Below are 53,685 nucleotides of genomic sequence, written 5' to 3' on the forward strand. Positions count from 1 at the left end.
TGGTTTCCTTTGCCACCTGGTAGGCAGATACAGGAGATGCAATATAGGATGTAAGAGAAGTTTGAGTGATCATTCGGTTTGTAGCAATACTGTATGGTGAAGGATAAAATCCGTTCTGTAGAGCAGTGTGGTTGGGTCATAAGTAAGTGTCATTCCAGCCTCTCCTCCTGGATGCCATGGTCTTCCATTAGGGATGTATTGTTTGGGTTCTGCCTCTTCTTCTGTCCTCTGTCCGCAAACTTACACACAAAGGTTCTGTAGGAGCAGAAACTCCAGGGTGTCTTAATGAATTTTCCATTAAAATGACCAATGACGGCTTCACACTTCTCTGTTGATTCCATCCCAGCAAAGCCAACACCTCAACCTGTGCCACTGGAATCCCGCAGTATCCTTGTAGAAATAACCTGTCCAAATGGTTTGAGCATATTTTCAAGTTCTTGCTCATCCATGGACAGTGGCAGATTAGAAATGTACAGGTTAGTAGGATCTTGTTCCTGTTGCTTTGCCATTTGAGCTTGAACCCCACTAGCCTTCAGGGCAGACACAGCTTTCTGGGCTGCTGCAGGACTGTCAAAGTCGACAAAACCATAACCTTTGCATTTGTTTGTTGTCTTATCCAAAATTGCCTGCGTGGAGACGATCTTCCCATATGGCTGACACAGCTTCACCAGGTCCTGGTCTGTGCTGTTGGGAGGCAGCCCTCGGATACAGAGGTTCCTTTTGCTCAGCTGGTCCCATCCTGAGTTGCTACTGCAGCTGCTGTCGTTATTACTGCTGGTGGTGCTGGGGCTGGGAGGGGCCCTGGGGTGCGCTGGGACCAGAGACTGCTGCTTGCGAGAGGGCGTCCTGCGGTTGCTGCTGCCCCCGGGGTTGCCGCTGCTGCTGGGAAGATCATCGCGCGGCGGGCGGGCGGTGGGCGCGGGTGCAGGGCAGCCTCGCTGCGAGGGGGAGTGTGCAGGAGGGGCCGGCCTGGGCGGCGGTGCTCTGGGAACTCCCTCTCGGGAGTTCTGCTGCAGCTCCGGGCTGACTTCTCCTCCGCCCTCGACCTCCGGACTCGCCTACAAGTGCGGTGCGACTGCTGCGGCGGGCGAGACTCGGGCGCTCGGGCGGCCACCGCCCTGCGTGCCAGGGACAAGAGCTCGCGCAAGGAGCTGGCGGTGCCGCGGGACTTCCCGGCGACAGCGGAGGAGCAGCGCCGCCGCGTCCCCACCTACCGCCGCGTCCCCACCTACCGCGGCCTCAACCCACCACCTCGAGCTGCATACACTTTTCTTGAATGTCAGTTTTAATGAAAATAAACAGTAGATTCCACCTTAAAAAAAAAAAAAAAGCCAGTATGCTAACTAAAAAGCAGAAGTAGTAAAAACTGTAGTAAGAGTTGAGATACGAAATTTTAAAATCTAACATGTTACATTAAAACCATAAAATGGGGGGAAAAAGTAAAAACAGTGAGCTTTAGAATGTATTCAAATTGAACTATCATTATGTTGAAAGTAGAAAATTAACTTGCTATCCTTAAGTAGAGAGTCATCAAACCAAAGGGAAGAACACAAGAGAAGGAATAAAGAGGAACCACAAAAACAGAAACAACAAAACGGCAGTAAGTACATACCTACTAATAACTAGTTTAAATGTAAATAAACGAAATACTTTGAAAGACACAAAGTGCCTGAATAGATTCCAAACAACAAGACCCAGGGCACTCAGGGCAGCCCAGGCAGCCGCGGGGGGGGGGCTCAGTTGGCTAAGCATCAGATTTCCTGGTTTCAGCTCAGGTCAGGATCTCAGGGTACTGGTATCAAGCCCTGCGTCAGGCTCTGGGATGGGGGTGGGGTATTCTGCTGGGGATTCTCTCCCTCCTTCTCTGTCCCTTTCCCTGCTTTCTCTCCCTCTTTCTAAAATAAATAAATAAATCTTTAACAACAACAACAATAAGACCCATCTATATGCTGCGTTAGGGAGACTCACTTCAGATGTGAGGACACACACCAAATGAAAGCCAAGAAATGGAAAAGGATGCAAACTGAAAATAAAACAATGAAGAAGGGTGCTTCATGCAAATGGAAACAAACAAAAAAAGCTGGGATAGCTATTACTTCTATCAGACAAAACAGACTTTAAAACAAAGACTGCAAGAAAAGACAAAGTTAGGTATTACAGAAGGATAAAGGAGTCAACCCAGCAAGAAGAAATATTTACAAAATTTGTAAATATTCACGAACCAACATAGGAACACCTAAATATAGAGAGCAAATAATACCATTATCTAAATGGAAAAACTGAGGGGCACCTGGGTGGCTCAGTCAGTTAAGCAGCTGCCTTTGGCTCAAGTCATGATCCCAGGTTTCTGGGATAGAGCCCAGCATGGGGCTTCCTGCTCGGCAGGGAGTCTGCTTCTCCCTCTCTTCTGCCCTCCCTGCCCTCATTCATGCTCTCCTATCAGTCTCATTCACGCGCTCTCTCTCAAATTAATAAAATCTATTTGATAAAAAGAAAAATAAACAAATAAGTGGAAAAATTATAGCAATGCAATAGTGGGAGACTTTAATGCCCCACTTACATCAATGGATAGATCATCCAGTCAAAAAATCAGTAAGGAAACAATGGCTTTCACACATCAGTTCACAAAAACTTGTTAACATATACAGAAAATTCCATCCAACAGAAGAATATAGTTTGTCTGAAAAGATAAAACTCACAAAACTTTAGCCAGACTTACCAACAAAAACAGAGGGCTCCAATAAAGCCAGAAATGAAAGAGGACTTATAACGGATACCAAGGATATAAAAAGGATCATTAGAGACCACTGTGAACAACTACACACCAACAAACTGGACATCCTATAAGAAATGCATAAATTCCTAAAAACATAAAATCTTCCAAGACTGAGTCAAGAAGAAACAGAAAATCTGAACGGACTAATTATGGGTAAGGAGATTGAATTAGTAATCAAAAACCTCCTAACAGGGGCGCCTGGGTGGCTCAGTGGGTTAAAGCCTCTGTCTTCGGCTCAGGTCATGATTCCAGGGTCCTGGGATCCAGCCCCGCATCGGGCTCTCTGCTCGGCGGGGAGCCTGCTTCCTCCTCTCTCTCTGCCTGCCTCTGCCTACTTGTGATCTCTGTCTGTCAAATAAATAAATAAAACCTTAAAAAAAAAAAAAAAACCTCCTAACAAACCAAAGTCCAGGCAGGGCCAGACAACTTCACTGGTGAATTCTAGCAAACATTCCAAGATTTAATATCTACCCTTCTCACACATTTCCCAAAAAACTGAAAAGGAGGGAACATTTCCAAACTCATTTTTAATACCAAAACTAGACAAGGACACCACACAAACAAAAAGAAAATTCCCAGCCGATATCCCTGGTGAAGACAGATGTAAAAATCCTCAATAAGGGCGCCTGGGTGGCTCAGTTGGTTGAGCGACTGCCTTCAGCTCAGGTCATGATCCTGGAGTCCAGGGATCGAGTCCCGCATCAGGCTCCCAGCTCCACAGGGAGTCTGCTTCTCCCTCTCACTTTCTCCTCGCTCATGATCTCTCTCACTGTATCTCTCTCTCTCAAATAAATAAATAAATAAAATGTTTAAAAAAAATCTCAGTAAAATATTAGCAAAACAAATTCAACAACACGTTAAAAGAATCATACACCACGATTAAGTGGGATTTTTATTCCAGGGATGCAAAGATTGTTCAACATTCCCAAAACAATGAGAGACACCGTTATTAGCAAAATGATAAAAATATTATGATCTTCTCAATAGATGCAGATAAATATTTGGCAAATTCAACATCCATTCATAAGAACTTTTAACAAAGTGTGTACAGAGGGAACACAGTTGCACATGATAAAGGCCATATATATGACAAGCCCACAGTTAACATCATACTCAACAGCAAAAAGCTGATTTTTTTAACATGAGGAATACAGAGTGACTACATGGCTCAGTCGATAAAGTGTCCTACTCCTAATCTGGGCTCAAGTGATAATCTTGGGAGTCATGAGCTGGAGCCCTATGTTTGGCTCTGTGCTTGGCTGAGAGTCTGCTTGAAATTCTCTTCCTCTCTCTCTGCCCCTCCCCCAGCTCATGCTCTCACTCTCTAAAATAAATAAATACATCTTTTTAAAAGAAGGGGGTACCTGGGTGGCTCAGTGAGTTAAGCGTCTGCCTCCAGCTCAGGTCATGGTCTCGGGGTCTTAGGATCGAACCCTTCATCAGGCTCTCTACTCAGTGGGGAGTCTGCCTATCCCTCTCCTTGTCCCTCTCCCTCTGTGCCCTATCTCCTTCTCTTGCTCGAAAACAAATAAAATCTTAAAAGAAAAAAAAAAAAAGATGAGAAACACAATGATGCCCCAATCACCACTAGTACTGGAAGTTCTGGCCAGAGCAATTACATGTGAGAAAGAAATAAAGGTCATCCAAATTAGAAAATGAAAGTGTAACCATTTGCAAACCCTTCATATAAAGAAAATCCTAGAGGGGTGCCTGGGAGGCTTAGTCTGTTAAGCTGCTGCCTTTGGCTCAGGTCATGATCCCAGAATCCTGGGATTGAGTTCCGCATTGGGCTGCCCACTGAGTGGGGGGAAGGGGGTATGCTTCTCGCTCCCTCTGCCCCTCACGTGGCTCACGTTCCTGCTCTCTCTCTCTCTTCCCTGGCCTCCCTCCCTCAAACAAATTAATAAAATCTTGGGGAAAAAAAAAAGCAACCACCCTGAAGATTCCACCAAAAAACTGTCAGAATTAGTAAGTGAAATCAATAACACTGCATTTTTATACACCAACAAACTACCAGAAAGAGAAATTAAGGGGAAAAAATCCCATTTACAATTATATAAATAAGAATAAAATAGGTAGGAATAAATTTACGCAAGAGACGAAAAACACATACACGGAAAGAAACTACAGAAAACACAAATAAATGGAAAGATGGTTCATGCTCATGGACTGCAAGAATACTGTTAAAATGTCCACACTCTGCAAAGCAATCTACGGATTCAATACATCGCCATCAAAACTCCCATGACATTTGACACAGAAAATGAATAAAAAATCCTAAAATTTGTAGAGAACCACAAAAATTCTAAATAGCCAAAGCAATCTTGAGAAACAAGGACAAAGCTGGAGGCACCACAGTCCCTGAATTCAAACTATATTACAAAGCTATGGTAACCAAAATAGTATGGTGCTCACATAAAAATAGACATTAGAGCAATGGAACAGAAAGAGAGCCCCCAAATCAATCTATACATATATGGTCTATTAATTTAAGATAAAGTAGACCAGAATATACAATGGCGAACATACAAATCTCTTCAGTAAATGTAGCTGGAAAAACTGGACAGCTACTTGCCAAAGGACTGCAACTGGACTAGTACCTTCCATTATAATCAAAAATTAACTCACGTGGATTAAGATTAAAAACCTTAAAACCATAAAAGAGGGGATAGGTCTTAAGCTCCTTCATATCAATCTTGCCCATATTTTTTACCTGACTTCAAAGGCAATGGCAACAAAAGCAAAGGGGGGGGGACTGTATCAAAATAAAATACATCTGCACAGCGAAGGAAATCATCAACAAAATAAAAGGGTAACGACTGATCTAGAGAAGGTATTTGCAAATCGTGTATCTGATAAAAGGGTTAATATCTTAAAGGACCCAAACAACTAAATAACAACAATTTGAGTAAAAACTGGACATGGGGGCACTTGGGTGGTTCGGTCAGTTAAGTGGCTGCCTTCAGCTCAGGTGATGATCTTGGGGTCCTGGGATCTAGCTCTCCAGCAGGCTCCTTGCTCAGAGGGGAACCTGCTTCTCATTCTGCCCTTCCCCCTGCTTATGCAGTCACTCTCTTTCTCCCTCTCTCAAATAAATAAATGAAAAATTTTAAAAAGATTTTAAAAATCTTTTTTTTTTTAAAGATTTTATTTATTTGTCAGAGAGAGAGGAAGAGAGAGCAAGCACAGGCAGACAGAATGGCAGGCAGAGGCAGAGGATGAATCAGGCTCCCTGATGAGCAAGGAGCCCGATGTGGGACTCGATCCCAGGACGCTGGGATCATGACCTGAGCCGAAGGCAGCTGCTTAACCAACTGAGCCACCCAGGCGTCCCAATTTTAAAAATCTTTAAATAAATTTTTTTATTTAAAACTAAAAATGGGTAGAGGAGCTGAGGAGACATCTTCTAAAGAAGACATAAAGATGGCTAAAAGGCACATGAAAACTTGCTCAAGACATCACTCATTATTAGGCAAAAACAAATCAAAACTACAAAGCATATTTGCACACCAATGTTGACTGCAACATGATTCAGAAGAACCAAAAGCAGGAATCATTCTAAATATCCAACAACAAATGAATAAAGAAAATCTGGTATGTGGTGGCTGGCTTGCTGGCTGAGTCAAGAGAACATCTGACTTTTGAACTGGAGGTCATGAGTTTAAGCTCCATGCTGGGTGTAGAGATTACTTAAAAAAAATAAATAATAAAACTTTACAAAAAGAAAACTTGGCATATACACACAATGGAATCATACCCATTCTTAAAAATGAAGGAAATCCTGTCATATGCTACAACCTGGATACATCTTGAGGATACTATGCTGGCTTAAAACAAAAGGCAAATGCTACCTGATTATACCTATATGAAGTACCTAGAGTAGTCAAAATCAGAGAAAATAGGGTAGTGGTTTTTTACCACGAACTGGGAATAGGAAAAGGGGACACTGTTGTTTAATGTGTACAGTTTTAATTTTGCTAGATGACAAAAGTTCTGAAGGTCAGTTACAACACAAGGTGCGTATCCTTTTAATACACGTGACCTGTTAAAATGGTAAGATGAAACAAAACAAAAATACTACAATGAGATACCACCGTACACTTGTCAGAATGGCTGTTAATAAGAGGACAAGAAATAACAAGGGCTGGTGAGAAGAAAAGCGAACCCTCGTCCACTGCTGAGGAAATCCAACCAGTACAGTCATTATGTAAAATGGTACAGAGGGTCCTTAAAAAGTTAAAAATAGAACTACCATACAATCCAGTAATTCTACTTCTGTGGAAGATAATCCAGGATATTTATCTTTCACTTCTTTCATTGTCTTTCAAGATAATGAAAATTCTAACTGGAAAAGATACACGCATTCCTATGTTCACTGCAGCATTATTTACAACAGCCAAGATATGGAGGCAACCTCAATGTCCACGGGTGGATGTTGGATAAAGAAAATGTGGTATAGGAGTACCTGGGTGGCTGAGGCTGTGAAATATTCAACTCCTGATTTCCGCTCAGGTCATTATCCCAGCATTGTTGAGATCAAGCCTGCATGGGGCTCCCCTGCTCACGGAGCCTGCTTCAGATTCTCTCTCCCTCTGGTCCTCCCCCTCACGAAAAAATACAGAAAGAACATTATATAAAGAAATAAGTAATAAATAACAAAATGTGGATACACACAATGGAATGCTGCTCAGCCACAAAAAGAATGGAATCTTGCCATTTGCGACAACATGGATGGACCTTGTGGGTTATTATGCTAAGTTAAGTCAGAGAAAAACAAACACCATATGAGTTCACTCATAGGTGGAATCTAAAACAAAACAAAACAAAGCAAACTCATACATATAGAAAACAGACTGGTGGTTTCAGAGGCAAGGGATGTTGGGGATAAACAAAGTGGGTGTAGGAGATCAACGGGTACAAACTTCCAGTTATAAAATATAAGACATGGGGATATAATGCACAGCATAATGACTCCAGGCAATAATACTGTTTGCAAATTTAAATGATGATAAGAAGGTAAATCTTAGAAGTTCCCATCACAAGAAAAAAATGTTTTACCTTTGTATGGTAATAGATAGTAGCCAGACCTACCATGATAATTACTTTACAATCTATACAAATGTCTAATCATTTTGTACACTTATGTTAATATATGTTAATGTCAATAATACTTCAAAAGAAAACTAATAAATTTTAAAAACTGAAAAAGAGCTAATACCAATCCTATCCATGCTCTTCCATAAATTACAATAGGAAGTAATACTTTCTAACATTCTAAGAGAGCAACATTATGCTGATAACAAATCTAGACAAAGACACCAAACATACACACACACACACACACACTATGAGCAATGTTCTTTATAAATATACATGCAAAAACTCTCAACAAGACAACAAACCAAATACAATAGCATATTGAAAGAATTATATACCATGACCAAGTGAGATTTATTCCAGGAAAGCAAGAATGGTTCAACACAATGTATCACCAATGTAATAAACCAAGTTAACAGAACAAAAGGTGGAGGGGGGGATCTCACATGATCATTTGCCCAAAAAAACACTGGGCAAAGTTCAATACTCTATCATGCTAAAGTCAACACTAAGAAACCTAGGAATAAAAGGAAGCTTCCTACCAGTCTCTTCAACAAAAGATTGTGGGATAATTTGATATCCACATGGAACGGAATGAAAGTGGACTCTTACTTCACACCATGTATAAAATTTAACTCAGAATAGTTCAAAGACCTAAACATAGGAGCTAAAACTATGAAACTCTTAGCATACATAAGGGCAATCTATGACCCTGAAGTTAGCAACTGTTTTTTAGATATGACAGCTAAAGCACAAGTCCCTAAAAGAAAAAAAAAAAGATCAACTGTACCTCATGAAACTTAAAAACTTTAGAAACTACAAAGCACATTAAAAGAGAACTCACAAAAATGGAAAAAAATATTTGCAAATCATGTATCTGAGAAGGGCCTAGTGCCCAGAAAAAGAGTTCGTTTAAGTCAGCAACAAGAGGACAAAAAACTCAAACTTTTAAAATGAGCATGGATTTGAAAAGACATTTTTTTTTCCCCAAAAATGATATACAACTGGCCAACAAGCACATGGCACAGTACTCAACCTCAGTGGTCATTATGAAATCCAAGTCAAAACTACAATGAGATACTATGTCACATCAACTAGGATAAGGAAGAGGGAAAATAAAAAATCAATCCTCAAATTCATATGGAATTGCAAGGGCCCCAAATAGTCAAAGCAATATTTAAAAAGAAAAAATTGGAGGGCTCATGTCTCAATTTCAAAAACTTACTATATAACTACAGAATCAAAACAGTGATTTTTTTCTTTTTTGTCTCATCAAAACCATAAAAATGACATGTGTTGCCAATGACGAGGAGCAATACAATTCCTACATTGCTGGCAAAAATATAAAATGGTGCACTCTAGAATCACTGGCAGTTCCTCAAAAACCTAAACACAGAATTAATAATATGATCCAGCAATTCCAATTCTGAGTATATACACAGGAGAAATGAAAAAATAATGTTCACACAGAAGTTTGTTCACAAATATTTACTGCAGTATCACTGATGATAGCAAAAATGTACATCAGATGAACAAATAAAATTGTGGTATATGCATATGATGAAGTATCATTCAACCAGGAAAAGGAATACTGATATGAATGACAACTTGGAGGAATCTCAAAAACATTATACTAAGTGAAAGAAGCCAGATACATATTAAATGGCTCAATTTATAGAAAGGATCATGAATAAGCAAATCCAGAGAGAAAGCAGGTAAGCGGTTGCAAGAAGATTGATTTTTGACAGGATATGGGGGAATATGAAACGATTTCTTAATGAATTATGGGGGTATTCTTCTGGTGTGATGGAAACATTTTGAAACTAGAAAAACTCCGTGGTTCTACAACAGTACCACCATACTAAATGCCAGGGAAGTGTATTCTTTAAGATAGGTAACTGCATGTTGTAGGAATTTCACCTATTTTTTTGAATTGCTGGGAAACCAATACAAACTATCAAACACTAATGTGAAATAAATAGTTTCACTGTTTCCTCTATTGGTATTTCTATTATTGTTAATTCACCCATACAAGCCCCCCCAAAATGTGTAGTAAACAGACAGAGCATCTTTGAAAAGTGTAGTGAATCATCACAATTATTTTAATCATGTGTAAATTGACTACACTTTCTCTATAACTAACTTGATGGAGAACTGATGATCTAGGGAACTCAGATTACAGTATGATTTACACAGATAAAAATGTGGTTATTTCTGTCCGTTTAAACAAATTTTCCCCTAATTAAAAAAGGGTTTGAGAACTCCAGATAAGTCTCACAGAATTTACTGATAAAACACAACACATTTTTTGGTATATATATATAAACACATATATACTCAGATATGTGGTTTTTTTTGTTTTTTCCTTTCTCACTGAAAATTATTATCTCTAAGGCATAGAAAAGTTCCCCCACACAAAATTCCAATGTTTTTATAAAAATGTTTACTTCTAAGGAATCAACTTTCTTATACTATTGAAATAATGAACTCATAACGGTTTTCCAAAAACAACTAAGCTATTAAAATATTTTTGTCATTCCCTTCTCCAAGGTATTTCATTCTCCCTCCATTTTCTGATCCTTTTCTCCCTACTCTCTATTCTAGTGCTCCAATTGCAGTGTTCACGTCAAATTGTTTTCTCTCTCACACACACACTACTATGTAAAATTCAGCCTCTACTGTATTTTATTTCCTTTCCACAGTCCTAGAATGTCGAAGTCTTTTCTATATTTCAAAGTCTTTTTATATTTTCCTATCCACTGCAATAAGGCTACCGATTTACATAATGTATTTCATTTTAATGTTTATTTCGCTCATAGCCCTTACCCCATTGTAACCATGAACCAGAAGAAACTAATGCAAAGTAAAGTTTACCAAGAAAACGAAAAATTAGTAAATAAACATTATTTAAGCTTAAACTATTTTTATAATAGCTTAAAAACATAAATACCATTTTTAAAAGTCAAATACAGAAAAATACAATCAACTCTACCAAACTGAAATAAGTGAAATGGCCATGTGGAATATGTTTCTATTCCAATACACAATCATCACTGTCTAGCTTCTTTAAAAGCCGGGGCGAAAAAAAAAAAAAAAAAAGAAAGACACTACCAAAAACAATTATTTTGTGCAGCATCTTGGATCTCTCGGGCTTTAGAAATGCTGAAGACAACGTAGATAGTTTGACTTGGACCGAGAATGAAATTTTGTTCACAAATAATTTTGCTCACAAATATTTTCTTTAAAACCCTGATTAAAGGATCTCAATTTCAGGATGCCTAGGTGGTTCTGTCGGTTTAAGCATGTGCTTTCAGTTCAGGTCATGATTTCAGGGTCCTGGGATGAATCCCACACTGGGCTCCTTGCTCAGCAGGGAGCCTGCTTCTCCCTCTGCTTGAAGCTCCCCCTGCTTGTGTGCATGCACATGATCTCTCTCTCGCTCTCTGACAAATAAATCTTTAAAAAAATAAAGTATCCCCGTTTCTATTAACCCACTTAAAACACTAAAGATAGCACTTAATATGGTATTTTAAAAAATCAAATACCTGGGCGCCTGGGTGGCTCAGTTGGTTAAGCATGTGCCTTTGGCTCAGGTCCTGATCCCAGGGTCCTGGGATTGAGTCCCACCCACATCGGGATTCCCCTGCTCTTCAGGGAGCCTGTTCCTCCCTCTCCCTCAGCCTGCCACTCCCCGCTTGTGCTCACTTGTGCTGTCAAATAAATAAATAAAATCTTTAAAAAAAAAAATCAAATATCCAAGAATAAATCTAACAAAAGATATGGATAACTTCTATTCAGAAAGCTATAAAGGATATCATTTCTCCCCAGTCAAAATCCAAACAGGTTTTGTAGTTGGGCTGGGGTTTTATTTGGTTTGTTGGGGGTGGAGGTGGGGGCTGATAGGGTGATTCTAAAATGCACACTGAAATGCAAAAGAACAGACTAGGAATTCTTTTTTTTTTTTTTTTTTTAAAGATTTTACTTATTTATTTGACAGAGAGAGAGGGAGATCACAAGTAGGCAGAGAGGCAGGCAGAGAGAGGAGGAAGCAGGCTCACTGCTGAGCAGAGAGCCCGATGCGGGGCTCCATCCCAGGACCCTGAGATCATGACCTTAGCTGAAGGCAGAGGCTTAACCACTGAGCCACCCAGGTGCCCCCAGACTAGGAATTCTTGAAAAAGACAAGATAGGAAGACTTGCTTTATAGAACAATCATCCTTATCATTAACCTCAATAAATAAGGCAAGGATAGATTAACGTAACAATATGGAGGCCTTGAGACAGACCATGCATATATGGCCATGTATCATTGGGGCGCCTGGGTGGCTCCGTGGGTTAAAGCCTCTACCTTTGGCTCAGGCATCCTGATCTCAGGGTCCTGGGATTGAGCCCTGCTTTGGGCTCTCTACTTAGCAGGGAGCCTGCTTCCCTGCCTCTCTCTCTGCCTGCCTCTCTGCCTGCTTGTGATCTCTGTCAAATGAATAAATAAAATCTTTAAAGAAAAATTAAAAAGATGATACTGCAGCAGTAACAGGAAAGCTTTCTGATATTGTGTTTCATTATTCATAAATGGTGCTGGGACAAATGGATATCCACCCGTATGGGGAAAAAAAGTTGAAAGTTGACCTAACACCACACACACACAAAATCATTTCCAGGTAAAGTACATACCTAAATGGGAAAGGTAAATAAGATGACATAGGAGAGTAACTTCATGATCTCCAAGTAGGGAAAAAATTTTTTAAACACGGCAAGAAAAAGGACTAAGTATAAAAGGAAAGACTGATACATGTAAATATAGAAGATCGTCTCTGCACCAAAAGTTAGCGTTTCAAAAGGCACCTTAGGCAACTACAGAATGGAAGATGTTAGTAATCTACTGAAACTGACAAAATAAAGAACTCCGATAAATCAAAATACAGACAATCCAAAAGAAAAATGGACAGTGACAACAATTACTTCACAAAACAGGATATCAAAATGGCCAAAGTTGAGGTGCTCAACATCATTAATAGCCAATTAAAACCCAAATAAAAATGGTCAAAAATGGCTAAAACTTAAAAAGACTGGTAATAAGCTGAGGAGAATATGAAGAAAAGGGAATTCTCAAATACTGCTGGCAGATTTAAGGTTTGGTAAAACCAGGCAGCCTGGGTGGCTTCAGCTCAGGTCATGCTGGGATGGAGCCCTGTGCCCTCAGGGACCCTACTTGGCAGGGGGTCTGCTTCTCCCTCTCCTTTTGACCCTCCCTCCCCACCCTGCCTCAAGCTTGTGCCCTCATTCATGCGCACACTCCCTCTCTCGAATAAAGTTTTAAAAATAAAACAAAATAAAGTTTGGTAAAACCACTTGGAAAACTACGTGGCAATTTCTACCGATGACATACCTTAGGACCAGGATATTTTATTCCTAGACACAGATCCAACAGAAATGGCTACACGTGTGCATTAAAAACATGTGTTAAACACAGCAGTGTTTTAAGAAGCATTATTTGTAATGGTCAGAAACTGAAAATTATCTAATAAACATCAACAGTAAAATGGATAAACTGGTAAAATCACAATTGAATACTAAAGTAATAAAAGGGAACTATAGATCCACAGATCTTACAAATGTGCTACTGAATGAAAGAAACAATACATAAACAACAGAGAGTGGTTCTATCTACATGAAACTCAAGAACAGACAGAGCCAAACTATGTAGCATTTGGAGATACAGACTTAGGAGGTAGAAATGCTTTTTCAAAACTAGAAAATTATAACCATAAAAGTCAGGCTAATGGTTCCTTTAGGAGAAAGGGATGCAGCTTTAATGCAAATAGGCAAGCAGTGGAGGAGCTTCCTCAGTGCTGACAATGTTCCGGTCCTTGAACAAATTAGAATTTCATGTGTTGATTTCAATAGTACATTTATGTGTGACCCATTTTATGTGCTTTATTTCACAATTAAAAGCTCTCCTCAAAGCCATATAAATGTGTAAAGTCTACTAGACATTTCAGACAATTACCATAGCTAGAAAATATATGAGAGGTATATGAGTTGACATGAACCACTTATGATAGTTCCATCACTTAAAAAGGTCCCTTTTGGTCTAGTCACAAATGGCTTCTGCTCTGGTCTTCCTCTTGCTTCGTACCGATGAGTAATGAAAGTCAAGAAATGTTCACCTTTAGCCTGGAAGGCTGAACTATAACCTGCAAGGTTTAATAAAGATCAAATACATGCTGGCTGCTACATCCTTAAAGCATCTCATGACTTCCTCTGTATGTCACCCATAGTTAATATCAAACCAAATTTAAAAATCACAACTCTTCATTCTTGGTCTTCCCTCCAATTTTCTGCATCTTAGGATAGCACCACCATTCGCTCAATTACTGAAGTCAGAAATTTGGAAATCATTCTTGACTCCTCCCTTTCCCTCATCGCCTACTCTACCCCCACAACAACACAGGGAATCAGAACACATGTCATGATTATCCCTGTGACAACCTTAGTCCAAGGCATTATCACCTGTCACCTGGACACCAATACAACTAACCCTCTCCACTCCATTCTACCCCCACTGCAATCTCATATTCACACAGCAGCTGGAGCGTAACTTCTCAACCTATTAATATTTGGGGGTAACAATTCCTTATTGTAGGGGGCCATCCTGGGCACTGGGGAGTGTTCAGCAGCATTCCTGGCCTCTTCCCACTAATGCCAACAGCATACACCATCACCCCCAGTTGTAACAACCAGAACTGTCTGCAGATGTTGCCAAATAACCTCTGGGAAACAAAATATTTACCTGCTGAGAACCACTGAACTAGAGTGGTTCTCTAGTGGTTCTTCGGCTGAAAACTCTCCAATACGTTCTCACCTGTAACAAAATCTGCACTCATTAGAGCCCTTACTAACCCAAATACACCCTACCCAATCCAGACTCTGGTCTCCCTCTCAAGCCTCATGGGATGCCACTAACACCCTGCACTATGCTCCCTCTAGTCACTATGGCCTTCGCTCACTTCCTAAATACCACAGCCCTCTCTGCTATAGAAATTTTGCTTTTGGACGCCTGGGTGGCTCACTGGGTTAAGCCGCTGCCTTCGGCTCGGGTCATGATCTCAGGGTCCTGGGATCGAGTCCCGCATCGGGCTCTCAGCTCAGCAGGGAGCCTGCTTCCCTCTCTCTCTCTCTGCCTGCCTCTCTGTCTACTTGTGATCTCTCTCTGTCAAATAAATAAATAAAATCTTTAAAAAAAAAAAAGAAATTTTGCTTTTGCTCTTCCTTGTGCCTGGACCACTCCTGCCCAGTTCTGTGCATGTCTCAGCTTAAATTTCATGTCCTGGAAAATGCCTTTCCTGACTATATGTATGTATGTATCCCATTATTACCCATCACAGTAACTAACATATTCCCTTTACAGCACTTATTAATATAAGCATCAATATAGCATAATCAGTATATGATTACGTTTACTTGATTACTGACTGTCTCTCACAGGAGCACAAACACCTTATCTTATTTCTAATATCTAGCCAAAATGAAACGAACAAATTTATAACTGGAGAACCTTAAGACCCAAGTGGGTTGACATCAATGATAACTTCAGCACCACTTCCATCTCATTCCCCACCTGTATTTACCATCGTCTCCCCTTGAAGTGGAGGGGAGGAGAATGGAAGGGAAAGGACGAACCTAACGAAGCCCTCATTGGTAAAATAGCTTCACCAACATATTCTCTGAGGGATTAATGTCAGATTAAATGTCATATGTAATAAACCTAAAGCACTAGAAAGGTGTGATAAACAGCCCATATTCGATAAATGATGGCTACGTATGTAGAGCACCAAGCACAATGCCTACAGCAGATAAACGAAAACTGCCACTTCCTTTTGTTGTCGATTTAAGTATGCTCCATGCCCAATGTGGGGCTTGAACTCACAACCCCGAGACCAAGAGTCCCATGCTCTACTGACTGAACCAATCAGGCACCACAAAAAAAGCCACGTCTCTTGCCCCTTTTATTCTCACTTTACCACCAGTTTGCCCTGAATATGGTTTAGAAGAGAACTCTGTCCCTAAAAGATATCTTCCCTATTCTTGGGGCGCCTGGATGGCTCAGTGGGTTAAGCCGCTGCCTACGGCTCAGGTCATGATCTCAGGGTCCTGGGATCGAGCCCCGCATCGGGCTCTCTGCTCAGCAGGGAGCCTGCTTCCTCCTCTCTCTCTGCCTGCCTCTCTGCCTGCTTGTGATCTCTCTCTGTCAAATAAATAAATAAAAAAATCTTTAAAAAAAAAAAAAAAGATATCTTCCGTATTCTGGACCTCCATGGACAAAACACACTGGGTGTAACATAGCTTTAGTTATTCATACACACCGACTAGAGAAAGCTAAATATCCACAGAACAAAACCAAAATTCATCACAAAATTACCTCCGAAATACACTGCAATTAGTGTCGGTAAATAGAATAACCATATTAATATTCATTTTCGAACCGAACTTCAAATGAACCTGGGGGGGATCTAAATTGCTGTTTAACAGTATCAGTGTTCTTTAACTAAAAATAACCTACTACTACATCTAACCCAAGTCTACTTATAGGAAATAAAATAGTAAATTCACTTCATGATTAGACTCAATAATGAAGGGCAAAGACTATAAAATATTACACAATATTTAGAACAAAATTATTTATCTTAAATTCCTTCTAACATCTGTTTCGGACACTATTCTGTATTTGTGTCTGTGGGTTTGAGGAAAGCGATAACGGAGTATATTACAAGGAGCATAAAGGAAGCCCAACTGCCAAGATCTGAATCCTACTTCTGCTAATTACTTGCTATGTGACCTTTGAAAAAAATCAATGAACTTCTCTGTGCTTCGGTTTCCTTATCTACAAGCTGAGACTTAACAATAGTACCCACTTCACAGGGTTACCTTGAAGAATTACATAACTTAACATATTAATATGCTTAGAACAGTGTCTGATATCTAAGAAAACCTAGTAGCTATTACTTAGTATTATTATATTGCTGTTAACTACTATTATACTATTTTGCTTCTTTGCATCACCTTCATTAATAACTATCATACCAGATAGCACACATACAAAACATATACATCACTGCAAAAAGTTCTACTGAACAACACTATCAGACCACAGGACAGTTAGAATGCCTGGTGAGGGTGCCTGGGTGGCTCAGTCCCTTAAGCATCTCCATTTGGCTCAGGTCATGATCCCAGGGTCTTAGGACTGAGTCATGCATCAGGCTCCCTGCTTGGCAGGCAGCCTGCTTCTCCCTCTGCTCCTCCCCCAACCCCCCACTTGTGCACATGCATGCACGTGCGCGCACACGCGTGCTCTCTCTCTCTCTCAAAAATAAACAAAATCTTAAAAAAAGAAAAAGTGCCTGGTAAGATAACGCGTATCATTTTCTTCTCTAATTTTTTAATCGGTTCTTAGAAAAAAAGCATTCTAGACCCAAAGCATTTTTTTTTATTTTTTTTTAAAGATTTTATTTATTTATTTGACAGAGAGAGATCACAAGTAGACGGAGAGGCAGGCAGAGAGAGAGAGAGAGGGAAGCAGGCTTCTTGCTGAGCAGAGAGCCCGATGCGGGACTCGATCCCAGGACCCTGAGATCATGACCTGAGCCGAAGGCAGCGGCTTAACCCACTGAGCCACCCAGGCACCCCCCAAAGCATTTTTTAATCTCTTAACTCTGATGTGTAATGAAGAACTTGAGGTTCAGTCCTATTTAATAAGTCAAAACAGAGTGGGAAAGAAGGGAGTATCTCTGAGGATCTCTTTCTTTCTTTCTTTTTTAAAAATTTTATTTATTTGACAGAGAGCAGAAACAGGGCGAGAGGCAGGCAGAGGAAGACAGAGAAGCAGGCTCCCCACTGAGCAGAGAGCTTGATGTGGGGCTCGATCCCAGGACCCTGAGACCATGACCCAAGCGGAAGGCAGAGGTCCAACCCACTGAGCCACCCGGGGGCCTCTGAGGATCTCTTTCTGAGAGACAACCAAACAAGTGGATATTCGCATTCCCTCTCCACCCTACACATCAAGCTACCCACTAAACTCTCTCTCAGCAAATGGTACCACTCTTAGAAAAGGAATTAACTATTAATCATTTTGCATTAATTATTAACAAATTAAAAAAGCAAATTTGTGACATAGTAATATAAGCTTCTGTAACACAGTAAATAAAAGATCTACAGCTGCATCTAACAATTAGCCTGATTTTAAAGTACAGATTATAATAACTGGTTTTAGGGACATCTGAGACATCTGTAATTTCATATGAAAATACTTATTTCTATTGATAACAAAAGCACAGGCATTATTATTAGCACAATTGTGATTTGCTGCTCACATACAAAATCATCAAAATGCCAAACCTCACTTACAGCTTAATGAAGATAAAGATGTGATATTTTCCAATCTAGGTTCATGAACCCTGGTTTTAAAAAAGATCTGCTTTGGGGGCACCAAGATGGCACAGTCGGTTGGGCCTCCAACCTTTGGTTTCAGCCCAGATCGTGATCTCAGGGTCAGGGTCATGGGATCAAGCCCTACAGACAGCTCCGTACTCAGCACAGAGTCTGCTTGGGATTCTTTCTCTCCCTCTGCCCCTCCTGTTCGTTCTCTCTCTCTCTCAAATTAATAAATAAATCTTTGAAAAATAAAAAATTAAATTAAATTAAAATATTGGGGCACCTGGGTGGCTCAGTGATTTAAGCCACTGACTTCGGCTCAGGTCATGATCTCAGGGTCCTGGGATGGAGTCCCACATCGGGCTCTCTGCTCAGTGGGGAGCCTGCGTCCCTCCCTCTCTCTGCCTGCCTCTCTGTCTACTTGTGATCTCTCTCTGTCAAATAAATAAATTTTAAAAACTTTAAGAAAAAAAAATAAATAAATAAAAATAATAAAAGATTTGCTTTAGGAGATTAGACTTTGGAGACAAAAAACACTGGACTCGAACCTACCACTTTCCAGCTAAGTAATACTGGGAAAAGGTACTTAACCTCTCTACTTCATCTGTGAAATGGGAACATACCAAAGTAAGACTGCTGTGCTATTTAACTACTTTATACTTCTTAACAGAGTATTTGACACATCCTCAATAAACGTATAAACTATTATAATCAGTAACCAAATCTGACAATTACATAGCACACAACCTTGCTATGCATCAGAAACTGAGAGATTTGGTGTGAGCTGATCTGGGATAGATCCAAGCCACTGTTAAATTTTTAAAGCTCCCAGGTGATTCTAATATGCAGCCACTGGTCTACAGACAAAGTTCAAACTCTTCAGTCTGGCACACTAGGAACTCTCATCACTACTTACAGCTCTGTATTTTAATCACTCCTCCATAGGTAACCAATGCTCTGAACACACACTAAACTAATGCTTCATCAACAAGTGGGCTATAGTAGTGCCTCTCAAACGAGATCACAAGGAGGCAGAGAGACAGGCAGAGAGAGAGAGGGAAGCAGGCCCCCTGCTGAGCAGAGAGTCCGATGTGGGGCTCGATCCCGGAACCCTGAGACCATGACCTGAGCTGAAAGCAGAGGCTTAACCCTCTGAGCCACCCAGGGGCCCCAGAACATGCATTTCTTAACGAGCTCCCAGATAATAACAACACTGCTGGTGCATGGACCACACCTGGAGAACCCACTGGTCCACACTAGATCACAACCTGGTTCCTTTATATTCACTTAAAATGGCATTCCTATCTCCACCATACCACTGACTAGCTAACGTTCACTTTTCTTCCAAAATTCACCTTCAGGAAGTATTTGCTCACTTCACAAACCACCTCAAGGCACTTATTATCTACTATAAAACTCCGCTAGAAAAAAAAAAAACGAAAAGAAAAACTACAGAATGGTCTTAGTGGTACAGTAACACTAGCATACACAGACTCTTTCATAAGAATGAGGGGAAAAGGCCTCCTCTAGACAGGTGAATTTTTAAAAAAGTAAAAAGCAAAAGGGGAGTCTGTCAAGCAGAATAAAATCTGGATTTCAGCTGCCACCTACTCTTTTCGCCAGGTACCTTTATGTAGAGCTCCAATTCCACATTCCTAACAGCCCTGGCACAGCATTACCACTAAAACACAACGGAAGAGCACTCAAACCAATCCTGAGTATCAGGAAAGGAGGAGGAGGAAAGAATGAGGAATCGGGTTATCAGGAAAGGACCTGTGGAGAAAGTATCACCTAAGTTCTGAATCATTAATTGCTTTCTCTGTACACAGAGCAACAATGTCTTCATCTATACAGTGTAAGGCTTACTGTAGATTTCAATACATTATGAATGACTCTCCATAAATAAAATTATACAAAAACACTTGCTAATCTACCTCTTTCTCAACAAATAAAGCAGCAAACACACACCCACAGCTGGCACCAAAAGCTATAAATACTATCTAAATATTAACATTTTGGTCTCAATACTTACCAGCTAGGAGAAAGCACAAATTTTTCTAATAACCAATGGGAGATCAAAGGCAAAAGAAGCCTGCTGGAAAATGCACTTGGGATTTTCAAAATTAAAGACTTTCAAATAAAAACCTCTGCATTATCCGATCAGAGCTGATTTCCTGATTATTTCAGTAGGTACAAAAAACTTACAGGAATTTTGGAAACTAGGTCCAAGACACTAAGTTTACAATGAAGAAACTGAGGTCCAGAGACATAATGATTCAAAGACACATAGCTAATTAGTGGTAGAACTATAAAAAACTCAGAGGTCTCTAGCCCTTCACTAGTTTTCTCTCTCCTACCCCATGCTTCCTTTACATTTGTAAAATAAAATACTAAATAGAGCGCTTGGGTAACTCAGTTAAGCGTCTGACTCTTGATCTCACCTCAGGTCTTGATCTAAGGGTCCTAAGTTCAAGCCCCACCTGGGCATGGAGCCTATTAAAAAGTAAAAATACTAAATATCCATAACTTAAAAATGTAGATTAACCAGGGTTTTGTACTCTGTAACCCCATTTTTATGAGAGGAAAAATCAGTCATCTGTCATTTTATCTAGGAACTTACTCAAAGAGGTAACTTTAAACATATATTCTGCTCTTGATAAAATTCATTCCTAGGGACGCCTGGGTGGCTCAGTGGGTTAAAGCCTCTGCCTTCGGCTCAGGCCCTGATCTCAGGGCCCTGGGATCCAGCCCAGCATCGGGCTCTCTGCTCAGCGGGGAGCCTGCTTCCCTCCTCTCTCTGCCTGCTTCTCTGCGTACTTGTGATCTCTGTCAAATAAATAAATAAAATCTTTTAAAAAAATAATAAAATGGCTAAAACAATAGGTATCAAGGAATAATGATAATTACATTATCTCCTATTGCCCTTCTTATTACCTAAAGTTTACTATAATTGTAGTTTTTAATTTCCTCTAAATGCAATAAAATGTTTTCATAGAGGCACTTAAAGTGAGATACCAGGAAATATGGGAAGGAAAGGTTTAAAGACATATAAGGAAACTTGTCACATCGGTTATTGCTCTCCTTCTGTGCTCTGCTCCTACGTATATCCAGATTCTAAAAAGGCAAAAGTAAAAAGACTTCTTTCCCCATGGCAGACCAAATTTGAAGAACCCTCAATGACCCACACCCTATAAATCCCGCTCTCTTTGACTGTGGGGAGACCTGTCAATAGAATGGGATACCATCACTCCAGTGGTTGTATAAGGCAGATAGATTTTGCATATGTATTTAAGGTCCCTAATCAGTGGAATGGCCCAAAAGGGACTTATCCTGGGTGGGTCTGACGGGACCAGATGAGCTTTAAAAAAGGGTCTTACAGGAGAGTTTAAAGGCCAGATGGAGGAAGTCAAGGAGACTGGCTCCTGCTTGTCTGAATACAAGTAACCATAATCATATGGGAACTGCTTGTGTGGACTCGTGGTCAACTAACCAAAAGCTAGCAAAAGGAGGGACTTACAGCCTCAAGGAAATTAACTGTGCCAACAAGTACTGAGCTTGCAAAAACACTCTAAACCTCAGATAAAAACTGTAGCCACAGCTGACATCTTGATGAGATGATCTGGTGAGATGTTTTACATCTCCAGCTACTAAGTCCAGCGACCAAGTACCCAGACTGCTCACCTACACAAACTGTGAGACGGTAACTGGGTGTTGTTTAAGCCGCTAAATTACTTGTACTATGCTATACGTCAAAAGAAAATGAATACACTCCCTCACTACAGGACCAAGCAGCAAAGGAAAAAAGGGGAAGATGAAACAGGACTTCAGCTGTCTCCATTTTGACCTCCATTTTGCCTCAGTCTGTACTTTCTTAATAATTCATTAATTCACCGTAATTAATAATTACGGTGAATTAATTAATAAACAATTAATAATTAAACTCCTCTTTCTGGCTCCTCTCTTAAATCAGGCAAAACACCCTGATGAAGTTCTAGAACCTAGCTCACCTAGGTTCGGTGGGCTGAGGTCCGGAGCCGATGACCAAGAAAGAATTCTTGAGACATCTTTGGTGCAAAATGGTGGTTTATTAATGGGGACAGGACCCGTGGGCACAAAGAGCTGCTGCCCCGGCTTGTGAGGGATGGCAGCTTAAGTACCCTGCGGTTACGGGAAGGTGAGGGAAAGGGAGGTTTCAACGGAGTTTTCCTAGGCTAAAGAGGGCCTACAAGGTGCCAGGAGACCAATGTTGTCTTTTAGCAAGCCATTAACATCAAGAGAGTTGGGAGATTCCTGTCTTGCAGGATTGTGATCTCTGCAAGTTAACTATTTGTTTCTCCTTTATGGCGGTCAGGGGTGCCTGAGGAATGTTACACATATTACCCAGGGGAGCGGGTGGAGACCGGGTGCAAGGTGCCAGCGTTTGCTTTGTCCTCAGTCAGCCTCCTGCTCCCTCATCATTCCCCCCTGAACAATTTTGACCCTTAAATCTTTAAGGTAGTTGAAGGTGGAAGGTCTCATCTTCTGTAACTTCTTCCTGCTGAATAGGGGCGGAGAGCTGTCCCTACCGACTCGGGTCAACATTGATCAGTTGAGGAATGTGTAGGGGACTTGCGAAAGGCGGAGGCAGCTGAATCCAACGCTGACACTGAAGTGTCTCTGTGCGTGGTCAGGATCATCTGTCGTGGTGGAATCATTGCAGCAATGGAGTCTCGGCACCAAGTAGAGAAACACCGAACAAAGCAACATGTTGAGATTAATAAGGCGGTAAGAATGAGAAGCCCGGAAAGGAGATTTTTAATTGTTGGCCAGAGTCCTCCCTCAAACCAGGAATTTAACCATTCACTGAGAGAGAGAGAAGGATCTTGTAGAGCCTTAATCTGGGTATCCGTATCTTTTATTAGTCCTGTCACATTTTTGTGCTTGTCCGGGATGTACACACAACATTCTGCTTTGATAACTGCGATGTGCCACCCTGTGCTGTGTCAGGACATCTAAGGCCTTCCTCTTTCGTAGGTCTGCCTTGTGCATCTGTGAGACTTCGATATTAAGTAAGGAGATCCTATTTAGTGAATCACTGAGTGCCTCTGTAGTGTATTGATTAAGGGCTTTTACATGCCAAATGACATCCTCTAGTCCCACAGATGGAGCAAAAATGGACGTCAAGTGATCATACCATTTACAAGCAGATCGTGTCCATCTTTGCTTTACGTTGGGGAAATTAGCTGGAGTGCTGATGGTTTTAGTAATGCGCCCGTGAATCCAGGCAAATCCTAAAGTACAGCGACCTATATACACCCTGGAGGAAGGCAGGGCCACAGGTTAGTTCCACATATCCAGTGGGCTCCGTTTGGAGCTGACCATCCAATGCCAGGTCGCCTTACCCAATCAGCAGCAAACCAGTCAGTAGCCTGGAGTACTATTATCTGGGAACACATTTCTATTGATAGCCATCCTAGATGTCGTGTGTTATTTGCCCAAGTATCATACGTATGATTTCTTTGTTCCCGGCATTAAACCGCCTTTTGACTGAGCTGTCCAATAGTGGGTGTGAGTCACAAATATGTATCCCAGATTTGATATATGCCATCCTTAGTATAGCGATAAGGAGGGTTTTGTAACTTAGGCCCATATTTGATTGGGGAGTTATGGCTTGACAGCAATCCCCTTGCTTTCCGAATAGCTCCATGGGCATGGAGTATCAGGAAGGCATATTTGGATTCAGTGTTAATGTTTATTTTTAAGGCTTTGGCAATTGCAAAGTGCTAGTGAGCACTATGGCATACCTAGCTTTTCTTATTCTTTTTATGAAAACTATTGCCATCAGTAAACCAACTGTCACTTGTATTTTTAATAGGGGCATCTTAAATCTGGCCAACCAGAGTAAGCAAGATCAATAACCTCCGAATAGTTTTTGCTCTATAGAGAAAGTAGTACAGTGGTCAGCTTCAGGCATACGGGTAACTAGGTTTAAAGTTTGACAAGTTTGAAGTATTAATTCTGGCCGATCTGTAAGTATAGCCCAGTATTTAAGAAGTCGGCCTCCATCATCCATTGTGGCCTTTGGCTTCTAAGACAAATCTGGACCTGAGGTGAAGTCATTACAGTCAGGGACTGTCCCATCGTGAGCTTCGAGGCTCTTTTTACCAGGAGGGCTGTCCTATGCTTCGCTAAAGCATCTGTTTGCAATTACACCTCAACAGAGGTGGCTTCTAGGATAAATATGGGATGAAACCAATAAGAAGCCCTTTGAGTGGTCCAGGCTTAACAATATCCTGATTACAGAGGATCACTGGCAAGTGGGAGAAAACGTGTCAAGAGATAAGGGGAGTCCCCATGCGTCATCCAATCCAATCATAAAGAAAGTGGAGTCATCCATTATCGCCACAAGTCCACAGTTAATCCTATGGAGTGTGGCATGCTGGCTTTTAGGCAGTTTCATTATTCCAGCCACATACAAGGTGATAATTATACAACTGTAGGGGAATCAATCCCATTTTTCCAGTTGGTCAATCATGTGCCATGGGCTTCGGCTAATATCCCCACAAAATAGTAAGATTGACTAAAAAAGCTATTGTGCAACTTCTCTGAAGTTTACCTCAAATTGCTTAGCTTAGGTAAACAAACATTTAAAGACAATCCAATCTAGAATTTAACATCCATAAAGGTGTGTTATTAAAACATAATTTTTCTCTCTAAAATAACCCTCATTTCCAGAGATAGTCAAATCAGGACTAATTATTTGAGAAACAAGTCCAGTTTTAACAAACTTGGCCTATTATTTACATGAGCTCAGCAAGAACAGTGAGTGTGATCATATAGGTCCTTTTAGAATCTGCTTTGCTGGAACTTCTTATAAGGAATCTCTAGGTTGAACTTTTAGTAGCCTCTCCGAGCCAGAAGCCAAGCCACGTACTTGCCATCAGGCATGCCTGCAATACCTGTCCATCTGGGCCAATTCTGTTTCCTGAGGTTCCCAAAGTATCCTGCCAGGAAGTGACATTCTTCACTCACCTGGTGAGGTTGCTGGGAACTCTGAAAGCAAGGCATCAGGCCAACACTCCCAAGGGGCTTTATGGCTCCAGGTTTCATAAAGGCAACCTTAGTTCCTTAAAGCTGTCTGGTCATATCTGAGTCTTTGCATGGCTTTCTCAAATAGGACACTCCAGTCAAAGCCTTGGTAAAATAACCCATGTTTCCAATGGTGTCCTGTTACAGGGAGAACAGATTCTTATTGAACTTATGCAAATGACCGACTGCCATGGAAGAAAGAATACTTACTGAGACCTTCTGATTTTCAGAGGGTTCAGATAGAGAGAAAAGTTGAATGCCTTGATTTGTTTACAAATCAATACTTTTACCTCTCTGTAAATTTCAGATAACTTAAGAAAAAGTATCCCTAGTCTGGAAGAGCAAACATTAAAGAACCAGCAATGTTTAAAATAAGACAAAACAGGGGTGCCTGGGTGGCTCAGTGGGTTAAGGCTTCTGCCTTCGGCTCGGGTCATGATCCCAGGGCCCTGGGATCGAGCCCCGCATCGGGCCCTCTTGCTTAGCGCGGGGCCTGCTTACACCTCTCTCTTTGCCTGCCTCTCTGCCGACCTGGGATCTCTGTCAAATAAATAAATAAAATCTATTAAAAAAATAAGACAAAACATTAAGGGACACAACACTATAATCCTTTAGTTCATTTAGTCCCACGTTACTAAATCTGCGGAATGCAGCTTTACTTCAGTTAGTTTTGGAAATTCTTACCCATTTCAGTTTTACGATTTTCAAGTATATCAAATATCTGTATTTGTCCTGAAAGTCCTTTACATGAATCTCCTTGAAGATAAAACTCATTTTACAAGAGAATTAAAACAATTATAAATGACAAAAACTCAGAATGGATATGGTTAGAGCTGATGAGACATTTAGCTGGCAAGGAAATCAGGTTATTTCTGTGACACATAACATTTCCATAATTACAATATCAAGTGATGATCTCTCAACACATTTAAACTTTAGGAAGTGCATAGAGTCTCTAGAATAGTTATAGCATTTTCCCAAATGTAACCCAAGGTTTATCGTTGGTTTAGCAGTACTTCATGAGTAACTTAGCATACCAAGGAAAAGCCTGAGTTCAAGAGATTTACAACTTAAATCTTGTCAACATTTGCTAAAATCTTACAAAGTTTTAAAGCACATGCCTAAATATAATTAGGGATGTTAAACACCCGATAACACAAAACATAGAAACTGGGTTTTCGGGGCAGGCAGAGAAAAAAGCATTTACATTTTCTTTTTTTTTTTTTTTCTTCTCTCTCTCTCTCTTTTTTTTTTTTTTAAATAAACATATAATATATTTTTATCCCCAGGGGTACAGGTCTGTGAATCGCCAGGTTTACACACTTCACAGCATGCACCTTAGCACATACCCTCCCCAATGTCCATAACCCCACCCCCCACCATTTACATTTTCTTAACAGCAGATCAATTAATTTAAGAAAACTTGATCCTTTTTGAACTGAGAGAATTTCAGTCTTACACCAATGTACCTTTAAAATCCATTCATTTCAATCTTAGTCCATCCTGCCCATAACTAAAATTCCTTTTCTGAAGATTTCCCTTCTAAAACTTCTACTTTCCTTTGCATTCAGATTTTGTCCCAAGCCATTTCCTTTCAAACAACCAGCTCCTTTAGGACAAATTACCTACTTTTCCCTTCAATAAAATGTACTTCCATTCCTTAAATCTTTCTTACATCTCTCCTACTTTCCCACATGCAGAGTTGCTTCCTTTATTTCCATCAGTTTTACAGTTAGCAGAATTTTGTACTCTAAGAAACACCTTAACCTCTAGTGAAGACTAAGTATTAACCGATTGTGAACTGTTACAACAGAATTCTTCAGATGGCAAATTTATGAATCAGTTAAGCGCAAAACAGGTTTACCAACAGACTTAAATACTCTTAGTTTCTTTGCAGTAAGAAGTCAAAAGCACAAACCTACATCCAGTAATTAATGACTTAGCATTTTATCCTGTTTGGTTAAGACCTAGATATCCACAATTTAATTCCATTTGTCATCCAACCAAAATGTTAAAGTTTCAGGTTACCAAAGACTTTGAAAGCTACTTCAGCAATACCCATTAAAACTTTGAGACAGACAATTAACCATTTAGTAATTTCTTTCTTTCTTTTTTTTTTTATTTTAAGATTTTATTTATTTATTTATTTGAAAGACAGAGATCACAAGTCAGCAGAGACACAGGCAGAGGGAGAGGAAGGGAAGCAGGCTCCCTGCTGAGCAGAGAGCCTGATGTGGGGCTGGATCCCAGGACCCTGGGATCATGACCTGAGCTGAGGCAGAGGCTTTAACGCACTGTGCCACCCAGGCGCCCCAGTTTGCTAACAAATTTTAACAAATAGCACGAGCTTATCTGACCTTCAGTAAACTTCGAAGTTTCACATTTACTGTGGATAATTTAAAAGACATGTCTATCTTAATTAAACCAACAAACTGAACTTAGTTCTGATACTGATTTACGTTCCACCTGGGCCCACTCCCCTTTGAATGTTTCCCTGAGACACGAGTGGGAGATCTGGAGTGGGGGGTGTTAGGTCCAGGGGGTGCTCTTCTTGCTTTTTGGCAGTGAAGAGAGAAGGAGCCGTGGTGCAGGAAGCACCGAGGAAGGTCTAGAGGCCAGTTATGCAGGCCGCACCCCAGCTGGTGCAGAAACAGGAGAAGGGGGAGACAGGAACCCAAGTGCTACCAGGAGGCAGAGAACGGATTCCGGGTTTTAGAGCTCATGGGCTCCTACAGAGGAGCACAAGCCTTGTTTTCCCACCAGCAAGCGGGGAGGGGTTAAGCAGTCCACGTCGGGCCAGAGAAGACAGGGAATTTCCCCGAAACAAAGGGAGTTTTGGCGGCTGCTTGGGAATATTCCTTAAGGTCTCCGTCTCGAGTTAGACGAACCCCAGTTGGCTCCAGTTATGGCCATTAACACGGGAAGTGAGTAAAGGAGAAGCCCCACATCTATTAGGAGGAACAGAGAGAAATAAGGTCAGAGTCCCCTTTGCTAGGGATGGCCCAGCAACCTGCGTTTACTAGAAGGCTTATTAACATAATTATCATCCAGTATGTCAAGTTTACTAGCTGACTCATTTGGGCAAACACATTCTGCAAAAGCTCCTTAGTTTGCGGTCCCGGTGCAGAGCAACGAAGGCCTAGGTATGAGCCATGAAGATATCCTAGGTCCATCGCTCTGTTTCCTGCAGAGGAGATCTAACGGATAGATCCCACTGAGGCCAGGCAGTGTTACAGGAGCTCAGTCCTTTTCTAAGTTTTGCCATCCAAATTATTTCGAGTGGGTTAAAAGGCACCCCAAGGTAGAGTCCTTGGGAACTGAAGAAGCCTACTGAGGCCATGCTCCCAGAAAAGTAAACAAGGTCCATTACCAAATCCCCTCCGACGCCTGGGTGGCGTCCCACGCAGGATATGTCAGAGGTGCCCGTGTGTCAAAAGCGACCAGAGGCGTCCCTCAACAAAAATTGCTATTGTGGGGCACCTGGGTGCCTAAGTGGTTAAAGCCTCTGCCTTCGGCTCAGGTCAGGATCCCAGGGTCCTGGGATCGAGTTCCGCATCGGGCTCTCTGCTCAGCCGGGTGCCTGCCTCCTCCTGTCTCTCTCTGCCTGCCTCTCTGCCTACTTGTGATCTGTCTGTCAAATAAATAAATAAATTTAAAAAAAATTGCTATTGTGCTATGGTGAGTGTTGTGAAGTGTGTAAACCTGGCGATTCGCAGACCTGTACCCCTGGGGATAAAAATATATGTTTATAAAGCTGTAAAAAAAAAAAAAAGAAAGGATGAATACCCAAATTTTGTAGCAACATGGACGTGACTGGAAGAGATTATGCCGAGTGAAATAAGTCAAGCAGAGAGAGTCAATTATCATATGGTTTCACTTATTTGTGGAGCATAACAAATAGCATGGAGGACAAGGGGAGATGGAGAGGAGAAGGGAGTTGAGGGAAATTGGAAGGGGAGGTGAACCATGAGAGACTATGGACTCTGAAAAACGATCTGAGAATTTTGAAGGGGTGGGGGGTGGGAGGTTGGGGGCACCAGGTGGTGGGTATTGTAGAGGGCACAGATTGCATGGAGCACTGGGTGTGGTGCAAAAATAATGAATACTGTTATGCTGAAAAAATAAAAAAATTAAAAAAAATTGCTATTGATCACCATCCTGCCTTCCCGGGGAAGGCATTCCTGCCGTTAAAGGCCCTGGAGGGGTGCCGCGTCCCTCCCCTTCCCCATCACATCCTAGGCTGCTGATGGGTGCCTGGTGAATGGACCAAAATACTGTGCCATGCCATGCCATCTTCTGTCCTGAAGACTGCATACTGTTTTGTCATTTTAACCCATGGAAATACTAGAAAAGTTTGGCAAGGGGAAATTACCCAAAAATTTTGTAGCTTTAAGTAGTTACCAGAAGACACTGACAAGAAACAGTAAAGACTGAAATCCATCATGGTCTATGTGACATTCCAACACATGTGGTCCTTACAGCCAACTTCCCCAGGAAACGGTCCCACGGGCTGCGTTTTAATTCAATCGGGTATTGGTTTCAGCCGGCTTTTAGTGGAGGTCCCCGCGGCCAGAAGTGGCTAGACCAGGGATGTGGGGGGGATCACATTAGATCAATCAGGAGGAAACCTTGGGAGTCTTAAGATTGGCAGCCGTCCTGGTGACTTAGGTGGCTGTCCCCGTGCCCAAGAGAGACAACTTTATATAAGGACAGCAATAAAGAGAGGTCATCAAGTTTCTGGGTCTTATTGCCATTCCGGCCAGGGTACTAACTTACAGCCAAAAGGCAGACGCTCTCCTCCCCGTAAGAGTAGCCACGGGCTAGAGGATTACAGCCTGAGCAATTGACATGCAAGTATTCCAATAAGACCATACTCCTTGAAAACCCCCTGAAATGAGACTAAAGGAAAGGGACAGAGAAAGTACTCACCAATTTTGCACCGACGCTCAGAGTCCAAATGGAAAGACTCACAGCCCCATATGATGAAGTTCTAGAACCTAGGTCAGGATCGGTGGGCTGAGGTCCGGAGCCGAAGACCAAGAAAGAATTCTTGAGACATCTCTGGTGCAAAATGGTGCTTTATTAAAGCACGGGGACAGGACCCGTGGGCACAAAGAGCTGCTCCCCTGGGTTGTGAGGGATGGCAGGTTAAGTACCCTGGGGTTGGGGGAAGGTGAGGGAAAGGGAGGTTTCAATGGAGTTTTCCTATGCTAAAGAGTGCGTACAAGGTGCTGGGAATTAAAAAAAAAAATACATAGCCAGGAGACTGAGTCAATCACCCCGCTTAACATCATGATTCCTTGCCGAGTTTCAAAACATGAATCTGTTTTTCTACCTGGAGCTTATTAACTCAAGAAGAGATCATGTCCCCGTGAGGAGGGAACCTGCAACACTATGGGAAATGTACACAGTAATGATTTCCTCAGTATTTCCCCAAAGATTATTCCAAACCATTTGTACCTAAGACCATTTACTCAGACAACTATGCACTGGGAAAATGGGGATATGTAAATATTTCAAGGACTGTGACCACAGAGTCTGAATTGACATTGATACTTAGAGACCCAAAGAATCGTCATGGTCCCCTTCTTAGAGTATGTGCATATTGAGTGGGGGGGGGGTGTCAGGTAATAAATGAAATCCTATCCGAAGTCCAGGTTACAGTAAGCCCACTGGGCTATAGACCCACGTGTGAGTTATTTCTTCTATCCTCAAATACATAATCAGAATATATATACTTCATAGATAATACAAACCCCTCACTGGGTCCTTGGCCTATGAAGTCACAGCTATGAGGAAGGCCAAATGGAAGCCTCTGAAACCTGCCCCAGCCAAGAAACAAATTAAAAAACAACAACAACAACAACAAAAAACACAACAGTATTGCTGGGGCGGGGGGGAATGGTGGAAAATAGAGCTATTCTTAAAGAGCTTAAGGATGCAAAGGTGGTGAATCCCTATCATACCTCCACTGCTCTGGTCCCTGCAAAAACCTTTGGTTCTGGAGAAAGGCACAGGATGTGGTGTCATTGCTAGAACAGAATGACATGGACACAGGAACATGGTATGCAACCTTTAGTCTGACAAGTATGTTCTTTTCCATCTATCTCAGAAAGGAGAATCAGGAATAGTTCTCATTTACATGAAGTGGATAATAGGATACCTTTACATTTCTGCCTTCCACACTTAGTAATAAGATAGTTGTCAAGAACTGGGAAAAGGTCTGAGATTTTACCCCATTCACAATCTAACAAGTCAGTCTGCCCCTTTTATGAACGTTGGCAGAAGACCTGAGACTCCTGGGTCAGAGTCAGAAGATTTTATCGCTCACGGCATAGCAAGCCGCAAATGACTCACGTTTGCATTGGTTTTCCTTGTTCTGCAAGTACCACGAGGAAGATGTGGAGTGACCTAGACCGTGCATGCTGTGGGTTTATATTATGGCCGAGGCACTCCAATCTTTAACAAACAACGTTTCCAAATGTTTCCCGACTGAGACATAATCTTTATTACTCTGGTAAGTAAACAGATCTGTCTTTTGTTCTGAAGAGAGACACTCTCTCCACCTCTATCTTCTAAGGCTGCTCAGTCTACAAGCATCCTTGAGAAGACGGCTCAGAACAAAAGCAGTCTGTGACTGCTTGCAAGAGGTGCAGTAAAGGAAACGATCCATGATAAACCGTCTCCCAACACTGAGCTCTGCAGCGTCGGAAGGTACAGGTCTCCAAAGGGAACACAGCAAGACTTCCCCTGAACTATAAGCTATGGCTGCCCACCTGAGCTCTTTGTGTTCTTTCAATCCAGGAACCAGCAGGCAAAAATAGGAGTCACCATTCTGGCACGAGAAGGTTATACAACAGAGGCATGGAGGAATATGCTTGGCATTCAGGAGACCTAACTGGACACTTCCTGGTGTACCCTTCCCCAATTTTGACCAGAAATGCACAAGTGTGGCAATTTCAGCCCAAAACGGGCATATGACCAGGAGTTCCTCCCCTTCAAGGATGAGGGTCTAGGTCATGTCACCAAGGAAGCCACTGGGACCAGGGAGGGTGATGGCTGAGGGTAAGAGGAATCTAGAATGGACAGAGCAAGACGGAGCAAATGAGTATCAGTTATAACCCTCAGACTAGCTGCAAGACCAGGAATTGTAGTTTCATCAACCTTCTTTTTTAAAAGTTTCCCAAAGAGAAAGGGGCCCACCCTAACAATAATGTTGCTACTTCCAGAACATATATGAAGAAATAGATCTGAACATAAAAAAGGGTAGACTGCAGTGGATACTGACCACAATATGCCACCCATATCTGTCTTGAGTGAAGGATCTGTTACCCTAACTCCTGGGAATGCTATGAGCGGCTTCGGAGATTGCCTCCAGTGCAGAGAGGCTTCTTTCTTCCTGGGATGGCCCATATCCAGGGACGGATCGATACCGGGGTGTAAGAAGGCCTGTCCATCTCAGTCCAATTTGGGAAACTCTGAGAGGCCATTCTAGCACAAGAACTCCCTATGACGTCACCCGAGGCTCACATTTGGCATGCATCCCATTTTATACATCCATCTATCTTTTTATAGAAATTAAAATTATTCTTTGTTTTCAAACAATATGCACTGACATAAAAATATCACAGCATAGTAATAAATGTTGGAAATCAATATAGAGGACTATAGGTACGGTTTGATACCAATTTTGACATTATATGGGGGACTGTTTCTTAACAGCATATGTACAGGGCTATGTGTATATTCACACACACAAACCTATAAATACTCACACAAAGGAAAAGACTGAGAGAAAAGATATCAAAATGTTAACAGTGGGTATTTCTGAATGCTAGAATTGCAGATCCTTCTAAATATCTTTAACACCTTTTCTGACAAAAAAAAGTACAGACACGTACGCGGTTATTAAAGAAAGACTTGCAGAAGAGAAACCACCTCTCTCACATTCCAGATGCCCAGATCCCTCTCCAGAGGAACCATTTTTACAGATTTCTTAGGTCTGACTCCAGAAATACTCTGTACCTATATATCAGCATGGAGGTTTATAATCTCCCTTTTATACTTTCTTATTTCTTATACAGATAAGAGCATACTGTTAACATTGTCCTACATCTTCCTTTTCCCCTAACAACTGGACTTGGGATTATTTATCTCTATATATCTACAGGTGACCCTTGAATACAACACAGGTTTGAACTGTGTGGGTCCACTTACGTGTGGATTTTTTTACAGTTCAGCACTATAAATGTATTTCTCTTTCTTATGATGCTCTTTTTTTTTAATTAAATTAACTCAACTTTTAATTGATTCTGAAGTTATTTTGTGGTATTAAAAATCAGAAAAAAAAATGGATTTAACCTACACGGAAGAAATGCAGGACTAATGTGGAGCAGTAGCTGCAGTTCTTCGGTTAACTCATTAAAACAAGGTCAAACATTTTCAGTCAAATTTTATTTAAAAAAAAAAAAAGGGCAGCAGATCACCATTACAATTCAAGAACCTAATCTAAATATGCACTTGACAATAAAGCACATCTGAGTATGGAGTGAAAAAAGTTTTCCAAAAAAAATCCATCGTATCCTCTCTAAATATCCAAATAATCACTTCTGCAGGCCTTTTGTTGAATGGAATCATAAAGAACTGAAGATTTATTGCTGTGAAAATAAATCTGTAATACAGTAGAATGAATCTTGGGTATTAAGCATAATCAGCTGAATCAAGTGAAGAAGTTCAAGATCTAAGAAGAAATTTGTACGTGAAAGTCTACAAGCCAGCTGACCCAAGAGCAACTGAGAGATCTAACGTGTTCAGTGAGACCAGACATTATGTTAAATCTTCATTCTCTGAAAGCAATTCAAAATTACAATTCCAACAGCCCATAAACCAAATAAAAAATTGAAGAAAGCGATTAAAACTATGTTCAAAGAGACATTTTTTTTTTCAGCTCAATTTCAGCACCCCAAGGGGGAAAAAAAAGCATCCATGACTACCACAGATGAAAATGAATGTCACTGCAATCAGTTATTTTTCCCCACTGAAGTATAAAATCTATATAGAAATTTGATACTATACTATAACAAATTGTACTTCTCATAGTTCTGTTTTAATTTCCTTTAAACCCTGTTTAATATAGTGTCTTCTTAAATCGTAAAAATGTTGTTTTCCAGATTCTGAAACTGGTTCCAGTTCTTTTTCACTTATTTTTATATCAATATTTAATATACTGGTTACCAGGTCTAATCAGAAAAAAAATCTTGGAAATCTCTTCATTAGGATCGCACGTTCAGCAGCAGTTACTGACGTGCAAGCAAACCGTACGAGGGGCAGCTCCGGAAAGCACATTGTGTTGATTGCATCATTGTCTGAATATTCTTTACCATGATTCTTGATGACTCTTAGGACTCTTCCAATCTTGTAAACATCAGTGTGCACAGTCTCGCTACTACGTAGTTTCACGTCCTTTGGACAAGAAGGCTGGTTCACAGCTAGTGAAAAGCGAGAAGAGTCTAAGTTTTAATGGCTGATAACCTTACATCCCCGGAGGAGGAAAGCACTTTTCCTTTTTTGCTACTTAAGAATGTGGCAGAATGTATGCTGAGGTAGCCCAGTCAATCCTTACTTTTTTTTCTTTTTTCTTTTCTTTCTTTCTTTCTTTTTTCCGTTTTCTTTCTTTCTTTCTTTCTTTCTTTCTTTCTTTTTTTTTTTTTTTGTAAATTTGGTCTCAGAATATTTCTGGAAGGGTGACATTTCGAAGAAGCCACTGCTGGGACCGGCTTCCATTGCAGTCTCTTATGCTGGGCACCTGGCTATCCTCTTCTGTGGCTTCATCCAGGCACTGGTTACTGTTCACATGCTGCAGGGTTAATTTCACTGGATCATACTCCCAAAGTTGGTTGCCTTTTAGGTGGTGGCATTTGAGCATTGTGACTGGGCCATTAAGTTTAGAGACATCCAAGCAAAGGTCATCTGTTCTAATTTCTTTGTTGGCAGTAGAAGAGAAAACCTGGTTACCTCCCATACCATGACAGTTAAAAATTCCAACTTTTTCATTCTCTTTTCTGGCCATGTTATCTAGACACAGATTTGTTTCCACATTTCGTATCTCTCCCAAAGAGAAATAGTGACGTGGAATCTGGGAATCAGGATAAATATTCTCTAGGTACCAGGAGAAAGGTTAGCATTGTAGTTTGTGTCTTAAACCAAGTCTTGATGATAGATCTCCATAATCTACCTTTGGAACACCTGGAGAAATTATATAGAAGAAATTCTTGAACTCATCCATCCACACTTCTGCAAGTCGTCTGTTATTTTTATTGATAATCTGTCCTGTGCCTCCTGGAAACGTGTAAGGTGTGGCTTTCCGAAACACGTGTCCAACATGGGAGCAGGTGACGATCTCTAAAGTCCCTCCACATTGCCAGATCCTAAAGGAAATTTCTAGGTTTTCTCCTCCCCAAATATCCATTCCGGCATCGTATGTTCCAATTTCCTGAAAGTAATCTCTGTCTATTGAAAAAAGGCCTCCTGCCATTGTAGGTGTTCTGACAGGAAGAGTCCGAGCACCTTTCCTTCGGTCCATCTCTCTTAGGGGAACTGGATACCAGCGGAAATGAAGCTTCCAGTTGAAGCCACCACAGGTCTATATCAGAGCCTGCCATGTACTCAAAAGTATCATCACTGATCACATCAGCGATAGGACAGACCACTGTTTTCCTGTCATGTTTGATTCTGGCTAAGACAGGCTCCAGCCATCCCACTGTGCATTCACAGTGAGCATCTAAGAAGGTGATCACTTGGCCTTTAGACACAGCAGCTCCTTTTAATCTAGCTCTGATCAAGCCAGATCGTTGTTCCATTCGAATTACATGAACTGGTACTTTTAATTTTTTCACGTAACTCTCCAGAGGTCTTTTTAAAAAGTCTCTTTCACTGGCATCATCTACTAGAACAATTTCTTCTAGCACCTGTCTTGGTGAGCGATTAATGACACTCTGGACAGTTCGCAGAAGTGTGCTCCAAGCCTCGTCGTGGAAAACAATCACCACACTGGTTGTAGGAAGATTATCTGGATACGCCTTTGTTTTACACCCTTCTAACCTGACATCTCGTAAAGATCTGTTGAGTGTCATCATCTCACTCGCCATTAAACTGAACTGATTGATTTTAAACATCTCTTTCATCTTTTCTTGATCCTCTTTAGGAATGATGACTGGTTTCCCCATTTCTCCAGGACCTTCATGAGGCTTTTGTCTTGGCTCTAGAATATCCCCAGCAGGAAGTCCTTGCTCCTTCTTTCATCACATTGGTTGCATTCACTGAAGTAAAGCAGCAGGAACATATCCAAGAGTACCCAAATCAAGGAGGTGGCTAGGACCACCTTGCAATATGCAAATTTTCTCATGGCACTTAGGTCAAATGCAAAATTTTAAAAAATATATATATAAATACACAAAGGTCATGAAAATTATTCTAATCCAGTTTCATCAGAAATCACGTTCATAACCCCAAAGTGGTTTTTCAAATGAATTTATATCCCAAATCCACATGTCCCACATTTCCTCGCTCCGCGAACCGCGGCGGTAGCGGCAACGGCGGCAGCGGCAACGGCGGCGGCGGCGGCGGCGGCGGGAGCTCCTTGGGGCCGGCCCAGGCGGTGGCGGCGCGGTCCCGCGGGCCGCAGCGCTGGGCGCTACTCTCTGGCCGCAGTCCGCTGCGCCGCCTCCTCGGCCACTGCCGGCGGCTGCCCAGGATTTTCTTAATAACAGTTTCTTTAGCTTACCTTATTGTAAGAATACAGTATATAATATATAGAGAATACACACTATGTGTTACGTTCACATGATCAGTCAGGCTTCCAGTTGGCAGCCGGCTATTGATAGTTAAGTTAGGGAGAGTCAAAATTTACATAGGAATTTACTTGCGGGGTAAATAGAATTGCTGGATCAAAAGTTACATGTATTTTAAATGTGTCATTATTTTTAACTGCCCGTCAAGGAGAGAGTACCAATTTATAGCCACAAGCTACAAAAACAAAACAAAACAAAACTGGATAAAAAACTAAAAATGCATGAGATTTCATTTTTCCTAAAAATTGAACCATATGAACTAAAAATACTCAGCCCTACTACTGATTATAAAAATATAAACTTAAGGGGCACCTGGGTGGCTCAACAGGGTGAGCATCTGACTCTTGAGTTTGGCTCAGGTCAAGGTCTCAGGGTTGTGGGATCTGGCCCTACACAGGCTCTGTACTCAGCAGGGACAGATTCTCTTTCTCCCTCTCCTTCTGCCCCTTCCCCATTCTCCCTCTCTCTCAAAATACAAAGAAATCTTTTTCTACCTGCCAGCCGACAATTTAAGAGACTAAGGTGAGTCTGTGAGAACATCTCATTTCCCATGGGTGTGAACAGAAACTGACATAACCTTTTGAGGACCATTTTGTAGAAGCTTCCTCCCTGAATTCCATCTCACTGGGAAATTCAAACACACATGCAAAAATGTTCATCACAGCCTGAATAGCCACCCAAATGATGAACAGAAATATCATCACAGAAGTACAATCACACTGTGGATGCACTTATTTCTGATTCAACAGTGCTACACATGTGGTCAACAGCACCTACAAACTGGAGAAGAAATGAAGTTGGGTCGAAGCCATTTCAGTTCAAAAATACACCACAGATAACCTAAAGTCTTCAGTACTTATGTATGTATGTATTTATTTATTGAATCAAACACCACTAACATCTACTACACGACAGACATGGCTCCAAGTGTTTTATTAATGTTAAATACTATTTCATCTTTACTATCATCTATGAAGTGGGAATATTATCATCCCCATTTCACAGATCAGGAAACTCAGAAGAAGATTGCTTTAGTAACACAGCTCCTAAGTGGCAGCGCTAGGATCAGCTTGGCTCTGGACTCCACGTTTTAAATCACTATCCTTAGTCTCCAAGCACCTACAAAACCTGCAAGTCTTAACACCAAACCTTGGTTTTCCCAACCGTACAATCCCCACCTGGCCTCAATTCCAAGAACATTCCCTCAATTCCCTTAACAGTGCACACTCCTTCCCTACCCTAACTGAAACCAGCCCCCCCACCCCGGCCCATGTTTTGATCTTAGCCCTCTGTTCTCCCGTTAAACATCATTCTCTAAATCACAAACTCTAATGCACGGCAGTCCTTCTATGCACTCAAAGCAAAGGGTAACGACGTATTTCACGGGTAATTATTTGCTTCCTGTGTTGTTCAAACGGGGGTGAGTACCTCAGACACCTCAGTCCTAATTACCATGTGTTCCCAATCACTGAATACTCACCACCCACCCAAAAGGAAGGGCCCACCACAAAGTACACTCTCAACAATTTCTGCTGAACAAACTACACTCCAGCCTCGTGCTTGCCAATATGGGACACACATCTGTGCTCACAACGCTGCCCCCACTACACCCCTGAGAATGTAGACTCCGGGGACTTTCATCCATGAGCTCTGGAAACTACTGGCTCTGTGCACCAATATTACCCGGTCCTGGGCCCGCACTCCCTCCGACCCCCCGGCCATGACTGGCCTGATGTCAGGTGCACAATGGGGATCCTGACAACCCCCAGTGAAATGTAATCTACTCAAGAGGGAGAACCCGAACTTCTTCCCCGTCAATACGACACTTACTCGTTTGACATCGTTCTTCCACCAAAACCTTAGCCCCAAGAAGGCCGACACCCCTTCTGCCTGGTTCGGGCCGCATCCCAGTCTCGCTATGCCCAGGCCCCGCGCACAGCACAGGTAGATAATTAACAGCTCCATAAATGAAGCCCCCGCTCCGGGCTCTTCACGGGTTGGAAACCAGGGGCGCGCGAGGTGACAGCTACCTTTGGGCGAACGACCGTGTTCCTGAGACACAGGCCCGCCTCCCCCCGAGGCCACAACCCCGCGGGGGACACCGGCCCCTGACCCCGCGCCCCAAAGGTACCTCTTGCACATAGAAGCATCTTCACAAGTGCCGCGCACTCCCTCGTCGTCTGTGTCTGTCGAGGCAGAAGAACATGAGGGGAAAGCGGGCGTTCTCAAGCTAGTGGCCATGGGGGTGGAGGTTCCGGGATGCTGTGTCCACCGGGGACATGGAAGCGGAGGGCCACAGACGCGGAGGGAATCGGCCAAACGCCGAGAAGACGGGAGAGATGAGCTGGGTTCCACCGCTCTCATCTGACGCGACTTAATGACGTCACTCACGTCAGATTCCAGAAACCTTTTTGGTCATTGGCGCGTCGATCCAGACGCTTATTGGCCCGGGTTTGTTTGTTTGTTTGTTTTTTTTGTGTGTGTGTTTTTTTTTTTTAACCTCCTCAGCCCTGCTTTCAGGTCACTGGATAATTCTTTCGTTCCCACACACGCAACACGGAAGCTCGCTCGGGCGGGAGGGGAAATTGTCCAATCAGCGACTGGGCAGACGCGTCAATGAGCGCGAAGGTTATTAGCGAAGCTGACGTAAGCGGCGTCACTGAGTCTGCGGAGCCAGCCATTCTCACATGCGTCTCGGAGGCTGGCGGTTCCCCTCGGTGTTTGTGGCGCCCGCTTCCATCTCTCGGCGGGGCACAGCATCAGCATCCCGGAACCCCCGCGTGCAAGGATAGTGGCCTGAAGACGCCGTCTTTCGCTTCCTGCTTTTCTCCTCGGTAGCGACGACGAGGGAGTGCGCGGCGCTTGTGGAGATGCTTCTTTGCTCAGAGGTACCTGCGGGGCGCGGGCTGAGGGGCCGGCGTCCTCTGGGAGCGGGGGCCTCGGTGGGAGGCGGGCGTGTGTCTCAGGAACAGGCTCCTTCGCCAAAAGGTAGCCGTCGCCTCGTGCACCTCTCCTGTCGCAGCCGTGAAGAGCCCGGAGCGGGGCTTCGTTTATGGAGCGGCTAATTATTCACCTGTGCTGTGGCCCGGGCTTGGGGATAGCGGGATTGGGAATGCTGGCCGAACCAGGCAGACGGGGTGTCGGCCTTCTTGGGGCTAAGGACTTGGTGGAAGACCGGCGTGAAGGGAGGAAGTGTCGTGTTGATGGGGGAAACGTTCGGGTTCTCCCTCTTGAGTAGATTACATCCACTGGGGGTTGTCAGAATCCCCACTGTGAACTTGAGATCAGGCCAATCAAGGCGGGTTGGGGGTGGTTCGGAGGGAGTGCGGTCCCAGGACCGGGTAATATTGGTGCACAGAGCCAGTAATTTCCAGAGTTCTTGCGTGGAGGCCCCCGGAGTCTATATTCTCAGGGTTGTAGTGGGGCCCTTTGTGGTGGGCCCTTCCTTTTGGGTGGTAGTGGGTGGTGATTGGGAACACATGATCAATAGGTCTGACCACCTGTTTGGACAAGACAGAAAGCAAATAATTACCCGTAAAATACATAATTACAGTTTTTCCTTAAGTGCTGAGAAATACAGGGTGTGTTTGAGTTTGTAATTTGGAAATAATGTTTCAGCGGAGACCAGAAGTCTAAGACAAATGGTAGATGTGGGAGGGTGTTCCATTAGAACAGGACAGGAGTGTGAACTGTTAAAAGAATCGACTGTCCTTGAGGCTGGAGCCACGTGAGGACTGTAGGGTGGGGAAAACCAAGGTTTGGGGTGAAGACTTGCCCTTTCTGTAGGTACTTGGAGACTTAACATAGTGATTTAAACCATGGAGTCCAGTGCCAAACTGATCTTAGCTTCGCCGCTTAAGAGCTGTGTTACTGAAGCACTCTTGATCTCAGTTTCCTGATGGGAGAAATGGGGATGATAATAATGCCACTTCATAGCTGACTGTAAAGACAAAATGGTATTTAACATTAATAAAAGACTTAGAGCCATGTATGACGTGTAATAGGTATTAGTAGTGGTTGATTCAATAATTAGATAAATACAGAAGTTTTGAAGACTTGGGGACAGTGTGTGGTGGTATATGTGAATATAAATGGCTTCGACCCAACTTCATTTCTCCTCCAATTTGTAGGTGCTGTTGACCACATGTGTAGCACTGTTGAATCAGAAATAATTTTTCTCTTATTGACTGTTATTTACTAAGGGAATCTGATGTGCCATTGAAATGATCAGAGAGAAATAAAATACTTTTCAGTAGCATATTACAATTATGTTTCTTGATAAGTTGTTAATATGGCTTTAATATCTGTTGGTAACAGTTTGTGCAAACTTGGTTACTTAACAAAAAGTGCATCAACTGTGGAGTAACTCAGATACAGCAAAAGGAGAGAGAAGTAGCGTAAGTAGAGCTTGCCTTTCCGTGACTCTCTGTAGGAAGGTTTTTACAATTTCTCTGTTCCTCTCTGCCTCAGTTTCCAGTGGCCCCCTGTGTCTGCAGACAGCGACACATTGTAGTTCGGGAAGTTTGGGTTTGGAATTGCAGAGACTCTAAGGTAGTCGTACCCAGGCCAAAGGGCACATCAGCAAAGCCTGTGGGGCTTTTTAAAGAAAAAAGAGGAGGATTCTGAGATCCTCCTCTAGACTCACTGAGTCAGAATCTTCTGGGATAGGTCCCGGGCTGTAAAGACCAGGTATGTTTGCCATGTGGATGCGTTTCATGACAGCTTTTTTGGCACTGGGCTTTCCTTCATGGGAACCACATGCAAGAAGATTGGGAGAATCCACAAGTTAATGTTTGAAACCATTTTGCAGGGCTCTGTCCTTCAAGTTCCTCGATTTCGTGATCTGCACCTTCACTGTGGTGTGTTAAATTCTTAAACCTTGTCAGAAAGTCATGTTATTGGTAGCATAGGGATACCTTGCATGAATCATGGACAGATCCCTTTCTGCCCCAGTCCTCTCTTTGGAATGGGGAAAAGAATGGTAACTGGCCTTTGGGATGTAAGGATTAAATGAGAAATAGATCCACGGCAGTCAGCCCAGGATCTAGCACAGAGTGAAGCCTTCCACAAATTATTATTACTACTTTTGATTTCCTTCCTTTTTTTTTTCTGATTGTATTCTTTCTTTAAGAGATTGACGTCATGCACGTGACGGGGGAGGGTCAGGGGGAGAGGGAGGGGGAAAGACTCTCAGGGAACATGGGGCTTGATTTTGTGACCCTCAGATCATGACCTGAGTCAGAATGAACAGATGCTCAAGCAACTGGGCCATCTGTGCGCCCCTTGACTTCCCTCCATCTGAGTATCATTAGGATGAATTTACCAACTCTGTCCTCGCTGTGGATCACGCTGGTTCCTGCCTCAATAGACTATGGCGAAAAATCCCTAAAATAATGCTAAGAAAGCCAGTTAGCCTCCCAGGAGACCTAGGGTGCTGCAGGTTTGGTGTGTTACCTCCTTCAGTACAGAGCCCTCCTGGGACTAACAGTGCTGTGAACTGAGATGGCCGCTGGGAAGATGAAATGTGAGGGGCTCCCCCCAGTGCCTGGCACAGAGCAGCTGCTCAAGATGGGTAGTTAGTGTCGGCACCATGTCACCTTCATGGTGAACTAGTGCTGTCATTCCTACCATCCTACAGTTAGAACACTTCTCATTGGACGTATTGGGCTTATATGTTATTATATTCTAATAATTCCATTCCATTTTCCTCATCTCCCCTCTCCTTATCTTCCCCATCCTGCTATTCCCCTAAGGCTATTCCCTCTTTTTTTTCCTGTGACCCCCACCCCCAACCCCTCCCGTGTCCTGGGAAATTAGAAGTCCATAATCACCAGCCACCTCTGTTTCCTCAACCTCTCCGTAGCCATTTCATCCTACTCTTTGCTTCGATCCTTCTGGGGGGGGACATCCATTCTTGATGACCCATAGGGTGTTCTCTGTGTTCTCATACCCTGCATTTTTCAGGTCTGGGGGGTTCAAGATTGGTGTCTTCCTTCTTCTTTGCCCCCATGCCATTTCTTTGAGATCTGTGGTCCCTAGGGAGAGCATTCTGGCCTCCTCATCATTACTGTTTTCTCCCAACCCCCCATAGTTATTAAACCAGTTCATGGAAGACTTGGGTGCTGGGCCCACAGTCTTCCACTATGTCTCCTGCTACAGGCCTAGGTGGCCTCCATGTACACATGGAGGACCCAGCTTCCACACAGGACACTCATTTTCTCACTCATTTTCTCAGACGCCTACTTTGGCGTGATCACTTCTGCCACCACTCCCAGCGTGGTGCCCTGGATTTCCACCCTGGTGCTGCACCACCTCGCACGTGAGCAGCGCGGCTCCTTTCAGCCCCGATCTCTTCTTTCCAGCATGTTCCTTCTGTCATTTCTGCTCTGCTATCTGCGCGCTCCTCCCGAGGACCTCCTTGGATTTCTCTGTCCTTTATTCTCCCTCGACGCTCTCATCTCTCAGCTGAGCTTGGAGTTCCCAGCCCATGATTCAGCGGTTGTCCTGGCAATGCTTCTACCCGCCCTTGCCTTTTGTCCGAGTAAACCCCAAGCCCTGGGGGAACCAAAGCATCCATGTTCACCTTCAATCGTGATGGTGGGAATCACACAGCAGGGCAGCTCGGAATGACTATGAGTTCCTGCGAACCAGCCTCACCTGTGCCCTCATGGAGCTCCCCCATTCTGTGGTTCTCTGGGCAGCTCCCTTTCCCACTCTCTGGAATCCTTCCAGCAGACTTTTCCCACTCTCCTCAACCCTGTGATGGATGCCGGCCTCCTCTTTCATTCTCTATGTAACATGGGCATTGGGATGGGTAGTGCTTCACAGAGAAGATGGGAACCTTCAGATTGGAACTCCATGAACATCCCTCCAAGAAAGGGAGCCATCCTTTCCTCCCGTGGCAGTGGTCAGCGTCCTCCCCAGAGGCCACTGGGAGCAAACCTGCCTTAAACACAGTGGGTTCGTTACTTATTGTGGGGGAGAACCCCATATTGGGAACTGTGGGGCTGATCAGTGAGAAAGGGGTGTTTGAAAGAACGTACAGGGTTTGGACTTTGGGCGGATGTTTTTGGGAGTGTTCAAGGAAGCAGGGGTGTGGTCTGGACTGAGTGCTGACAGGAGGCGAGATAGTTCTGGGATTAGCTAGCTCTATCAGTCTTTTCTAGAAGGAGGTGTGAGTAGTGTGATGAACAGTGTCATTCAGAAGGAAGGTGCTCACTAGTATGAGCCGGGAAAGAGGACAATTGGTATTTTGTGGTGGGCATGACAACCTGGTTTTGTGTGTTTGGACAAGGGAGGAAGTGGTCCTATTTTGTCTCCCTTCTTCCCCACAGCCAGGTCACCTCGTGCTGCTGTTCTGCAAGGTCCTTTGTGTCAAACAGTAGAACCACATGGCCTCTCTGTATGCGCCGGGCCCGCTCCTCCAGCTGTGCAGCCTTGCTCATGTGCCAGGCCACCTCCGCGATGTCAGCACTGCTCTTCTTGCCCAGTGGAGGAGGGAAGTCTTCAAAAGACAAACAGGTGTTTGCCAGACAGGGAAACTAGCCTGGACACTGAAGCCCAGGGCTGTGTCAGCGGCACTTGACGTTGTGTCAGGGAGCGGGTAGCAAGAGAGCGTTCTGGAGAGGCTGTCAGAGAGTGAAATGCGGGAGGACCGAGGGGTTCCAAGGCGGGCAGGTGATGTGCTCTGTTTTCGACCATCCCCAGGAGCCGTGTGGGAGCCGCACTGGTGACAAAGGGCAAGTCTGTTCCCTTTTCCTTCCGGGTGGCCGCACCCCTGGCTCAGGTCCCTTCTCCTGCCTGCTCAGTTGCAACACGTCCTCCTCATCCCACCTGCTTCTTGTCCAGCTCCCTCTCCCAACCACATGCCCCTGCTCCGGCCAGGGTGATCTTTTTGGAATCCCACATCTTCTCTTGTTACTGTGTTACTGGAAAGCTTTTTTTTTTTTTTTTTTTTTTAAAGATTTTATTTATTTATGACAGAGAGAGAGATCACAAGTAGGCAGAGAGGCAGGCAGAGAGAGAGGAGGAAGCAGGCTCCCTGCTGAGCAGAGAGCCCGATGTGGGGCTCGATCCCAGAACCCTGAGATCATGACCTGAGCTGAAGGCAGTGGCTTAATCCACTGAGCCACCCAGGTGCCCCCTGGAAAGCTTTTGATTCCCCATCAGCTCCAAGGTGGAACCTGCACTGTGTGGTAGGACTCTCTTTGCTTTCCGTGATCCTCCCACGGTACCCTGGGTTTCCTGCTGCGGACTGGTGATCTGCATTTGGATGTCTCAGAGTTATCCCAAATCCAGTCTTTCCAAAACTATACTGGAGATGCCTTTCACCACCACGCCCTCCGAACTCTGTGAATGGGACCGCTGTGTCCGTCTTCTCCCACGTGCAAAAGGGAAGAGTTATCTTGGAACTCTGCTTTTACTTCCTTTCCCTCTTCTGCGATCATCCACGCAGACCTGTGATTTTATCTGCTAAATATTTCTGGGCTCTACCTCCTTTTCTCCACCTCTCCTTCTGCCCTCTCAGCCCGATTTATGGTCATTTGTGGTCTGAGCCATGGTGCTAGTGTGATCGGTGCGCTTCCTGGTGTTCCTACCTCCCCCAAGGACATCTCCCCCGGAATCCAGAGATTTGTGGAAGCCCCATTCATTCATACCCTGCCTAGGGTCGTGGCTTCTTGTTGCCACTGGAGGTGGACGCAAACGTTCCTTCTGTGTCTGCACGGCTGCTCCGTCCTCCCTCTTCAGTCTTGCTTCCTCCTAGGTTCTCCCCAACCCTCATGAGCTCTCATCTCCCCTCAGATGAATGCATTGACTCCACATTCTCTGTTGAATGCCTGCTCAGTTGCCGGAGGCACGGTTCCCCTGCAGTTCTGGATGGGACCCAAACAGACCAGGGTGGAGCGGTTAGCGAGCCTTTCTTCCGGGGAGATAAGCAGCCAAAAAACAGAGAGGCAAGGAATCTGGTGTGTCAGGGGGTGCCGCATGTTGTAGGAGGGTTGGAAGGGGCTGTCATCTGAGCTGGGATGGCCAGGGAAGGCCCCCTGAGGACAAAGGTGGGAGAGCCTTGGAAGAGGTGAGGGAGTGAGCCCGGTGCATGTCTGTGGGCACAGTGTCCCTGGCAGGAGGGAAGGGGGAGTAGGAAGGCCTCCGTGGAGAGAGCTGGGCTGACTTGTTCCAGGAATGACGAGGCCAGAGTGAGGGAGAAGGAGATGTTAGGGACCTGGGGTGGGAGCAACTGTCAGGGGGGATTTTGAAGCAAAGAATGAGGTGACCTGACTTGGGTTTTATTGGGATCACTTCAGCTTCTCTGTTGAGAACAGTGGGGGTGGAAGAAGGAAGATCACTTAGGAGGCTACTGGAATTTCCAAGAGAAGAGGTGCTGTGGGATTGGATTGGGGTCGTAGGGGTGGAAGTGCTGCTGATCGACCCGAGTCTGGGTACATGTTGAAGGAAGAGCTGATGGGATGTGCTGACAGATTGGATGTGGGTGAGGCCCATGAGTCAAGGAGGTGCCCAGCCTTCTGGCTCTTCCAGCTCATGTCAGATGCGGCTCCCTCCGGAGGCCCCTGACACCTGCAGACACGGTCCAGCTCACTATCTCTTCCCTGTGCATGTGGCAGTCAGTCCCGTTGCAACGCAGACATCTTGTTTAATGATTATCTACCCCGTGAGAATAATGGTGCCCGGAGGGACCATGTGTGCCGCAGTGCCTCATGCCCTGTAGACCCCAGTAAGTACTTCTCAGCCAGCAGAGTGAGAGGAACAGAATGTAGATGCTGAAGATTCTGTTTCCTCACGAGGTCTCCAAATTGTCATGTTCTGTTTCACTGGTTTTTAGCGCCCTGTGTGTTTTAGAATGCAGGCCAGGGGCTGTAAGACTGAAATTCTGTTGTGAGAATTCCAGAAGTTAATCTGATGTCAACCGCATTAAAAAATGTCACTGTGGACGTGCAAGTGGGTCACAGGATCACGTCCTTGGCAGAGGCGGCATTTTCCGGAGGCCGAGGCCTTCCTTCCCAGCACAGGGTTGACATCTGCGCAGCTCAGCCCAGAGAGCAGGGTTGAGATTTTGACCCGAGACATTCTGAAGTGGGGGCTGCTGCTTTCCCTCCGCAGGGAAGTCATGTCACTCTAGAATGAGGATATTCTGGTGAGGGGTAAATTAGCTGCCAAACTTGCCCATCCAGAAAACAGAATGAATTTTGGCTTTTCTGGATTTTTGCCACCTCAGCCCCCCCCCCCCCCCCCCCCCCGTATTCTTCCAAAAGGTAATTAATTAAATTTTGGAAAAAAATCATGGGAAAACAATGGTTTCACATCTAGAATTCTAATTACTTTCCTCTACAGTTAGTTTTTTTAAAAGATTTTATTTCTAAGGAATTATTTTTAAAGAATCTCTGTCCCCAAACCCCCAGATCAGGACCACCTGCTGTTTTCCCGCTAGCCAGCAAGGTGCCCCTTCAGGATTAACTTTCTTGATGACAAAAGTGAATACATTTCCCCCACCCAGTAACCTAATTTAAATAAAGTGGGCATATAAGTTCTTGCCTCTCCCCCCCCTTTTTTTTTAATTGGCTGAGTGGTATTCCACAGTGTGGGTGTACTTCTGTGATGATATTTCGTTCACATTTGGGTGGCTCTTCGGGCTTGTGATGAACATTTTTGCATTGTGTGGTTGAATTTCCCAGTGAGATGGAATTCAGGGAGGAAGCTTCTACAAAATGGTCCTCAAAAAGGTTAGTCAGTTCTGTTCGCACCCATGGGAAATGAGATGTTCTCACAGACTCACCTTAGTCTCTTAAATTGTCGGCTGGCAGGTAGAAAAAGATTTCTTTGTATTTTGAGAGAGAGGGAGAATGGGGAAGGGGCAGAAGGAGAGGGAGAAAGAGAATCTGTCCCTGCTGAGTACAGAGCCTGTGTAGGGCCAGATCCCACAACCCTGAGACCTTGACCTGAGCCAAACTCAAGAGTCAGATGCTTACCCTGTTGAGCCACCCAGGTGCCCCTTAAGTTTATATTTTATAATCAGTAGTAAGACTGAGTATTTTTAGTTGGTCTCTGTCACTGATAGTTTTTTGTATGAACCCCCTCTCTTAGCATTTTCCCACTGGGTTGTCTTTTTGGTTACTTATAGTTTTATTATTGACTTGTTTTTTTGGCGGGGAGTGTTTTCCCGTGAAGATTTTATTTATTTATTTGACAGAGAGAGCGCACATGGACACAAGCAAGGGGAGTGACTGAGAGAGAGAGAGAGAGGGCAAGTAGGCAGAGTGACAGGCAGAGGGAGAAGGAGAAGCAGGCTTCCCCTAGAGCAGGGAGCCCGAAGTGAGGCTGCATCCCAGGACCGTGGGATCATGACCTGAGCCAAAGGCTAAGCCACCCAGGTGCCCCTTTTATTGATTTGTAAGAACTTTGTATATATAGGATGGTGGTCCTTTGCCTCTGTACTTGGCGCAATATTTTGTCCCATACTGTTTCTTATCTTTTGAGTTTCGCTTGTACCAAACATTTGATGATACATTTCTTTTTTGTTTTTTTAATTGACATATAATGTACTGTTAGCCCCAGGGGTACAGGTCTGTGAATCACCAGGTTTACACCCTTCACAGCACTCACCATAGCACATTCCCTCCCCAATGTCCATAACCCAGCCACCCTCTCCCTCCGCCCTCCCCCTGGCAACCCTCAGTTTGTTTTGTGAGATTAAGGGTCTCTTGCGGGTTGTCTCCCTCCTGGTCCCATCTTGTTTCATTTATTCTTTTCCTGCCCCCCAAGCCCCCCATGTTGCTTCTCGACTTCCTCATTTCCAGGGAGATCATATGATAGTTGCCTTTCTCCGATTGACTTATTTCGCTAAGCATAGTACCCTCCAGTTCCATCCACGTCGTCACGAATGGCAAGATTTCATTTCTTTGGATGGCTGCTTAGTATTCCATTGTATATATATGTACCACATCTTCTTTATGCATTCATCTGTTGATGGACATCTAGGTTCTTTCCATAGTTTGGCTATTGTGGACATTGCTGGTAAAAACATTCGGATGCACGTGCCCCTTTGGATCACCGTCATGATACATTTCATTCCGAATGTTTACCTTGCCAAATCTGAACGTTTAACTTCATGGCTTGTGGCTTTTAGAGGATGCCTTAAAAGACGTTTTCAACGGGTATTACATTTTCTTTTCGCACTTTTATGGCTTTGGCTTCTATTGCTTAGACCATTTTATCTATCCTTATTATTTTGTATGATATAAGGTAGCTGTTTTTGTCCCTACACCATCTAGTGATGGTCTATAACCCCCATGGGTTTGAAACATCACTTAGATACCAAATTCTTACATATATTTTAACACAGCCATGTGTATATCCTTCTTCACTTCCAGTTGGACTTGCTTTTTTTCATTTTGATGGCTGAACCTTTTGACTTGTAATGTAACTTAGTTGTGAATTGATTGAGAGGTCCCATAGCTTGCTTCCCAGAGTAAGAATAAGTTTGTGCCAGGGAACTGTTTTGTTAGTTCATTTGAGCCACTATACTCCAGGAGGGAAGAAAAGAAAGGGACCCTGACAAAAGGCACTTGTCTAATTCTGTTAGAGCAATGGCTTTTCAGGAAACCCTATCGTGTAAACTTCCAACGTATATGTCATTGTCCAGAACTAGGCATGTGGCCCTACCCCTAGCTGTAGGAACATGTGGGAGGGGAGAATTTCTCACAGGACAGATTGGTACCTCGTAAAAATTGAGGTCCTCTTACTAAGGAAGTACGGGTAGGTGGATATTGAGAGGGGAACTTGGAGGGTCAGCCACAACTCTCATCTTTTGTTTTTTTTTTTTTTTCCTCCTTTAGAATTTCCCCAGGTAGGGGTGCCCGGGTGACGTAGTCGGGTTGAGCGTGTGAGTCTTGATCTCATCTTAGGTCAGAATCTGAGGGTTGTGAGTTCAAACCCCATGTTGCTTTCCATGTGGGCACGAGGCCTTCTTAAGAGAAAAAAAAAGAAAATAAGAATTTCCCCAGGTATTGTAAGAGACAGAAGGGGAGGGGAAGGAAGGAAGAGGCTGGAGGTGGGAGAGCAGGGGAGAGGAGATAATGTATAAAAGAAAATGCTCAGTCTTCAGTGTTCAGTTTGATGAGCTTTAAGAAATGTACACAGTCGGCTCTTGAACAACATGGATTTGAATTACATGAGTCCACTTATATGCGTGTGAGTATTGACCTCAGCTCAGATTTTCCGGTATATATAGTACAGTAATGCAAATGTATTTTCTTCGTGATTTTCTGAGTATTTTCTTTAGCGTATTTTAGTGAGGGAATACAATGTATAATACGTATACCGTACAAAAGACCTTTAATCAACTATTTCTATTACCAGTAGTGCTTCTGCTCAACAGTAGGCAAGTAGTAGTGAAATTTTGGGGGAGATGGAATTTACGTGCAGATTTTTGACTGCACGGGATTGGGTACCCCTAGCCACTGTGTTGTTGAGGGTCAACTGTGTATCTGTGTCTCAGCCCCAAAGACAAGACATAAAGTGTATCTGAAGCTCCAGAAGTTACCCTTAGTAGCTCTTTGTAGTTAGTCTCCTTACCGCCGCTGGTCATGTTCTGATTTCAGGATCTGTGGTAGGTTAAATTTGCCCCGGTCTTGAACAACGTGTGAATGCAATCTTGCCATATGTATTCCTTTGTCTTCTTTCACTCAGCGGGTTCTTTGAGATTTATCCATGTTGTGTGCACTTACCAAAGATAAAGAAAGCCTGATCCTGGTTAAAGTGGAGAGACGGGACTTTAATCAATAATAACTGTAGCAATCAGGAAAAGAGTCCCGCGTGAATGAAACTGCACCTCGATTTGTAAGAAGGCATTTTGAGGAGAGAAGGAAGAAGTAAGGCCACGGACAAATAAGGTCAAGAAGTAACACATTGCAAAAAGTAGAATAGGTATTGGTCCATATGAAACCACTTGTATTTGCTCACTGGGAGACAAGGGCCTGACTTTTCAGTGTCGATTGAACAAACAGTAGATGCCTTGAGTTTCCTCAGGCAGGCACTAAGGGGGACTGGTGTTGTCACAGGGTTGGGACCTGGTGCTGTTAGAAACTGTGTTAATGTTTGTTCGAGTTTGTATATGATGAGCCAGGCTTGAGAAGAGGGCTCAGAGCAGTCTGGCTAGAGTTTGGTCAAGGAAAGAGTCTTCGTCAGTGTAAAGTAGTTTCCTCCTTTGTATGTAGTGCGCATATACCACGATTCGTTCATCTGTCCATCTGATGATTAGACATTTCGTTGTATCCAAGTTTTTGGTCATTGTGAATAGGCTACAATAAACATTCTTACAGAAGTCTTCAATTTCTCCTGAAATTGTTAGTGGGGTGGGGTGCCTGGGTGGCTCAGTGGGTTAAGCCTCTGCCTTCGGCTCAGGTCATGATCTCAGGGTCCTGGGACGGAGCCCCGCATGGGGCTCTGTCCTCAGCAGGGAGTCTGCTCCCCACCCCTGCCTGCCTCTCTGCCTGCTTATGATCGATCTCTCTCTTTCTCTCTCTCTCTGTCCAATAAGTAAATAAATAAATAAAAATTTTTAAAAAAAGAAAAAAAAATTGTTAGTGGGATTGCTTAGTCACAGGGTGGGGATCTATTGAAGTACTAGCCTAGTTTCCGAAGTGGTTGATCAGTTTACACTTCCCACCAGCAATAGAGTGACACTCCAGTTGCTCAGCATCCTCGTTAACATTCTGTGTTGTCTGTGAGGATGAAGGATGAAATAGTGTGGTCATGAATGATCTTAGGTGCCTTTTCATGTGTTTATTGGGCATTCCCACATCTCTTGTGAACTGTTCATATCTTTTGGCCATTTTCGTTGTTAATGTTTTTGGTTTTGACTTACTGGAATTTGTTATATATTCTGGACAGGAATTCGTTGTCAGGTAGATGCATTGTAAATCTATACGGATAGGAAAATGAAAATTTAAAATATTTTACAGTAGCATCTAAGACATCAACTTGTTGGGGTGACTGGGTGGCTCAGTCGTTGAAGCATCTGAGTTTTGATTTCATCTCGGGCGTGAAACTCAAGGTCATAAGTTCAAGCCCCTTTTTGGGCTCCATGCTGGGTGTGCAGCCTACATAAAAAACAAAAACAAAAAGTAAGGAAACTAGATAGGAATGAATCCCATGGAAGACAAGAAACACCTTTATACAGAAAAGTATAAAACATTGTTGAGAGGAATTCACGAAGACCGGAATAATTGGGAGATATGCTTTGTTCATGCATCAGAGGATTTGATGTTGTCGAGATTTCTGTTTTTCACAGCTTGATTCTTGCAAACAATACAGTCCCCGTCAAAATCCTGGCCTTTTTTTTTTTTTTTCCTTTGAGGAAATGAAGACGTTGAATCTGAAATGTGTATGGAAAGGTGAAGGGTCTGGAGTAGCCAAAAAATCTTCAAAAAAGAACATAGTTGAAGAACTTACACTGCGTATTCTTGCTGAATTTTAAGACTGACAGTAAAGTCACAGTAATCAAAGTCTTTGGCGTAAAGTTAGATCAGTTTATCAGAATCGAGTCCAGAAATAGAGCAGGCACAACGAGTGTTGTCAATTGATTTTTGCCCAGAGTATTAAGTCAGTTAAGTGGGGGAAAGGGAAGTCTTTTTAATGAATAATTCTGCACGATATTCAGGCGGAAACAATACGGACCTTGACCCCTCCCTGATTCTGAGCACACACCTTAAATTGGGATGGATTATAAACCTAACTATAAAAACTAAAACCAGGGGCACCTGGGTGAGCCAGTCTCTGAAGAGTCCAACTCTTGATTTTGGACTCAGGTCGTGATACCAGGGTCACGAGATCAAGGCCAGTGTCATGCCCTGTGTCGGGCTCCATGCTCAGCAGGGTGTCTGCTTGAGATTCTTTCCCTGTACCCCGCCCCCTATGTGCGCTCTCTCCCCCTCTCAAATAAATATTTAAAAAGAAAAAAAGCTAGAACCAGAAGGCATTTGTATGAAAACATGGGAGAATATCTTGACAACCTTGAGGTAGGTAAATCTTTCATATACAGAACACCGGAAACACTCATTACAACAGAAAAATAGATACACTAAGAAAATTCACAGGCAAGACAGACTGGGAGAATATATTCAGAATACATGTTCTTAAATGTTTAATTTTTTCTGAAGTATGTTAGCGTTATTCATATCCATGGCACCCCATATTCTGTCCTATGCTAACTTTTTTTTTTATCGTTTAAGTCAGATATGCGACACTGTACCCCGGGAAGTCTCTGATCGGTTTCTCCTTCTTATTCACTCTGTCGTAAATGTTGATTCCTTTTCAGTGAAGGTCTTGCCCAGACTATTCAGGGACTCCTTGCAACAGAAAAAGTGGATCTTAGATCCTATTAATCCTTGTGAAGTAGTTGGCTGTTAGGTGAAGCTGGAAGACAATACCAGTAGCTTCCTTTGAGTGGAG

The 53,685-nt window shown here is 43.1% G+C and overlaps 2 protein-coding genes and 1 long non-coding RNA gene across 4 annotated transcripts; all 3 read right to left on the reverse strand.

Annotated features, from left to right (window-relative positions):
- Nucleotides 1-282: 282 nt before the first annotated feature.
- Nucleotides 283-6,980, reverse strand: LOC125091131 (RNA-binding motif, single-stranded-interacting protein 1-like). Its single transcript, XM_047714574.1, has 2 exons — nucleotides 6,942-6,980; nucleotides 283-1,058 (listed from the first exon to the last, which is right to left on the reverse strand). The coding sequence occupies exons 1-2, from the start codon at nucleotides 6,978-6,980 to the stop codon at nucleotides 360-362; spliced, it is 738 nt and encodes a 245-aa protein (XP_047570530.1). The 3' UTR covers nucleotides 283-359.
- Nucleotides 6,981-17,214: 10,234 nt separating this feature from the next.
- Nucleotides 17,215-26,357, reverse strand: LOC125090309 (uncharacterized). 2 transcript variants are annotated; one of them, XR_007124289.1, is made up of 4 exons: nucleotides 26,213-26,345; nucleotides 23,426-23,428; nucleotides 19,719-19,722; nucleotides 17,215-17,225 (listed from the first exon to the last, which is right to left on the reverse strand). It is a non-coding gene; the product is annotated as an uncharacterized LOC125090309 (long non-coding RNA). The 2 variants fall into 2 exon arrangements; XR_007124290.1 differs by lacking the exon at nucleotides 23,426-23,428 and having other exon boundaries at nucleotides 26,213-26,357.
- Nucleotides 26,358-33,818: 7,461 nt separating this feature from the next.
- On the reverse strand, nucleotides 33,819-36,917 carry LOC125090281 (polypeptide N-acetylgalactosaminyltransferase 1-like). Its single transcript, XM_047712848.1, is given in 3 exon segments — nucleotides 33,819-36,011; nucleotides 36,013-36,668; nucleotides 36,671-36,917. Coding segments are annotated over 3 exon segments (1,677 nt in total). The 5' UTR covers nucleotides 36,774-36,917; the 3' UTR covers nucleotides 33,819-35,093.
- Between the last annotated feature and the right edge of the window lie 16,768 nt (nucleotides 36,918-53,685).

The sequence above is a fragment of the Lutra lutra genome, chromosome 18 (genome assembly GCF_902655055.1).
Source record: "Lutra lutra chromosome 18, mLutLut1.2, whole genome shotgun sequence".
Lineage (NCBI taxonomy): Eukaryota > Metazoa > Chordata > Mammalia > Carnivora > Mustelidae > Lutra > Lutra lutra.

Coding starts and splice junctions, on each gene's coding strand:
- LOC125091131 (XM_047714574.1), bottom strand. CDS start 6,980: ATGACTGTACTGGTTGGATTTCCTCAGCAGTGGACGAGG. Junction 1,059..6,941: donor TTCCTCAGCAGTGGACGAGG/GTTCGCTTTTCT, acceptor CCGCACTTGTAG/GCGAGTCCGGAGGTCGAGGG.